Raw genomic sequence first — 72,089 nt, forward strand, 5'->3', positions numbered from 1 at the left:
CCTTAAGGCTAGAAAGTTAGTTAGTAACGGGTGTTTGGCGAATCTAGCTCATGTACGAGATATGAAAGCAGACTCCCCATTACTTGAGTCTGTACCGATTGTCAGGGAGTTTTCAGAAGTGTTTCTAGAGGATCTTCCAGGGATACCATGTAACGACCCGTTTGGTCGTTATTTCACTTTTGACCTATTTGCCCCCGTTGACCCTTCCCTGAGCCTCGTTAGTGTGATTTTGACCCACGGGGATGGGCGACACGGTTCTCGAGCTCATCGGGCAAGTATTAGCTTGATTTGAGGAAATTAGAACTTTAAAGTGAAAAAGGTTTGACCAATAGTTGACTTTTGGGTAAACGGACCTTTTTCAAAATTTTGTCAATTTCGTGAGGTCCAGAGAGTCAATTATGACTTGGTGGGATATTTGGTTCAGTTCCCAAGGCATTCGGGAGCATTTTGTACCAATTGTTAGAAACTTGATCTTGGTCGTTTGAGGGTTGACCCGGTCAAATAGACCCCCGTTCGAAATTCTGAGGCACGGTTAAGTTCGTAGCGTGTTTTTACATATGTTTGCATGTCTAGTTTGTATCCGGAAGGTTTCGAATGGATGTCGAGAATTTTGGGTAGAACTTGATGAAAACCAAAAAAATTGGTTTTCTGATGTCTCGCCTCCGCGAGGGGGTTTCCGTCTTTGCGGGTCCGCCCAAGCGGGACTTGGCTCGCAGAAGCAAAGTGGTGAGTCATTTAATGAGGTCCGCCTCAGCGGACGGTTATCCGATGAGGCGGGATCGCGTAAACGGAACAGAGTCCGTGGAAACGAGAAACGCTGAACCAGAAACATTTATCAATCCCATTTCGAACCACTTCTTCCCTATTCACAAAATTGAAACCCTAAGAGTGCTAAGGGATATTTGAGGAGCATTTGGAGTTGATTCATTTTTGAGTAAGTTTCTTTTACTTTGTTTTATGTTTATTTACCTTCTAAGCTTAAATCTACGGTGAAACTAATGGGAGTAGTTGGGGAAGATGAGTTTAAAGACCCGATCTTTGAGTTTTAAGCAATGGAAATGCTTTTATTTGATAAATCTTGCTAGTCTAAACATGGAATCTTATGAATTAGTGGATAATAAGCTTGAATCTCTATTTTGGATTAAGGAATTGATTATGGAATGTTAGGGTTTGTCCTAAATTAGGGGGTTTTATCTAATGATGATTTTGATGACTAATTGAGCCTAATTAGCAATTGCGAAGTAGTATTGAACTTCTAGAACGTTGGGTTACCATTTCCAATCTTGAAATTCTCGTTTTTCCCTTGTGGGCCCGATTTCCCCTTTTTAAAGTTTGATTTTTATTCGAACGAATTTATAGTAATATGGGTATCGTTAGTCTTCGTTTCTAACTTAGATTTTGATAATGAATAGACTTTGAATATTTGGAGGCTCTTCGGAAGGGCAAGGCTCACGTTTGACGGTTCGTTGCACTAGCTCGGCATCGAGGTAGGTTACGGCTTAACTTTCGGTTAGACTCCAATTAGTGAAGCATATGTAGGAGTTAGATATTGATGGGGAAAGCATGTTAGGCCTTCGAGTATGAAGTTGGGATGGATACTTAGGTTGGTATTGTTGCTGACTATATGTGGGCTTGTTGCCTTGTTATCGTGATTGGGCTTGTCGCGATATGTGATATGTTGGGCTTCTCACCCTATCTACTATGCTGTGTTTTGTGATGCATTCATCTCTCTCTTATTATGACACTTATCATCGGAAAAGGAAAGGATAATGATTTAGGTTGGGATTGTGATGTGTGCTTATGAAAAGACACGAATGAGATCTTGATTATGATTTACTGTCAATGAGGTTATCATGCACGACATACATTCTCATTTCATGTGATACATTGGTTTGAACTGAGTCTTGATACTAATGATGATAAGTGAGAAAGTGAAACATCCGAGGCTTCTTATTGGTGTGCTTGCTACATTCATATTTCATATGGCATATAATGTATATATTATTTGATGTTATATATGTGGTCCGAAGGGAAATTGTTTCGGAGATGGCATTACATAGATTTGGGAACAATTGTGTATTGGTAGTTGATTTATGGATGTTGTTGTGGTTGGTCACCCCCATAATTACTGTTGAATTCAACGTTCATGCATGCATTTCATCCTGCATTTCTCATGGCAATGTGATGTGGTTCTAATGGAAAGATGATGACAAAAGTTATATGGTACTAATGATTAAAGTTCTATGGTAACATTGTGTCACACCCCAACCTTGGTAAGGCGTGAATGGCACTTGGCACCCTACGGGAACTGAGCGAACCAACTGTAACTCACATTTTCTATATCTTGAAAGGCAACATAAGACCAAGGTACTATAAGCCATAGGGGCACAAGCCCAAAAGATAACATACTTATGTCTTCAAACTAATCTCGAGTGCATGTGTCGGTAAGGCTATCCTTAATAATGATACAACATAGTACAAGTCGAGTTAATTATAAGATATCTAACCGTGCATATCTTTCTACAAGCCTCTACAAGAGTACATGACATAAAGTGGTCAGAACAGGGCCCCGCCATAACCATGCAAATGCATATGCAGCCATGCTGACTCACAGGGCAACTCCGAATCAAATGGAGCGCCACGACTCTGCTTACTGAGCTGGTATCCTTACTGAAAGATCCGTCAAGCTGTATCTCATGACCCGCGGGCATGAAACGCAGCGCCCCCAGCAAAGGGACGTCAGTACGACCAATGTACTGAGTATGCAAGGCGGAAAGTGCAACAAAATAGCCATATACTAAAGATGAGAAGAATAAGAATCAACCTGGCATTTCTGAACTACCGATGGAAATCTAGCATATGTATACATACCTCTTCATCTTCTTGTAACCTTTACGAGGTCTATATACCCTACCATAGTCCTGGTTACCTTATCATCAAACGTTATCTAAACATATGTTGCGGCGTGCAACCCGATCCATATATGATACCTGTCTCTCTATACTCTCGCATGCTTAACCATATCTATGTACAGTACTGTGCCTTTATCTTACTAATCATCCTATACTAACTGCCCAACTGATCAGTGGTAACTGCCCGACCGGCTGCAGTCCAGTGGTAATAACTGCCCGTCCGATTATCGCCCGACGGTAGAGCGCAACTGCCCGACTGATCAGCGGTAACTGCCCGACTGGCCGTAGCATGTGGTAACTGCCCGACTGGCTGCAGTCCAGTGGTAAATATATACATCTGCCCAACTGGTCGTAGACCAGTGGTAATTATAATCAACATCATAACTAAGCTTTTACAAGTAATCTCTATGCACTTCTCATGGTCTTCGCTTAACCCGTAGTGTCTACATAATCATATAAGCCTTATAAGCACATCTCTGGCCATTAGTACTTCTTCCCATTGGACTAGGCTACAACCAAATACTAAGATACAACATGAACCTCTCTTCGAACATTTAATACCTCATTAGAGATCCTCTGCTAGCACTCTACTCATGTCCTATAAGGCATTCCTTAAGAACCTGTTCCTAAACTCATTGGATTATTATTATGGAACCGTCATCATGAACACGTCTCACCTTGAAGGAACAAAGTCATAAGATGAGATCAGCATGAATGAATAACATCAATAGCCATGAAACAAGCTCAAGGATATCGCAAGAACATCGGGAACTGTAAGCTTTGGTACTTTTAGAAATGAGTTTATTGAAGATGTCATATATAGGTTCACAACAAAGGAATCATGCCTTAAGAAAGAAAGGTTTAGCCTTAACATACCTGGAATCTTACTCCTTGACCTTCCCACTTATCTCCTGACTTGTAATCTACATATAAAATCGTTCATACTATTATTAGGCTCACCATCATACACTTGTCTTAAGCCTTTAATTAAAATCCCTTTAGAATCTGCCGAAATTCGGGCAGCATCTCACCTGTTCATATGCCTAACCCGAAATCTCAATTCAGCAACCAACAACAACAACAATAATACCAACATCAACAACAATATTATCAACACCAAAATATTCCATAAACATCTCACTCGATGTTTTATCCAATCTCTCGACCCATAAATTCATTATACGCTCATTTAGTAACTTTTCCTCCGTAGATAAGCTTAAATCAATACTAATAAGGAAAGATTCATACCTTTCACCCGCTAGAATTGCAATATCTTCGATTATCACCTTGAATCCAAGCCAAGTTTCGCCGCAATTCGATATTATAATCGCAGCTATGTGTTGTCCAAACTTAAATTCGGGGATTTCACTTAATTTGCGTTAAAATCTAGTGGACGGAAGTTGGGAGAGTTTTCTAGAGAATTTGGGAAATATTTGGAGTGTTCTAGGCTGAAAAAATGGGGTTTACGATCAGATTTGATCCTTAAATAGTGGGTCAAATTCGTGTCGGGTCACTGTAGCAAGTCGGTACTGTAGCAGTACTGTACCAGCACTGTAGCAGTCCGGTTACTGTAGCAGCATTTCTGCTCTGTCAGCCTAACTTGTAACGTCCATAATTTTTCACTTCGATGCCGTATCGACGAGCGGTTTGTAGTGCTGGAAACTACACATGACGAACTTTACTTTAGGCTTTTACTTTGCTTTAAAACACCTTATCTACTAAAAGATATTCTTTCTCCAAGTTGGGCCAAAATTACCCCTCATATTCTCTTCCAAGTTCCAATAAATTTAATTTCCTTAATTCACTTGTCCTTCAATCCTTCCATAGCTTACTATATGCACTTAAACCCTTATAATAATAAGTTAAACACATATAAGATCACATACCTCCTGAAAGGTAGCTCGAATCTCAACATACGAAACTACGGGGTGTCACACATTGTTCAAAGAAACATGTGAATCTGTGATCCGAGGTTGTTACACGAGCGGAAGATTGTGCATGGGTTTAATATGAAAGTCATCTCTGGATTGTGTGCGGAGTGACTGGTACATGAACTTTGCGGGTTCCCCATGGGTCATAACTATCGAGACGTAGAGGATTTCCATCGTACCATATGTGTACGGTATGAGACAGTTGGCCAGTGTATTGCATTGCATCGCACATGCACTCATATCATTGATTTTGTTTATTGCATTCATATCATTGCATGGTACATTTTTGCATTGATTTCCTGGGTGATGATTCATTTGAGTTGTTGTGTGCTTGCTAAGTGTTTACTTAAAACTTGATGGACTCGAGGATTGGAGACTTCTACCTAGTCTATGACTTGAGATTACAGAGATCTATTGTGGTTCCTAATACTATGAGTTTTGCGTAAATATGCTTAGTTATTGTACTTGACTGCTTATATGTCTACTTGTTGATTTCTTTCTTTATATATGTGAACTAATTGTTGTCGGCCTATGAAACCTACCAGTACATAGTGTTTGTACTGATACTACCTTGTTGTACTCCTTTTTAACTGCAAAGTTCGTCACAGGATCCACATCATCACCTCGTGGGTGATTCCCGAGGCTTCTTATTTAGTTTCCAGGATGAGCCATATTCCAGATCCGCGGCCCGGAAAACTCTTCTCTTATGATATCTATCTTTCTATTTCGAGGCAGTATTTCAGACACTTACGTATTTTATCATTTCAGACTTATGTAGTTTTGTTAGTGGCTCTTGTACTATGTCTTGACCAGATCTTTGTGGTGTCGTTAGTATTTATCTATGATATTGAGACTGCTTTTATTACTTAATTTCCACATGTAATAACTAAAAACGATTAAGTAAAGGGAAGGGTTTGCCCACCATGAGGGTTAGTGTGGGTACCCGATCGACCCATGAGTTGGGTCGTGACATACCACTAGACAAGGAGATTGAGTTTGGCATAGACACATTGCAAGGGACTCAGCAAATCTTGATCCCTCCTTACAGAATGACTCCAGCGGAGTTAAGTGAACTCAAGAAGCAGTTACAAGACCTTTTAGATATGGGCTTTATATGGTCAAGTGTGTCACCATGGGAAGCTCCAGCGTTGTTTGTTAAGAAGAAGGATGGATCATTGTGAATGTGTATAGACTATCTCTATCTGAATCAGGTCATTATCAAGAATAAATAGCCACTACCAAGGATAGATGACCTATTCGACCAGTTACAGGGTGATAAATATGTTTCCAAGATAGATGTAAGAGCTGGATATCATCAGCTGAAGGTCAGAGAAACAAATATTCTAAAGACAGCCTTCAAGACTCGCTATGGGCACTATAAATTTTTGGTGATGTCCTTCGGGATGACTAATGCACCGACATCTTTCATGGACTTAATGAATAGAGTATCAAGCCGTTTCTGGATACTTTTGTCATTTTCTTTATCGATGATATTTTGGTATATTCTCGTAGCCAGGTAGATGTTACGACCTGACTAGGGGGCCATGACGGGTACCCGGAGCTGACTACCGAGCGCCACTCATTATGCGAATCATCATACCCAACCTGAACATATATAATCTCCATGGAAATACATAAATATACATAAGCCCCCACAGCTGCAAAAAGGATATACAGTGATGTATCCATAAGACAACAAGTACCCACGCATCCGCATCTACGAGCCTCTACTAAAGTACTGAGACATAAGGATGGGCAAGGACCCCGTCATACCCAAAATATATACACAAAAGAATATGATCATAAGTAGCACCCCCGGAGTAGTGGAGTGCTCCTGTGAATCTGCTGATAAGCTCCTACGAGTTTGCACTGTCTCTCTGTCTACCTGTGGGCATGAACACAGCGTCCAAAAAAGAAAGGACGTCAGTACGAAAAATGTACTAAGTATGTAAGGCATGAATAATACTAGCATAATGAAGAAATAATGAAATATGAGGCGAAGATATAACCTGTACGTCAATTGCCTCTTAGGGCGAATACTATGCCTGCTTAACCTTTAAAGGAAAACACATGTTATGCATATCAAATATACCATCATCGTTAACCCGCGTCTGGGTAACTGTCGCACGCCACCCACTAGTGGTGTCATGTCGGGCCCCATAGGCACGGTGTTATCATAAGCCGCCTGCCTTAGTGGTGTCATGTCTGGCCATCTAGGCACGGTGTAATCATAAGCCGCCCGCCTTAGTGGTGTCATGTCTGGCCATCTAAGCACGGTGTAATCATAAGCCGCCCGCCTTAGCAGTGTCATGTCCGGCCATCTAGGCACGGTGTAATCTCATCATTATATACTTATCATAAAGCATGCATCAGGAGTAAATTACATACTACAACTTTATCAGAGTGACGTAAGGTTGAGAACCCCTGATTCCATTATGGAGTAGTCATGATCATCATGTCTCACCTTGAAGGAACTAGCATTATAAGGTGAGTCTAGCAACAATGAATAATATCAAGGAATCATATGAGGATCATTAGCTTCATAAGAATATCATATCATAAGCTATGGAATCTCTAGACGTAGACTCATCATCATCATTGGCATATTCACGACGCATCTTTTATCTTTATTTCATGAGAAGCTCTTAATAATTGTAGACTCATAGTTTCTGGAATATGAGAAAATCATGGAAGGTTAAAGGAAGTCATATCATAGGAATCATGCCTTAGAAGAATAAGGGACTAGCCTCACATACCTTTACATCTCTCCAACTTTATCAATTAAACGCTTTCCTCCAATGTTCACGATTCTACATTCAAGAGAATTCGTACTAAGATTAGATAATCGGAAACATACTTAAGCTTAAACTAAAGCTAACGAAAATTGGGCAGAACTTCCTTTATTTCTATAGATTCCTCCATATTATATAACAACTCCCAAATATCAATAACAACATTCATAATATCATAATCAATAACTTCAACAAGTTCAACATTATCCGATTCTCAAAATTCCCTCTCAAAGTCATTCATAACCATAGCCATAATATAACACCACATTCATCCTCATAATATGCTTCTCCAATATTCTTAATACCATTTATAACAAGATTATACTCATAACATGTCAAGAATCATGATTCATGTCAAACTACTATTCAAGAATACCACTATTCTCATTTTTGTAACCCATTTTCTACCTTCTTCCATAATCCAAGTCTTTCAACCACTCAATACTCTTAATAGCATGAAATGAACATAAAACTCACCTTTGATTTTGAAGGAATGGGTTTTGGATGGAAATACTTCACTTGGAGAAAACCCTAGCTCCACTTCCAAAGAAATTTCTAGCTTCCATCAACCCTCATTAGCATTTTTGCACTTGATTCTACTAGTTTTGGTATTTGATCTTTGATTTCCCTTGAATTTATGTTAGTGAAATGTGTGGAACCTTCTAGAGGTCTTGAAAGAAGTGGAGAAGTTGGAAAAATGAGAAATTAGAAGTGGGAACATGTATTTATACTTGGAAAATACTCAGCCCGACGGGAGTTATACGGACCCTTATACGGTCCGTACAAGTGACCGTATTTCACCATCAAGGAAATCCCATTTTCTGTAAGGTTATACGGACCATATAAAGTTATACGGACCGTATAAGTGGTTGTATAACTCCATTTTTCTAAAGTTAATCTCGTCGTTTCGTTTGATCTCCAATCCTTATGGAACCTTCTTAGCACTTGTTTAACACTTCATTAACAATCTAAGGAGCATTATAACTTTTCCTCAAGACATTATTAAACCAACATTAGCTCGGTACTTTGCAAACCCTTTTTAAAACACGACTTATACTTGACATTCTTCATCGAACTTTCTTCTCTTGCCTCGAATGTCTTTGGAATCTTAATTATAATCGTTAAGTATCCCTTCTTACTTGTAGGGACATCATACACATCTTACCCCGCGTTAGTCTATTTACCATACAACGACATGAAATTTTTCGAGGTATAACAGTAGAGAACGAAGAACATCTGAGAATAATGTTGCAAATTCTTCAGGACCGCAAGTTATATGCCAAATTTTCAAAGTACAAATTCTGGCTTGAATCAGTCACATTCTTGGGACACGTGATCTCGAGTGAGGTCATTGAAGTGGACCCGCAAAAAATTAAAGTTGTTAAGAGTTAGCTAAGGCTGACGGTCCCTACAGCGATTCGTAGTTTCTGGGCTTGGCAGGTTATTACCATCATTTTGTAGAAAGGTTCTCCTCGCTAGCTGCCCCATTGACAAAGTTTACTCAGAAAAAGATAAAGTTCCAATGGTCTGAAGCTTGTGAGAAAAGTTATCAAGAAATCAAGAATAGGTTTACTACAGTTCCAGTCATAACTTTACCTACCTTTATGGGTAGATTTGTTATCTATTGTGATGCCTCTAGAGTTGGGTTAGGGTGCATCCTCATGCAAGATGGAATGGTAATTGCATATGTTTCCATACATATAAAAATTCATGAGAAAAATCACCCTACCCACGATCTTGAGCTAGCAGTAATTATTTTGCACTGAAGATATGGCGTCACTACCTCTACAGGGTTGTCACGACCCAACCCCGTGGGCCACGACTGGCACCCTACTTGGGCACCCAAACAGACTTACATATCCAATTATCAAATCCAAACTTAACTCAAATTTCATATTAGCCATTTAAACATAACTCAAATCAAAACTTGTCTTAAGCGGTCACACGTATCAAAATATCATATCAGAACAGGAAGGAGCGGCGGAATACACATCGCCGTACAAATGCACATATACAAATATACAGGCCGTTTGGCCGTATCCAAATCTGATAGGTTGGCGGAATATACGTCGCCAATCGTATGTACAGATACAACATAAGGGCCATTTTGGCCACCATAACTGACGGACCGCACTAAGACACAAATCGTGACTAAAGCAGACACACATAGGACCCTCGACCCACATATATGACTACAGGCCTCTACAAATGCAGAACGAAAACATATGTATGACGGGACAGGGCCCCGCCGTACCCCAAAATAGTCAAATATACATATGCATATACATCACAAGGGATATGTACCGACATATGGGCTCCGGATCAAAGGAGCACTCTGTAGTAGCAGAACGTGTGGCCTACACTGGCAGATCACTGATCCCTGTACCTGCGGGCATGAAACGCAGCCCCCGAAGAAAGGGGGTCAGTACGAAAGATGTACTAAGTATGTAAAGCATAGAGTACAGAAATGTAAATCACAACTGAAAAACAAACCGGATACAAAAGGGGAATACTGACCAGTATATCAAAATCTGTACCAAAACATATATATACATAATGCAGATAAAATCATGCAAAGCTCAGGAACGTGGTCACCACTCCGACGCAGGTGCCACACACAGCATAACACCAGAAGGTTCAAATCTCCGTACATCCCCAAACACACATATCATCATAGCATATCGCCAGCCATATCACAGCATAACTCCAAACGGAACCCGGCCCTATGGCGAGGTCTCGGGAACCGTAACACAGCATACGGCCGAATTAATCATAGGGCGCACGAATCATAACCGGCCCGGGAACCGGTGAACGAAGTCATAATAAGGGCACGAGCGGAGTCGTGAGCAGACAATGCAATTTATATATCAAAATACTTTTGCAAACTTGATAAAATCATATGTTGACTCATTAGTCAAAATAGTTCGAACAATTAATCAAAGCGGGGTTCATTTCACAAAAATATTTCCAAAATGGTAATTATGGTTCAAAATATAGTTTAGGATATCGTGGCGATCCAAACATTATTTTACGATAGCCAAATTCATAAACAAAAGTCCTTTGCCGACATTATACAAAAATGAGACTAATAGAACAAACAGAAGAGTCTCGGGGTTAGCGGGCCCACCTCGGGTCAAGTCGAGGTGGCGGACATGAATCACGGACATTTGGGGTCTATGGAATCATACATGAAGGTTCCGAAGCGATTCGAATACATTTACAAAAATTTCGGGCATTAGATCACTTTTTAACACAAATGAGAGTTTTATGCTTCAATTGAATTGGATGAATAGTACCCAATTTCTAATTCGGATTTCCAAGAACAGAATTGCCCCCAGGGCTCCGATATCGACCTAGTATACCTAGGACATGCCAAAAGAAGGAATGGGGTAGCCTTACATACCTTTCGTGCGTCTTACGTTCGTCAAAACTCAAATCCCGTTTCGCTCAGAATCTGCAAATGGTCAAAGTTACCAATTAAGAATTTCGAGACTCCAAGAATTCATTTAACTATGCATTTGTCTACCGAAATTTCGGCAGCACTTCCCCTATACATATAACACCCCCGAGAATTCAACTCGGCCAAAATATTCACAACAACCCAGCAACAACACTAACAACAATAACCATAGCTACAAAACACACAATATGGCACAACTAACCTTCTTCCCGACATAATGTCACAACCTTCATTCCAACTTCATATTTTCAAATCAATATCAACATCCTCACATTCATTACTAATTAAGACTATGACAATATAATTCGATAGCATTTCATAACATTTCTACAAAATATTCATACGATATACAAAGTATACAACTTCCCACCAAAGTCATAATACATTCAAAACTTCTAACCTTTGGCATACATATTCATAACATGATTTCATCTTCCATGTTCATCAATGATCATCCTAATTTGCACCCTAACAACTTCATTTTCATAATGTCATAAGATCATACCTAAACGACATAAACTTCTACATTCCATTTCAATGCAAACTTATATCATTTCATCTTCATTTACATTGCAAGCATCACAATAACACAACTAACATGTTAAACCAAATTAATTCATTCTCATTCCAACTTCAAATACCACACGGCCAACATTCAATTTTTCCATCTTCCATCAAATTCATTCAACTTTCATTTCCAATATACATTCCATCCTACATACAACTAGAAGGCAACATACAATTCAACTCATCACACCTATACATTACTACACACACACGGCCACACATACATATGCACACCCACTTTGCAAACTTCCATATTTTCATGAATTCTACTCATTTCCATACACTACAACACAAACAAACCTTCATAACATAATAATATGGAATGAATTCTTACCTTTTCTCTTCAACTTCTTCACTTAAACAAGTTGTCATATTGAAGAAACAAGCACTCTTTCTTCCCAAACAATTGCACCATTGTTGTAGAGGAACTTCAATTTAGTAGGAAAATCACAAGAAAATAATTTTTGGAGGGAGATTTCAAAGGGCTAAAATGCCATGGTCATGGCCGAATATACTCCTCTTTTTCTCTTCTTGTCTTATTCCTTCACCTCTTATGTTTCTTGAAGCTTCAAAGGGATAAAGACCACTTATATAAATTATGGCACATGGGAAAATAATTAAAATGAGGGGTTGGGCCAAGGCCATGTTGGCCGGCCACCCTTCTCATTTTGGGCCAAAATTCTCCTTTTATTTTTTGAGCCCAATGACTTAAAATTCTCGTTTTGTAATTCCCGAAACTAATTTCCAAAATTCCAATTTTGCCCTTGGCCTTCCCCGATGTCTTCGCACCACTACTTTCATAACCAACATAGGCATATTAACTAAAATCAAAATATTTCCTTATAACATACAAGTCTTAATTATTTTCAAGATTTTTCAATTATGCGAAAACACGGGACATAACAAGGGTGTCTTGCGATATTTACACGGATCACAAGAGATTACAATATAAATTCAAACGAAAGAAGCTGAACTTGGGACAACTAAGATGGCTAGAGTTTCTTAAAGATTATGACTGCAATATCCTCTACCATCAGGGCAAAGCTAATGTGGTTACGGATACCCTGAGTAGAAGGTCTATGAGAAGTTTGGCCAGGTTATCTGTGGTTGAATATTGAATAGTGAACGAAGCCCAACAAATAGCTAGCCAAAAGGTTCGTCTTGATGAAGTGAATGATGGGAAGCTAATAGCAACTATGGTTTCCAAGTCTACTTTGGCAGAATAAGTTAAGGCCAAACAACTTGATGACGCAAGCCTGCTTAATCTAAAAGAAGGGATACTCAAAGGTAAGATCAAGAGTTTCACACTAGTTGAAAATGGTGTGATAAGACTTGATGGTCACTTATGTGTGCCTGACATAGATGGCCTTCAGGAGATAATTATGGAAGAATCTCACATATCCAGATATTCAGTACATCCAAGTTCTACTAAAATATACCATGACTTGAAAGATATTTATTGGTGAACAATATGAAATGAGATATGGAATATTATGTGTCTTGGTGTCTAAATTGTCAGCAAGTGAAAGCTGAACAACAGAAACCAGGTGGTTTAGCTCAAGTGATTGAAATACGAGAATGGAAGTGGGAGCGAATAAATATGGATGTCGTGGTTGACTTATCATCGGCCTTTAAGAAACATGACTCAATTTGGGCCATAGTAGACCGAATCACTAAGTCAGCTCACTTTTTACTAGTCAAGACAACCTGCATAGCTCCCCAGTATGCAACATTGTACATAAAGGAAATTGTTAGGTTGCATGGTTCGTCCATATCAATTATTTCTTATAGGGTGCACAGTTCATTGCCTAGTTCTGGAAGAGTTTTTAGGAAGGTTTTGGTACCAAGGTTAATCTAAGCACGACCTTTCACCCCCAAACAGATGGGCAAGCTGAGCGGACAATTCAAACCTTGGAAGATATGTTGAGAGTATGTGTTCTCAATTTCAAGAGAAGTTGGGATGACCATTTGCCATTGATAGAATTTGCTTTCAATAACAGTTGTCAGGAAAGTATACAAATGGCTCACTTTGAGGCCTTATACGCAAGACAGTGTCGTTCGCCTATAGGATGGTTTGAAATGATTGAGACAAAGATTACCGGTTCATCCATAGTACAAGATGCCTTGAATAAGGTGAAACTAATTCAGGAGCGCCTCAAAACAGCGCAGAGCCGTCAAATGTCCTACATAGATATAAGACGTCGTGATCTTGAGTTCAAAGAAAGTGAATATGTATTTTTTTTTAAAGTGTCTCCAATAAAAGGTATCATGAGGTTTGGCAGAAAAAGCAAGATTAGCCGAGGTATATAGGTCCTTATCCAATTCTAGAGAGGATCAGAATTGTGGCGTATCTATTAGCGTTACCCCCAGAGTTATCATCGGTACCCCCAGTTTTTCACGTATCTATGCTGAAATAATATTTTCCCGACCCAAGTCATGTATTCAATAGGCAAGTTATAGAGGTTGAACATACTTTGTCCTATGAGGAAGTTCATGTAGCTATACTAGACAGGCAGATTCGTAGACTTCTAACCAAAGATATCGCTTCGATTAAGGTAAGGTGGAGCAACCATTCAGCTGATGAAGCTCTATGGGAGTCCGAACAGAATATGAAAGCAAAATATCCATGTTTGTTTGAGATTTCAGGTCCCTAACTCATTTATGCTTTAAAACATATGAATGTTTAGTTATATAATATTTTGTGAGGTGAAATGACTTTTGATGAACACATTGGTGTACCGTGATGTCATATATTGTTGGGTTGAGTAGCTGGAGATACGAGGTGTTGTTTGGACATGTTGAACTTTTTTGGATAGCTTTGAAAATTTTAGGAGTTAGCCAAATTTGGTGTGTTAAGAAAAAAAGTGAATATGGCACAAGGCCTAAGGTCCTCTTTTAGATCATGTATAACTTGGATGCATTATTTGAGGACTAGTGCCCATAAGGGGGAAAGACTGTAAGGTCCCACTATTTTGGTGATAACGAATCTAATGACATAATTAAGGTGCTCGAGAAGGATAGGAACCTACACATTTAAGTGAAGTTCTTGGAATTATGCCAATAAAAAAAATATATAACTAAAAGTGTTTGAAGTAGTAATATGAAAAACAAAATAGAAAAAAATAAAGGATGAAAGTAATTGTGAGTGGTCTTATAATAAGACAAAGTTGGGCCAAGCCCATAATGTTAACATGGCTGCTGTTCTCGTTAGTAAAACTTTTTTTTTGCGCGGATTGTCCTTCATTTGAGGTGGTCTTTAATTTTTGTCTTTCAAATTGATGGTCTTTAAGTTTTGTCTTTCGCCTAATATCCCGAGGTTGTGGGTTCGAACTCCAACTCTGTAAAAAAAATAAAAATCGCAAGGCAGAATTTGCAACAAAATTCTACCTGAAGGGAAAAAGTTAAAGACCACAAATTTGAGGGCTAAAAATTAAAGACCACCCCCAGTGAAGGGTAATTTGCATTGCCCTTAGTAAAACTAGTAGCAACAATTAGTTTTAACAATACAATACAAACAATAGGTGAAAGAGGAGGGAAAAAAAAGTAGTATGCAGAAGCTCTTGTTCTCGCCATTACAGTGAATTGGTAAGTAGAAGTTTTCCTTCCTTTTAGTTTTTTTCCCTCTTCTTCCTTATTAAATTAGTGAAGTTGGCCGCGCTTCGTAGGGTGATAAACAACATTGGAAAATTTAAATTTATAAAAGATAAAATAGATTAACAACTTCATGTACATTCCTATGATAAATTTTCTATAATTTATTAAATGATAACTATGAAAATTACTATTAAATGTATAACTTAGATGAACATCATTTTTAGCACTTTTTTAAAAGAGATAAAAGAAAGAGAATATGTGTACTTGTAACAATATACACATATATCAAACTACCAAAAAACATATACATTTATCTTTTTTTTTCTTTTCTTTTCGAGCTCTTCGGGAGTTAATTCCTTCCTTTCCGTGTGATGTTGCCGCCTCCTATCAGAAACTTAGAGTCATTTTAAGAAATCAAACACAATAACAATTTAAAAGAAATTCTACCACAATGTGCGGTAAAAAAAAATTACCTCGAGAGATTCTTATCTCCATTTTGCAAATTTTCAGTGTCTCGTGATTTACCCTCCTGCTCAACGTGCAAAGATTTTCGTGCACATAAAAAGTGCATAAGTTTTGTATTTTCAAAAACAAAATCAATTAATTCGTGAAAAAGCGAACCATAGTATCAATTATAGAAGAGTCAATGATAGGACTACTAAAGATAATAGCGTTATATGACAAAAATATCAGTAACGGGAAGAAGGCAGACAAAAAAAGAAGAGAAAACTTTTTATGTAGAGATTTTGGAATGAGGAGAGGAAACGTGACTTTAGCATGCAATGAAGAAACATGCTCTATTATTTATAGTAAGCAATACAATTTGTAACTTATGAGGTAATACAATAAAATGAGTAACGTATAGTGAGTCATTGCAATATAATTAGTATTCCCTCCGGATAAAAAAAAAAGTGTCCACTTAGCCTTTTTTTTTAGGTCAAAAAAAGTGTTCACTTATTAAATCAACAAATAATTAACCTTATCTTTCCAGATTTGTCCCTATTAAGTGTTATGTGATCAAATTTCAATGCCTATTTAATTAGGGGTAGTTTAGTCAATTTACATATATTTTTCTTGGAGTGAATAATTTTGTAAGGAGTGTGCAAAAGATTATGTGGACTCTTTTTTTGATCTGGAGGGAGTATTAAGTGCATTAATTGTCACAAATATATTCAAAAGCTGGGGAGAATGGATATTATGTTTAGAGGAAGTTTTGGGGAACTTAGACTTATACTACTACTATAAAAACTCAATATTGGAATATGGGAAGACTCCATGCTGCAATGGAAAAGGTACATATGCAATTGAAACAGCGAAAAGACATTTATGCAATTTATTAATGACCCATAGTAATGTCAATTAGTCTGTCCCTAGTTGTAAGCATGCCTGTCAACCGGTTCCGTGTAACCGGTTTTAACCGGTAACCGGACCGGTTAAACCGGAACCGGAACCGGAACCGGTATAACCGGTTAACCGGTTCCGGTTAACCGGATATTAGTTAACCGGTCCGGTTCCAAATTTTTGTTAACCGGAACCGGTTAAACCGGTTTAACCGGAACCGGACCGGTTAAACCGGTTAAACCGGTTAAAAAAAAAAAAAAAAAAAGAAAAGAGCCGTTGGACTTGGGCCTCGGTAATGGACCGTTGGCAACGGTCCATTTGCAAAAATGGCCGTTGCCAAACGGTCATTTTCTTAATTTTTGGCCCCCAAATTTTTTTTTTTAACACTTTAACCCCTCCCCCACCCCTATATAAACCCTTCTTCATTTTCATTTCAATTCACTCTTCTTCATCTTTCTCTCAAATCTCAATCTCTCAATTATAGTTACTTTGCAATAATTAGCCACAAAGTCTTATTATAGTTTGAACTTTCAATTATTAATTTTGCAATTATAATATTGTTGGTGGAGTTGGTGATTTTGCAACAATCCGAAGTAGCTTTGGTGGATTTGCAATTCTAGCCGCCTTCGCTTTGTTGGAAATTATTCCGGCAATTTGGTACCTTCGTTCCAACTCTATCTTTAATTTTTGCAATTTAATTCTAGCAATTTATTTTTCGAAATTTAATTTACGCAATTTAATTCTAGCAATTTATTTTTTGAAATTTAATTTACGCAATTTAATTTGTTGTAATTTATTTTATTGTGATTTAAATTATTTCTATTTAATAATGTCAAAGAGATTAAGACGTGGTGCCGGTAGTAGTAGTCGTACTGTTAGGGGTGCGCTTAATGAGGAAACATTTGTGGAAGAAACACCTAATTTAGGTATTGATGTTGGTGGAAATAATCCACTTTTAGGTCATGAGGCAATGCAACAACATTTTACCGACACTTTTAATGAAGACTTAGATGATGATGATGATGATGAAACACAACCCCCCGAAAATCCTATAGGAGATACAGGTCCTGCACAATCACATACACAAGACAAACCGCCTAGAACTCGTAGGCCAACAGCTAAAGTTTGGAAATTTATGACTAAGGATAGGGAAAATCAATCAGTTACATGTACCCTATGTGGACAAGTATTTAGTTTTAAGCAAGGAACTGGTAAGGATGGTGGAACGGGTACACTAAATGCTCATATGAGAACCAAACATATGGATGTTTGGGGAGAGCAAACGGGTTCAAATGTGGGGGGGATTCAAATGACGATAGACCCACGAACTGGTAGAAATTTTAAGTATGACAAGAAAAAAGAACGCGTAGAAGTAGCTAAAATGGTAGCTTATGATTGTTTACCATTTTCCTTTCCCTCGGGTTTAGGGTTTGTTACTTACATTCAACGTTGTTATAACCCGTTATTTGAGGGTATTCCTAGAAGTACTTGTAGAGCCGATGTTATAGATTTGTTTAAAAAATATAGATTTTATTTGCGTCATGTATTTAATTCTTTAAATTGTAATGTTTGTCTTACCGCTGATTTGGGTCTTAGTATTAACCATTTAGATTTCTTTGCTATTACATGTCATTGGGTTGATGACAACTGGGTTATGCAAAAAAGAATTATAGCTTTTTTATACGACGAAGGAAAAGGTCGTCACGATGGAAAATTTTTAGCCGATTCAATGTCTACTATAATGAGATTTTTTAACATTTATAGAAAAACACTTTGTATTGCTTTAGATAATGCTTCTAATAATACAAAGGCAATTGGTCTTTTAAAAAGAGAAATAAACCCTCCTCTAAGAAATATTTTTCATGTAAGATGTAGTTGTCACATTTTAAATTTAATTGTTAAAGATGGTCTTATGCATTTTGATGATTCTGTTCAAAAAGTTAGAAATGCTGTTGCGTTTCTTTTTTGTAATGCTAATAGGGGAAGAATTAGAGATTTTAAGAATGCTTGTGTGGAAAATAACCTTAGACCTAGGAAAATTCAAGTAGAAATTGAGACTAGGTGGAACTACACTTACATTATGCTACAACAAGCATATGAGTATAGGATTCCCATACAACAAGTTCACAACAAATATAATATTGATAGTGAGGATTGGTTAACTTATAGGCATTGGGAAGATGTTAAAGAATGTATTGAACTCTTAGAAAATTTTTATAATGCAACTCTTGCTTTTTCTAGACAATTCTATCCCACGGTAACCGGAATTTTAGCCTACTTAGCGGAAATAGCTAGAGTTTTACAAGAGTATAAATATAAACCCGATTATCAAGTGGCTATTTTTGAAATGATAATCAAATTTAAGAAGTATTTTTTTCCCATCCCAACTTTATTTATATTGGGTTCTCTTTTAAATCCTTGTTTAAAAGTGTCTTATACTAAAAATTTGGTTAGTCAAATTTATACATTTTTAGAAATTGAAGAGGGAGTTCAACCATCTTTAGCTGAAGCCGATCTCGCTATTGATGATGAGTTTAGAAGAGTTTTTACTCATTATTCTAGTTTGGAAGAACGTGCTACACCAGTTGCTCCACGCCCTACTACTTCTCATAGTAGCAAAAAGGGCTTGTCGGGTTTAAAAGTTTTACATTCACAGCCTCTATCTTCTTCTACTGCAAACTTTGATGAATTTAACTTTTATTTGATGCAGCCAAATGTGGATATCAGCCAACTGGATGAGGTGGACGTCTTAGCATGGTGGAAGAAGTACAAGGCAAGCTATCCGATACTTTCAAGAATGGCTCGAGATATCCTTACGGTTCAAGTATCAACCGTGGCTTCGGAGAGCGCATTTAGCCAAGGAAGACAGCAAATTGGAGACCATAGACATTCATTATCCGGCTTTAGCTTGCAAGTACTAGTGTGCATTCGAGATTGGATTAGATCGGAGCGACGCAACCAAAACTCAGAAGCGGAGCAAGGCGAAGACGAAGAAATTGAAGATTTGATAGCTAGTGGACCGGACCAAATGGAAGACTTTGAAGATATTTCCATGACCGAATATGATGTGGGGGAAATTAACGAAATGGTTCAAAATTGGTGATTTTATTATTCTACTATTTTTGTATAACTCATGTATTATTTGCAAGTTAAAAAAAATACAACTTGCAAATAAATGTTATCCAAGAATGAATAAAATATATGGCTCATTGAGCTTTCTTCTATTTATTTGTGTTTATATTTTTACTTTTATTAAGTTAGGAATATACCTAAAATATACTAAGAATATACTTAAGTTATATAGTATACTTAAACATATATAAGTATATATAGTATATATAGAAAAAATAGTATATATAGTATATAAGTATATATAGAAAAAATAGTATATATAGTATATATAGTATATTCTTAGTATATTTTAAGTATATATAGAAAAAATAGTATATATAGTATATAAGTAAGTATATATAGTATATAGTATATAAGTAAGTATATATAGTATATAGTACATATATACAAGTATATATACTATATATATTAAGTTATACACATATATAAGTAAGTAAGTATACTATATATACTTACTATATATACTTACTTATATATAGTATATAGTACATATATAGTATATAAGTAAGTATATATAGTATATAAGTAAGTATATATAGTATATATAGTATATAAGTAAGTATATATAGTATATATAATAAGTAAGTATATATAGTAAGTATATATAGTATATATATTAAGTTATACACATATATAAGTATATATAGTATATAAGTATATATATTATATAAATATATATAGTATATATTGTATATATAGTAGATATGTATATAAGTATATATATTAAGTTATACACATATATAAGTATATATAGTATATAAGTATATATATTATATAAATATATATAGTATATATTGTATATATAGTAGATATGTATATATAGTATATATATTAAGTTATACCTATATATCTATTAAGCTATCCTATATATAGTATATAGTACATATATATAGTATATATATTAAGTTATACATATATTTAGTATATATATTAAGTTATACATATATATAAGTATATATAGTATATATATTAAGTTATACATATATATAAGTATATATAGTATATATATTAAGTTATACATATATATAAGTATATAGAGTATATAGTACATATATATAAGTACATATAGTATATATATATATATATATATATATTAAGTTATACATATATATAAGTATATAGTACATATATATAAGTATATGTAAGTTATACATATATATGTGTATGAAAAGCATTATTCTGTATTGCTGACTTGCTGTTAGGCTGTTAGTCAGTAAATATTTAAACTTTAATTATAAAATTGTATAACATATGTAAATATACCTACAATATACAAATAAATACTATAATATATATATATAATACAAAAAAAAAAATAAAAAAAAATTTAACGAGTCCAAACCGGACCGGTTCCGGTTTGGACCTTCAAACCGGTTAACCGGAACCGGTTAAACCGGAACCGGTTAGGCGGTTCCGGTTTTGGAACCGGAACCGGCCGGTTTCCTAACCGGTTACCGGTCCGGTTCCGGTTGGAACCGGTTGACAGGCATAGTTGTAAGCATACGTTGTTTATGTTGGAGAAGAAAGGAAAAATAATATTTTTTTTAATAAAAAATGAGAGGGAAAAGGCAAAAAAATAATCTTTCTTGCAAATACATTCCCATCAGTAGACTCTTCTTCGTATATATATAACCGTAGATTTCAATGTAAATTGATAATTGTACCAAGTTCACCCTATAGCTATACCTAAGGCATCAATGATCCTCTTCACCTTCTCATCCCAAGTAGGAATCAAGAAAGTAGCATAGTGGGACAACTGCGTGAACTTCATCTCATACCCACTCACAATCATAGCATCCTGATAGAGCAGCTTAAATTGTCTACCCAACTTATCCCGTAAGCTAGAAGATATGAACCTCTCCAAGAATATCCGCTCGAACTTTGCCCAAGTAAGTGGAGATAAGTCAATTGATTTCTCTATCTTGTAGGATCTCCACCAAAGTTTTTCCTTTCTAGAGAACTGAAAATTAGTGAACTCAACCTGATGGCTTCCAAATAAGCTTGAGGAAGACAATATATATCTTTGCAAAGCGGTCCAAGAAGTCATGTATCTCAGTCGCTGTCCCTTCACCCTTGAAAGGAGAAGGATGAAATTTCTAGAGTTTATTCATCTTATCACGCTCATCATCATTCATAGTAGCTCGAACCACTTCTGCTGTGCTAAAATAGGTTATGGAGCAATAACAAGATATGATTTCATAACAAGCTGAACTCCTGGAGTCTGAAAGATAAGTTTCATCTTATTGCACTGGAATATGCATAGCTAGAGCCTGTGTTTTGACACCGCCTTGAACCTGTGAACTAGTTAGAACCATAGGAGCTGTCCCAACAAAACTCTCGAAGAGTCTTAAAATATGGACTTTTAAGTGTCCTAAAGCATTGGAGTAGCAAATAAAACCTTAGGTATATGATCTGGTGATTGCTGCACCTCTGAAGCAATAGGTGGATCAACTAAATAACTCTAACACGACAATGAGTAGTAGCAGGTGCTCTAGGACTAGTTTGTGCTTTTATGCTAGCCCTAGTCTATGTCCCGACCCGTCCTCTAGGCATACCTCTACCTCTGGTAGAAGCCTCAACTTTGAGTGCTTGTGCTTCATACACAAACGATCGTGTCCTCAACATATAATCTATCTTCTATATATTATATTATATTATTAAAAAGAGGATAGTTTTAGGACAACAATTAGTTAATAATTAGTTACTTATTAGTTATTGTTTTGAATTTGAATTAAAAAAATTGAATTGAGAAGTTACCAGTTTAATTCAAAATAGAATTTAAAAAACAAAAACTGTCCGATCAAGTGGAAGTTCTAAAAATTTGTAATTCTACTTAGGAGAGGAAAGAATGAGGGGTGGGGGGTGGGGGGGGGGTCGCGGAATAGAAGGTGGTTCACTAATGAAATAATCCAAGAAAGAAAGACGTGGAATGTGGATAAGGATATTTTATCATTGTATTTATTTATATTTTTTGTAAAAAAAAGACAGATAAAATACAAAATAGAGGGAAAAAATGAAAAAAAGTGAAAAAATCCCTAATATGCTCACTAACTCCCCACGTCCCAAACCCCACAATCCCTAATATCCACATTAACTACCCTATTTTTCTGCACACACTAACACTAACACACAAAAATGCTTAACTTCTTCCTAATAAACTGCTTCTGTTTATTTAAATTTTTTGAGAAGAAAGAAACACACACGCAAAAAATAATGCCATGGCCACAAAAGTTGCCAATGAACAAATGAAATTCTGCGACAATTGCAGGTAACGTTCAGTTGTCCACGGCCAAAACGCAAAGAGAGCATCATTGTCAAGTGCAACATCATTTTGTCCGATCCTTGGCTTGGCTTGGCGTTTTCTATTTACAAATGAAGGAGCTTTCTTGCTTACAAAGGTCAAATCTCTCTTGGCTTCTTAGTTAATTTTCACTTGACTAAATGACAAAGCAAAAGTTCTTGCTTTTGTAGATATATAGATATAGATTTGTGCAGCAATGTTTACATATTTTAATACACTGACCATAAGATCTCATAGGAAACAACTTGCTCCATGGACTTCTCCAGGAGTCTCAAATCACTTCTAAAGTTCTAATGGCAGCCAAAATGAAGAATTTATCTGCAGGATTATAGAAATCTCGAACTCAAGCAGGTAATATTATTTTGTGTAATACTTTAATCTTTTTTATTCTTATTTTATTTTTTTGTAAACTTAATTGATTCTACAATGTAGATAAGAGAAAACACTCTTTTATGTGATTATGAGTGTAGAATTTCGTTTTGACATGACAAATACTTGATTTATTAGTTAGAATATGAATTAAAAGATAGAGTATTATAACTTTAATAGTTGTGGTGGATTGGCTTGGAGTTATAGAAGATGTAGCGCTGGAATTTAGGCTCTCTCATAAAAATAAAAACAAAAACAATATATTTGAATTTTCTGAAACATATTAATTGAAGATAAAATATCTGAACTTTAATTTGAATTTAAATTGAAAGAAAAAGATATAGTCTTAATTAATTTTTTGGAGTTTCATTACTACTTCAACGACTTAGTTTGCCAACACAACGACATGGTTATCTTAAGAGGAATAATTGGATTTCATAATTACCAAATAAAGAATAAATTTATTCATAATGCAATTCACCCACTTTAATTCAAATTGGATTTGATTTAAAAGGTTAAAACTGATTGAATTTTGATTTGAATTTAAATTGAAAGATAGAGTAGTTAAATTAAATAACTCATATAATTGAACATTAATATAATAAAAGTATTAAAAAAAAGTCAAGAGTAAGCAAATTATATACCTATGTTATATTGAAATGAGAGTAGTGGATAAGGATATTAAGCCAACTGACAAGCTAATAAAAATCATATTTAGTAATGTAATTACAAAATACATCGATAATGTAATAAAGAAAAACAAGAAAAAAGTTATCTTGATGATTATATGATTTGTTTTCTTTGATTTAATAAAGATTTTTGCTATTGAGTATATGACATTGAAAAATAAGATGATTGTTCAAATTTTATTTAAAATAATATGATCTAATATGCTCAAAGTCAGACTAATCATTTAATATGATTATTTACTCTAACACTTTCCACGCATCGCGCGGGATACTATACTAGTGTGGAGGTAATAGAAAGTAAAAAATTTAAAACTGAAAATAGTGGTATTTAGCTCAATTCAAAATAAATAAGAAGGGTAATAGAATCCTCGTGTAAAATAAGTATGTAACTGAAAATTCGAAATAAATCTGAGAGAATCTTTATGTCTTTTCCCAAATATAATCTTTATAATCTTTGAAATAACACTCTTTTTTCCCTTTGCCTTTTCTATTTTCTAAAACAGGGGATCAAAGTGGAAATAAAAAGAGCATGAGTAAAATTAAATCAGCAAGACACGGAGGCGTATGTAGCATTGTATGTAGCGGTTTAATTAAACCTCTAACTTTCGATACGGAGCATAAATTTATGTGAAAAAACTATTTAAATTGTAATAAATAATTTATATGAACTCCTAACTTTAAAAATATAATGAGTTTAATACTAAAAATTTTAAATTTGAACTCATAGAGTTCAAATTGTGAATCCGGCAAGACAAATAGGAATCGAACACGACACACCAAATGAGTAAAGAACGTTTGTTGGCAGATAAGCCAAGAAAAAGACTTCCTTTCCTTTAACCCAAAACCATTGTTTTAAAAGACAGTGCCGGGAGCTCCGGGGCTCGCCTCGGGGCAGGGCAGTGGCAAAACGCCCTTGGGCTAATGTGCGGGGCTTAGTTTCTATGAGGCTTACGCCCTAAACGCTCAACCGTACGCCCTAAACACGCCTAACGCTCAACGCCCAGGGCTCGCCTAACAATTCTTACACAAATTATATTTTAAATTCCTTAATTAAAATCATTCACCCTCATAATTGTTTAACAAAATAATGATACTTAATAGTTTTTCATCTATAGAAATAGAAGATTGGGTGTAACTCATATAGCAAGTCGTAGTATTGGATATTTACTATTTGAGAACGTCGTGAGGGTGAATATCACTTAATTTAAAAAAAAAAACACATAGCGGAATTGTACATTTTCACTTGTCATTGGTCATAAGTCCTATGTATCAGAATTATCATATAATTTTATTTTTTGTTCATGAAGAAGTTATGTTTTAATTGTAATATTGATAAATTTTATTGATTATTTGCTTATAGTGAGATAAAATGAATAGTATGATAGTAATAGTGTTTTAAGAAACTGTGTTTTTTTTCGTGTTTGAAAGTTAAAATGTTAGAATTGTTTTGCATTTCATAATAGCTTTTATTTCATTGTATTGTTTATACTTGTAAAATTATGTTATATATAATTACAAGTTATAAGCGATGTATAATGGATTGCTTTGATCATTTTTTTGTAAGGACCAAGCGCGCGTGCGCTCACATACACACACACACACACACATATATATATATATATATATATATATATATATATATTTACAGTTTTCTTTTATTTTTTTATGTAATTTTATCTATTTAAAAATATTTATTGTAATTATATTATTTTAAGAAATGCTAAAAATTAAATACCCATGAGGTTACGTCCCGTGCCTCGACGCTTACGCCTCGTCGAGGCGTATGTAAAACGCCCCGCCTTTTAAAACAGTGCCCAAAACTAAAGCCAAAGCTGTAACAAGGGGGCAAAACAAAAGGAACAAAAAAAAAAAAAAAACGAAAAAAAGGTCCAAAGCCAAAGGCAGATAAATAAAGAAAACAACTTTCAAAATTTCATTCATCACAACAAATAATCTCTCTGTTGACCATCTTTTAATCTCTTCACCGGTCAGTTCCAAAGATCTTTTTTTTTTTTGATGCATCTATAAGCTTTTTACAAGTTTTGGATTTTATTTTATTATATTATTGTAATTTTTGTATTGATCTTGATGTGGGGTTGCTTTATTTGTTGTTCTGAGATCAGCTTTATTTTTCGGGGATTTAAATGTTTTAGTTTTATCGAATTGTTGCATAGAATTATTTGATTTATGGTGTGTATGTTTGTGTTTGGTGGTTCTATTAAAGAAGGGTATCACGAAAAAGCCTTTGAAAAATCCCTTTCAAGGTCTCAAGTTCGAAACCCGCTGGGTGCAAACAATTTCTGAGGGCCATCGGACTGGGGAAACCCTGAATTACCCGTGGTGCACTTGCGGGAAACTCCCTGCCGAGGGCCTGTGCACCCCCGGGATTAGTCGGGTCTCAAAAGAGACTCGGACACCCGGCGCTAATCAAAAAAAAAAAAAAAAAGCCTTTGAAAAATATAGATTTGTTTTCGTCCTAATAATTACGTATCTTTAAGGATATTGAAGTTTTGCGATTTTTTTTTTTGGGATGCTGAAGTTTTATGAGTACCCTTTTGATTTTTTGGATTTTAGGTTGTGTTTTTGTGCTGTGGGGGTTGAAAATTGTCTGCGCTTGTGTTTCGAAAAGATTTAATGATCAAAAACACAATTGAACTATGTTTTTTCGCGAGTTTCATACCTCAACTATCAGTTGTTCCCTTTTCCTACCTGAACTATCACCATCTATAGCTGATAGTTGAGGTGTGTTTTTAATACATAATAGATGATGATAGTTCAGGTAGGAAAAGGGAGGTAGGAAAAGGGAACAACTGATAGTTGGGTTGTCAAACTCGCGAAAAAGTGATAGTTTAGATGTGTTTTTGACCATTAGCTCTTCAAACAGCCAGAATTAGGCATATTAACTCTGAAAGTAAAGCCAAGCTGTTGTTTTCTGCTTTCTACTTTATAGTTTGAAACATATTTTTTTCAAATTGAACATGTGAGATGAGTCTGACTCTTTTAAAAAGACGGTGCTCAAAGAAAGTTTGAGTATAGGTGTGATACTGTTGTTCGTTTGCATGAGCATAGTTGTGAATTTGATCCAGTTTCAAGTTTACTATCCAGAGTTTCTTTGGCTTTTGCAACATTGTTGTGCTGATGTTGTATGATTTATTAAAACTTTGGTAGTCTGTTTCTTTTGAGTTTGCAAGATTCTTCTTTTGCTGGCTGCATCCGTCGCACATGACTATGTACTCTTTACGTAGCGTTCTTATGTTATGCGAAGAAGAGCTTCTTGGTGAGGATTTGTTTGAATTAGCTTTTTTAGACATAGTGTAGTTACCGGACTTTGGTAAGATTGTAATTGTTCTTTTCTCTGGAAAGGAAGGTGCGGGAAATTTAACTTAATGTTGAAGATTGACCGTGAAGTGAGTTTAGATGGGATGGTGGTGCCTAAATGCAGGCAATTCAGATTTAGGTTTAGTCCTCTAGTGATGGTATGCAGATGTAACATATAGAATTAAAATGAAACGGCTGAAATTAAAGATTGCTCTGGGAGTGTTGTGGATAGCAAGGTGAAGTGAAAAGCAAGTCCTACAGAACAATTGTAAGATCATTATCGATATGTGTGTAAATGTTTGGTCTCCAAGGTCGAGCATGTCCACTAGATGAATGTCGTAGAGATGTGGACGTTTAGATGGATCTGCAGTCATTCCAGATTGGACAAGATTAAAAAAAATAAATAAAGATGATCACGTCCAATAGAGTATGCAAATAATACGCGTAGAGGATAATGTGCGATAAGGTCATTCGAGATGGTTTTTCCATGTCATATGTAGACCTTAATATGCACCACTGAGTAAGTGTGATAATATGACGATTGAAGTTGATAAACAGAGTCGTGGTATACCTAAAATCACTTGGGAGAAGTTACCTAAAAAGATGTACATTTTTCATAATCGATACGAGTTAGCTAAGAAGAGTGCTCGATGGAAGCAAAGGATCTATATGAGCAATACAAGCCAATTGGATTAAAGACTTATGGTTGTTATACTTAAGTTAGACTGTTTGTTATTAGGTTTTTTTTTTTTTTTTTTAAAGTTTGAAACTCGTATATGTTAGTGTACGTGCGAGATAAAGAAACTTTAGTTTTAGAAACTCTCGAATTTAAGACAAATTATTTAGTGTTGTAATGAAATCCATCTAAATAGAGCAAATAGACATAGGGGATCCATATAGACAACTTCAAAGGATCCATATAGACAACTTCAACTAATCGAGATTAAGGTGTAGTTGCTTGTTAATGTTTTTCTCTAAATCAATCTTTTGCAGAAAAGTTGACGATATGGAGCACAATGAGACAGGATGCCAACCCCATCCAGAAGGCCCTATTTTGTGCATTAACAACTGCGGTTTCTTTGGAAGTGCTGCAAGCATGAATATGTGCTCCAAGTGTTACAAGGACATGATTCTGAAACAGGAACAATCAAAGCTTGCAGCGTCGTCAATTGAAAACCTTGTAAATGGGTCAACAAGTGAGAAGGGGCCAGTTGTTGTTGGCTCTGTGGATGTGCAACCTGCTTTGCTGCAAACAAAATCTGTTGCTTTTTCATCACCTCCATCTTCAAGTTCTGGTGAGGCTGCTGAATCGAAGGTTAAGGAGGGTCCTAGCCGGTGCAGCGCTTGCAAGAGAAAGGTTGGTTTGACTGGATTCAAATGCCGCTGTGGTAACCTTTATTGTGGATCACACCGCTACTCAGACAAACATGACTGCCAGTTTGACTACCGCTCAGCTGCACGCGATGCTATAGCAAAGGCCAATCCTGTTGTTAACGCAGAAAAACTTGACAAAATCTAAAAGGGGTTATTGTTCTCATATTTGATGTGTACTTTTAGTCTAAAGAGGACTTCCTCTGATTGGCTACCTATCATGTGATATCTTGTTAAATGGGAGTCAAGTCTATTTAAGAAACATCTACAGGCTGAAGAACTCCTGTTTATTGTCATAGGTAGAATTTGTTTGTTCACTCCAGTTTCAAGTCTTTGTATGTGCTGGTTTGGTGAATATTTAATTAGGTTTGTTATGTGTCATTCTGTGGTTCACATGGCTAACGTCCATGCAATTGTAATCTGGCATTGTAAATTATTCGCATGAATCTCTTATATGGCTTCACTTGCTCTAATGCATAATGTATTATCATTAACTTGATGCTTTATAGGTGTTTCGCATCTGTTCCCATTGGTAAGTTTTCTTCTTTTTGAAAGACCTGCTTCTGCAACTAGATTTACCGTATAATGGTGTTGAAGTATGCTAGTGTTTAAGTGGCGGCATGTGTTTTGGACTAATCATGTTTTGTGAGTTCACATGAGTTTGACTGGGGTTGTTTTCCGGTAGGACTTAGTTAGAGAACCATGAATAGTGTAACTCGCAGTTGTTGCTGTATGTTCTGTTTCTTTCTTGGATTTTGGTGAATCACATTCAGTGGACTGATAATTCTGGAGAAAGATGAGAAACACTAGAGACCAGGAGCTTTCTTCGTGGTACTTCACCACTCCATCGCTCTGGCTTTTCGCTTTTAAAATTAAGGAAGTCTGGGTTAGTAATCATTAGTTTCCTTGTCCGATTTCTTGAAATTTTGCGTATGGATCAACTGTATGTGCTGATAATTCGATGCCAAAGGCTAACTGACGTGTTAATATTTTGCTGAGTGCGTTTGAGGTTTTTGTGCAATTTTCTGCCTTGAAAAGGGTTATCGATGGAGTAATCTAACAGTCTTGTTGCTACTGAACCAAGGAGGCTCTCTTTGGGAGAGAACTTTGTCCATATAACAGCAAATTGGTGATATTGTTTTTTGTTTTAAACTGGTAACATCAAATTGTTGATATTGTTATGGCTAGCGTATGACTTGTAATTCCCATTATTTGTTTTGGAAGTTCCTTGTCGAGTGTGAAATCTTGAGCAGCATTGCAAAATATCGACTTTGAACCTGTTGGCACTTCCTTTTGTTATAATTAAGTCTCTTAGATTTGAAAAAAAAAAAAAAAGAGGTAGCTTAGATGTTTTGTAATTTTCCCAGATCATATGGTTGATTGAACCAGCACTAATGCATTGACTCCCATCAGAACTTTGATTATTGCTGGTTCAATCAACTATATCATCTGGGAAAATTACAAAACATCTGAGGGGATTGAGGCATAGTTGTGGGTCAAGTGCGATTGAAAATTCGGGTCTTAAATTGCTTACGAACTTCAAACATGACATTCATGTTTGAAGTTGGGCTTGCCAAACCTGACATATTGCTTGTGCAGTTCAAGCTTCACATATTTAGGTCTAATGTTAGGTTTGATAGTTCCCAACTTCAGACGGAAGTTTGAACTACCAAGCCCGGTGTTAACCCATAGTTGAAGTTGACATAAGTCCAACCCCGTAGAGGAACCAAATATCGAGTAATAAAGACACGAAACTGCTTGGTGGTTGATGAGCTTTAATCACGGCATACAAAGTGTATTCGACATTGTCTTATGTGGAATATACACAATGTTAGTTCAGTCCAAATTGATTATTCTCTCGAATTGTTTTGTTCCAAAATCATGCTTCCAAAACCTCCATGAGTGAAGCCTAATTTTTGTTGAACCAGAAATAATTGGTCTTGCCACAAAATAGAAAACAGAACAACATGTAGGAGGAAAAGCACAAACAGCGGCTACAGGTAAACTAGATAAAACTTAAATAGCACATGTAAAATCGGCTAGCGGATACAACTCCTACTGTTGTTGTGTATATAGTTGATTGAACTTGAACGACCTCTGTGATTCATTTGGCACAATTGCATTCTAGACATGCTGCTACAATTGATAAAGGGTGTCTACACAACGCTATGATCTCCTCCAGTTCATAGGCCAAAAAACATAAGAATTTATTATTGGCAAAGCTTAAGGCCATGCAGGATCGGTCACTTGATAATTTTTTTAATCACATCACAGTTGTGTTTGCCTGAAACTCTTCAATAACCGGGAAAAAGAAAGACTAGTTTAGTTTTAATGTTGCAGTATACCATGTTATTATAACATCTTAATCACATTCTCAGAACAGGGATTACAATGTTATTATAACATCTAATGCAGTTTACAAAAAGGGTAAGAGGATTTATCCTCAACCTCCTGTGTTTCCCACAAGAACTTGCACACTCATCAACCAACAAATGTTTCACCAAAAACTCGCTCTCATTTTAAAGGGGGGTCGCAAAACAGAAATGCTACTCAGTGAAGAAGCCTAACATAAAGCCACCGGATTCAGTGTCAGAACTTGGTCATGACACTGAAATGCCACTGGATTCAGCTTCAAGGTACTTGCACATCCGCTCCATAACCTCTCTACCCTTTGCGCTGTTTGCCTGGAACTTCTCCACGCATCTCTGCTCTATTTTCTCTGCCATAGAAGCCAGTGCTGACAAGGGCTTAATCTTAATACTAGTTTCCTGCTTGCAGACTGTCCATGAATTTGGATTATCAGGATGCGGATCATATCTAATTTTCTCCTTTTCTCCTCCACCTCAATAAAATTCTGGAGACAGATGTTACGAGTAGAGAGTTGCATTGACCAACATTGTGCATCGACAACAGTTGATTCAACACAGTGGCAGATATTTTGACCAATTTGCGAACAAACCACGGCCCAGGTGCATGTATAGTGACAGCACGAGTTGTGTAAAGCTTCCCTGAGCTGGGGTCAAGCCTGTGATTCAACGTATCAACCTCAAGGATGTGGGATAGGGCACGTTTATTCGCAGGATCAGCAAACTTGCGCCAGGATGCAGAAGTAACTCGTTCCCATGGGTGCCTGTAAGTATGCTCTTGTGAATATGCTCTGACCATCTTGTTTCTCTTGGTCTTTGGCACCTGAACAAGCGAGCAGTAGAAGTCACGTAAATTCAAAATCTAGTTGCGGGATGGAGGTGGCTGCAAACTTATCAATATACTTTGCTTTAAAAAGAGTTTCACCCTAAAGCATTTACATTTAGAAGCATATATGCGTCTAGCATTTTCATCTGACTTCCTTTGCATGAGCAATGATAAGTACAGAAGTATAGTTCTATGAAAATATATCATGAACTCCCACTTAAATGTTGAAGATCAGAATCTCCTGCCTATTAATTTCTAAGAGCACAAAAAATAGAACCTAGCGGGAAAAGCATTTGTGCTGCAGCTGAAAACAAGGTACGCACCACCGTTCTTCTTGGAGTACCACTTAACTTCCTTTTTCAAAACTTCTACCAACTTTTTGTTCATTTTCTAAATAACCCATAAACACAAAGAAACTACAATGACCAGTATTAAGTTGCAAATGGAAATGCATTAACCTTCGTGCAAGTCTTTGGCTAAGAGAGTAAGTTCCCTAAAGGACCCGGCCATCCATTATCACTCGTACAACATAGAAGATAAATTTATCTTTCTAGCTAGACTATTAGAGAAGTACTCAGAAAGACCCAACTTGCCTTCTCACTTGGCTAAAAGAGGTACTATGATTTAAGCATAAATGTATCATTCACTCAAATATGTTCTCTTTTTCAGGTGATCTTTCAAACTCACAGATCATATAAATCAGACCATAAAAAATTGCTTAATAAATGATCAAATACTATAAGCTCTGATATTTAGCCACACATCATAGACCTATACTCATGCTTGCACAAAACTAGCTTGTGACTTCACCTTAGAGCTCCAAATTAGACACATCAAAAACAAGTTAGACCCATCTATTAAGTTTGATAAACAGAGCCTAATAAGATGTTTGAACATTTAAATGCTAAATTAGATGGGTAAAAAGATGGAGAATGTAGAAATGTTAAAAAACAACAACAACAACAACAACATACCCAGTGTAATCCCACAAGTGGGGTTTGGGGATGGTAAGATGTACGCAGACCTCACCTCTACCTTTATGGGATAGAGAGGCTGTTTCCGATAGACACTCAGCTCAAAAGAAATGTAACCGATGCAAAAACATAGGAAAGAAAAAGGGACAACAAAATAGCAAATGTACAAAACAAATGTAGTAACATATATCAATACACATTAGCGAAAAAGAAACTACGCGACTACCCTAAATCATACGACTAAAAGTACGATAACACTCTATTACCTACTAACCATCTATCCTAATCCTCGACCTCCACACCCTCCTATCCAAGGTCATGTCCTCAGTCAACTGGAGCTATGCCATATCCTGTCTAATCACCTCCCCCCAATTTTTCTTCGGCCTACCTCTACCTCTCCTAACTCCTGCTATAGCCAACCTCTCACACCTCCCACTGGCGCATCCCCGTACCTCCTCTTCACATGTCCGAACCATCTCAACCTTGTTTCCAGTATCTTGTCCGTCACAGAGGCCACCCCCACCTTACTCCGTATAACTTCATTCTTAATCATATCCCTCCTAGTATGCCCACACATCCATCTAAGCATCCTCATCTCCACCACATTCATCTTCTGAACGTGGGCATTCTTGACTTGCCAACCCTCTGCCCCATACAAAAGTCCTGGTCTAACCACCACTTTGTAGAACTTACCTTTAAGCCTTGGCGACACTTTCTTATCGCACAGTACCCAGAGGCGAGCCTCCAAATGCCTAAAAGCTACATATAGAAGCATCAAGTTGCAAACGCCAATTTCAAAAGCTTCATCACACACATCGCTAACACAGAAAACCAAACTCAGGACCAATCTCGATGATAAATATTTAATGGTACCTCCTAGTCATTCTTAGCATAATTAAAACCCATCAAAATCATTTCAGACTGAGAAAGCGTCATCAGAAGGTTTTTGGAGCTACCCTATTGACCAATCAAATTGCAAATTACATATTCAAAACACAAAACCAAATTCAGAAAGAACTTTGAGAAACTTTATAACAACAGCTGAATAATAGAACACATGGAGAGAGGTTTGAATAATTTACTAGGGTAACATCTCTGTCCAGATTCACACCTCAAAATTAAAGCATGCAAGTGATTGGAAAATCAACAATGCTCGAAAGACTTGAATTACCAAGAAAGGTTCTCGAGCTACCTTAGACTCAAAATCACAAGAGCGCAAATCAATGATCAAATTCAAACAGAAATTGAGAAAACTTATTCAAGAGCTTCATACCTATCACTAATGAACCTGCAGAAACATGAATTCAAGCTAACTTTTCCAATAATTTCAACACGATAGCTGAAGCCAATACAAGTTACAATAGTAAATGAAACTTCAAACAACAGTTTTGGAGCAACTTATAAAGCCATTGAATTTCAAGAAAAAAATATCAAACATCAAATTTCAACAGAACCCCAGAAAGGGGTTCTTCAAGATTCATTGCAGCGATCAGTAATCCTCGCATAGAAACAGAAGATCCAATTTTTCCAAGAGGCTCACTATAACTGAACCATCCACATTTTAATAACATAATTAATACATTTAGGGGTTATGGAGCTACCTATAACCCATCAAGATGCAAGAACCCACTCATACATGAAATTCAAACAGAGACCTCGTAAGAGGGGTCTTCGAAATTCTTACACCAACAATAATCCATTAAGCGATACACTAAGTGCCTGTTTCACTTTTACCCGGAATTTTATTCCGGAGAACCATTTGGACATAGGATTGTTACAATTTTCTGAATTTGAAAAGCTCCAGAAAGCTGTTTTCACAATTTTCACTCCAACTCGCTCACAAAAATTCAGAAACAACTCCAATTTCCAGATACCATTTTCAACTTGAAAACAAATACTACTTTTGTTCCAAATTTCACAATTTTTATGTCCAAACACCCACTAATTTAGGCAAAGAAAAAAAAAGAAAATCAAAAATTTCATTACTGAATATTTGAACATTATAGCTGAATATTTGGACATTATCCATCTGCATTTAGATTAACACCTCAAATATAGATTATCCACAAATATGCAAAAATGACTTGGAAATCATGTTGGAGCTTGCCTAAAACAATATCACAACAGCACAAAAGGGTCTTTAAGAAAGACAACTTTGTACCAATTCTTTCAAAAACTCCAATGCAGACAATTGATACAAACGCAAATTGACAGTTCAAAAAAATTAATAAATTAAATGAAAGGGCTAACCAATTATATGAATATGAGAGAATAGCAGATCAACTTTCTTGTTGCACAAGTTGGAAAGCCGCCTTGATCTGTCTCTGACTATGAAAAAAGAAAAAAGAATGCAAATGCCGGTACCCCTTTAAACGTATAATAACTGTACTGTATGCTTTCCACGACCACATTTGCCTTTTTCTTTTCGAAAAAAGAAAACAAGGATGTTGGTTTGTAGCTCAGGTGTATGTACACCCTAGAGGTCTTTCCATTCACAACTTAGACATGTGTGATAGTTAAAATATCCTACTCCTAATCCTCCCCATTTTATTGGAAAATTTCGCGATAATTATGAATCAAGTTTTCTCCTAAATTTTTAAATTTATTGTTATTACATTTGGAATTGGTGAAAATCATTTGCTCCCTTAAACTTTGCTTTAAAAGTGAGGAAAGCGTTACACAATGGGCCGTGCGGGTGATCTTAATCAGATGACCCCATTTTTTATTAATTACAATCAATAACCGTAAAGATTGTTTTGATTACTTTTGATTACTTAAAAGTCCCACAAAAACCCCTTAACCTACACCATCGTTACCAACTATCACGCGTTACAATTGGAGTCGGTGCAACTCGATCAGAATTTGACTTTGAGGAGGAGCCATTGACTATTTTAGACAGACAAGTCCAAAAACTAAGATAAAAAGAAATAGCTTCGGTGAACGTGCATTGGAAGAATCGTTCGATTGAGAAGGCTACTTGGTAGACTAAGTCACACATGCAGAGCAGATATCCACATTTGTTTGATAGCTCTGGTACGATTCTAAACTCGTTCGAGAATGAACGTTTGTTTAAGTGGGAGAAGATGTAACAATCTGACCTTTGATTTTGAGATTTAGCGCTTAATTTTGTGTTGGAAACTTTGAATAAGTCAACATCCATTTGGAATTTGTTTGAGGGTTCATGTGAGTTTTTGGTGCTAAAACCCCCTAGTTGTTGTACCACATTTTTTTTTCTAGGCCTTCGCGATTGTGGGGCCTAGGTCGCGTTTGGATGAAGAGGTTGGACATTTTGCTGTCGTGTGTGGCTGATCGCGGTCGCGTAGAAGGCTTCGTTGGATTACACTTTGCAGTCGCGAGCTTCTCTCCCGCGTTCACGTATGATGACCACTAGCAGTATAAATTTAGATAGATGGAGATTTTCATTCTATTTCTTCAGCATGGCCAATTGAGACTCGGTTTTGGGGCGATTTAGAGGTGGAAAATCATCACAAATTATTGGGTAAGTATTTCAAACTGGGATTTAAGTGATTATATCGATTTCCGTTGATTTTAATGCCTAGATTCTATGATTTCAATTGAAAATTTGAGGAATTTTAACCTATGTTTAAGAGTGTAAATTGCTAAATTAGAGGTCGAATTGATATCGGATTTTGAAATTGAATATAGATTTGAACTCTTGGGAGTATAAGTAACGTGGGGATCTAGTAAAGTTATGATTTTGACTCTTGAGGCTCCGGTTTGACTTTGACTTAGTCTTTGTTTGATATGGCAATATGGATATCCGTTTAATCCCATATAATACTATTTTGAATAAGTTGGGAGTATTCAGAGGCTCTAAGGCATGTCTATTTGTGGAGGCTAGTAGCGCTTCAAACCGAGGTAAGTAAAGACTTTGACTTTGATGAGGGAATTTTACCGACTAAGTGTTATTTGTGATATACTATGTGTATGGAGGGTATAGGCAAGGTGAAAAAGCTTACGCAGGTAGGGGGGGTGATATGTTGGGTTATTTGTCGATTATGCCTTTTTTACCTGTTTCATACGCTGCATGAATACTTAAGCAAACTCTATGCTAGTTACTGAGGATTAGACATTGTTTAATGTTTAAATTGTCTGTTATAAGCTATGTGCATGTAAAATTACATGCTTAGCGCTTTTGTTTGTATGTTTTATAATTGCATACATAATGCTGTAACGTGATTTGTACATGACACATGAGTTGTCCATGTGAAATGTTATTAGCATATGAGTTCCTCGGGCAGTGTGTGAAAATAGATCAAATCCCTATGAGTCACTGCTGTCACGACTCAATTGGAGGGCCATGACGGGCACCGGAGCTAACCTGCCAAGTAACTCTTAACATACTTGTCACGACCCAGCTAGGGGCCACGACGGATACCCGAGGCTGATCACCGAGCACCCCTTATTTCCTCACTGGTCATAGTCATTTACGCTTCTTTATCATTCATAATTGTATGAAAATCATTTTCCGGTGGAAAACACAATCAGTCTATATATATATAAATGCCTCATTAGGCCATCAAAACAATATATAATATATACATGCATGCTGTAATAAACTTGTGAGACCATATAACCCACACTACGCATCTACGAGCCTCTACTGACATACTATACATGTAGACGGAACAAGACTCCGCCATGCCCAAAATATACATGTGTACCAAAAGGATAATCATAAGCACCTCCGGACAATGGAGTGCTTTTAATCAGCTGACATCTCCTAAGAATCCGGATCGAGCTCGCCTCCCTGTCTACCTGTGGGCATGAACACAGTATCCAAAGAAAACGGACGTCAGTACAAATGTTGTACTGAGTATGAGAGGCATGAACAAAAACAACACATCAAGAAAGTAAAGGAGGCATCAAGTATGGAGCAACTGTACCTGACTGGGAATCATATGAAAAGTAATGCATGCTGACTTACTTTTATGCTTATCATCATCTCATGTATGCATATCATATGTATATATATCTAAACTACCCGACCATATAGGTGCGGTGTGATAATCAATAACATTAGCCCACATCCAGGCCACCCGCGTCCGGGGTACCATCTCATGCCGCCCATGCCAACTGGCCATGGTGTATCGTATAGCTGCCCGCTTTCGCGGTGACTGCCCGACCAACTAGGCCCGGTGTGATGCAATCATGACATGCTCATCATAAAATACTTATAATAATTATGATTATCAAAATATACTTGTCATCGTACATGCATAAAGACTCTAGAACAACTGCACTCTATCGAGGTGACGTAAGGTCGTGAACCCTCGATTGCATTATAAACATATATGAACATTCTGCCTCACGTTGAAGGGATTAGTATATAAGGTGAGCGTATACAAGGAACAACATCATTTACTGTTAAACCTCGGAAAATTTCCCGTTGGTACGCAAGTAAATGAACTAATGATGTGTGCGAGGAGTGCGAGTGTATAATGTTTCATGGGAAATGTATGTAAAGGGATGTGGATGATTAGAATGAAAAGTCGAGAAATGAGAAAAATTGAAAGTTGGCAAAACTGCCCAGGGGTCGTATAGTGCAAAATACGGACCGTAAAGTGCAATACGGTCCGTAAACTTGACGTCGTAAACTGGCATGTCCAACTTCAACTTTCTGCCAGCTGAGGAAATGGCTAAAATACGACCTGGTGGACGGACCGTAAAGTGATTTACGGCCCGTAAACCATGGTCGTAAATCACCATGCATGCAGGCCAAAGTTACTGGTTCTGCTTAAGCTTAAAAACGACCACGAGGGACGGTCCGTAAACTGAAATACGGACCGTAAACCTCCATGGACGACCACTTTTCACCCAGCACAGATTTTTCAATTCATTAAATATGAGGATCAAGACTTGTCTTATTTCATTTTCAACATTACACCACTTCTCTCTAGAACTTCTCTCTACATTTATTTTATGAGTTTTCAAGGATTATAAGTCATCCATAACATTAAGACAAGTAAATCAAGGATAAGGGAATCATCAAGGATCATCCAAGTCAAGAAATCCAAATCGAGAAAAACTAGGGTTTTGCTCAAAGAAGAGTATTATCAACCAAAGCTTGTTCCTACAACTTCTAAGGTAAGATTTATGATTTTTACAAGATGTTTGAGGTATTGGAGAATTAAAATACATGGATTGTAGAAAATGTGGTCAACTAGGTCATGAATGATGAATAGTAACATTTTGAGAAATAGTTTGAATTGAGTTATGAATGTTGTTGTGTTATGATATGAATGTGTTATAAATGGTATTAAGATCATGAACTAAATACTTTAGACGAATGGACGAAGATGGGTGTTATAATCATGAATGTGGGAGAATTAGAGGCAAATTGAGGAATTCTAGATAATGTGGATAATGTGAATGACTAATGGCCATTGTTATGATATTAATGAAGGTATAAACGCTAGCATTGGAAGGGAACGTGCAAGCATAGAATAGTTCGACGGAAAGGTATGTAAGGCTAACCCTTCTTTCATAAGGCATGGTTCTTGGCCAAATCCCTAAATTCCTCTATATGAGTATGTTGTCTCCACATGGTTGGCATTCCGAGCTCATAAGCTCACGACCCTTGATATGTACTATGATGATACTATGTTCCTCGCTTGACGAGTAAGTCCATAATGTAGATGTAACGATAGTGATGAGGATAGAAATGATGATGAGAGTAAAATGAGATTAAAGATGCTTACGAGCTATGATACATGTATATGTTCCTATGAAGGGCTATAATGATACCCCGAGCTTATAACGTCGGGTAGGATATATATATGTATATGATTATGTATAAAGTATGTATACGATTACGTAACGCGCGCACACCTCTGCAGAGGGTACGGATAACCCTGATGCCTTGGTAGGGCCAGGTATGTATGACCTTGAGCCTTGGTTGGCCAAGTATGTATAAGGCACCGATCCCATGAGGTCGGGTATGCTATGTAAATGCTATGTATATGAAATGACTATGTATATAATATGAATATGAATGTGAAAAGACTATGTATAGGAATACGAATAAGGACATGTATACGAATATGAGCACAAGTATGGTATGAGTATTATTATGGGATACGAACGACGGTGTATGCAAGTAAGCGACATGATGATGATATTACTGTCTCCCCTCCTATGCTATCTTCATATGATATCTATTATGCTTCTATATTGATGTTGATCGTGATTTACATACTCAGTACATTCTTCGTACTGACGTCCTTTTGTTTGTGGACGCTGCGTCATGCCCGCAGGTGCGCAGGGAGACAGATTTGATCCTTAGCTGTTTATTCGGAGATTTCATAGAGAGCTCCATTTCCTTCGGAGCCATATCTTTTGGGTACTCAATCTTTTGTGTATATAATTATGGGCATAGCGGGGTCCTGTCCCGCTAATGTGATATGTTATACTCTTAGAGGCTCGTAGACATGTGTGTGTGTGGGTAGATGTGTTTGGCCTTGTCGGCCTATGTTTTGTATATCATTTTGTCGGCCACGTTGGCCCATGTATATTGATGTGGCATGAATGCCTATGATGATATAAATGTGCGGTTGTCCATATGGGACTAGTTGACGAATGAATGGAAATGCATGTATGATTATGTGGATCACCTAGATGTAAGTATAAGAGTAAGCTAAGAGGGTGCTCGGGTGGGGTAGCACCGGGTGCTCGTCGCGGCCCCGAGTCGGGTCGTGACAAAAGTGGTATCAGAGCAGTTCAGTCCTAGGATGTGTCTACGAGCCGTGTCTAGTAGAGTCTTGGTTATGGGTGTGTTGCGCGCCACACTTATAAACGAGAAGTTGCGGACATCTTAGGAATATATGACCTTCTTTCTTCATAAGAATCGTGCGATAGAGCTTTGATGTAAGAAATTCTTGTTTCTAAATCGTGTGTTGTGTATTTCAGAGATGCCTAAAAAGAAAAAGGCTACAGCAGCCCAAAAGGGCAAGACGGTGGCAGAAAAGCGGGCTGAAAGAGCACCGCCACCAGTAGTAGAGGAAGATGAGTCCCAGAGTGCGGCTCAATCTCAGTCCTCCCAGACAGTGCCTATTACTGAGGAGCACGTGGGAGCCTCAGCCCCAGCTCCTCCACCGAATGCTTTGGGCCAAGACGTAAGAGAGGCCATTAATTTGTTGACTCAGTTGGTTGCGGCCCAGACTCAGAGGCCAAGCGCAGGGCAAGGTGACAGGACTGTTAGTGCAAGGGCCCGTGACTTCATTGCTTTGAAACCCCCGGAATTCTTTGGGTCGAAACTGGAGGAGGATCCCCAGGACTTTATTGATGGTATGCTAAGGACGCTCCGGTTGATACATGCTTCAGACACCGAATCGGTGGAGCTAGCGTCATACAGATTGAGGGATGTCTCAATCCAGTGGTATACGGTTTGGATGGCTTCGCGGGGAGTCAATGCACCTCCGCCGGTATAGCAAGAGTTTGTCGATGCTTTTCTCCGTCACTACATGCCTCCAGAAGTTCGGCGGGCTAGGGCCGATAAATTCTTGAATCTGAGGCAAGGTAGCATGAGTGCTACGGAGTATAGTCTCCGCTTCAATTCCTTGGCTAGGTATGCTTCGGCCATGGTAGCGGATATGGGCGATCGGGTGCACCGGTTTGTGAAAGGCCTAGGGCCACACTTGATGGATAAATGTTTGTCTGCGTCCCTTCAGGATGGCATGGATATTGCACGCATTCAGGCACATGCTCAGGAATTAGAGGAACACCTACAGCAGCGGAGAAATGAACGTGAGTAGGATAGAGGCCATAACAAGAGGGCCAGACCTTCGGGTTTGAGGAGCGAGTCCAGGGGCGGACACAGACAGCAGTTTCCCAGCCATTCAGGCTATTCTATGACCAGTACACCTCCACAGTTCACGGGGCAGAGATTTGACAGATCTACTCGTTCCGAGCCGAGTCAGGGTTATTCGGGGTCTCAGTTTAGAGGTGATTCAGGCCAGCCAAGGCCACCCATACCACGATGTTCTCAGTGTGGAAAGTTGCATTGGGGTCAGTGCCGATCAGGTTCAGACGCTTGGTATTCATGTGGTCGGCCAAGCCATATTATGCGTGATTGCCCCTCAGTACATGGTAGAGGTAGGACCCAGCCATCAAGGTCGGCAGCCGGATCTTCGGCATCTGTACGCCCTACGGGGCCAGGTTCACATGCGCCAGTCGGCCATGGTAGAGGTAGGGGCAGAGCTCCCAGTACTAGCGGTCCTTAGCACCGTATTTATGCTTTGGCTGGACGCCAAGATCTTGAGTCTTCTCCTGATGTGGTCACAGGTATATTATCGGTATTTTCTCATGATGTATATGCTTTGATTGATCCGGGCTCCACATTATCATATGTTACTCCATATATTGCGGGTCGATTTATAATTGAGCCGGAGTCTATCAAACCTTTTGAGGTGTCTACACCCGTGGGTGAATCAGTAATAGCTAGCCGAGTATATAGGAATTGTGTGATTATGATTTGTGATCGTCGTACCATGATTGATTTTCATGAGCTAGAAATGGTAGATTTTGACGTTATTATGGGCATGGATTGGTTGGCTTCTTGTTACGCCAATGTTGATTGCCGAATGAAGATAGTTCGTTTCCAGTTTCCGGGAGAACCAGTCTTAGAATGGAAAGCGAATGCGGCATCACCGAAAGGTAGGTTTATTTCCTATCTAAAGGCAAGGAAGATGATCACGAAAGGGTGTATTTATCACCTAGTGCGAGTTCAAGATGTAGAAGCTGAGTCGCCGACTCTTCAGTCAGTTCCGGTAGTGAACGAATTTCCGGATGTGTTCCCGAAAGAGCTTCCAGGCCTTCCTCCTGAGCGAGAGATAGATTTTGCAATTGATGTGTTGCCAGACACTAAACCTATATCTATTCCTCCCTATAGGATGGCACTCGCAGAGTTGAAAGAGCAATTAAAAGACCTGCTTGAAAAAGGCTTCATTAGGCCTAGTTCATCCCCGTGGGGAGCACCCGTATTGTTCGTCCGGAAGAAGGATGGATCTTTGTGAATGTACATTGATTATCGGCAATTGAATAAAGTGACAATTAAGAACAAGTATCCCCTCCCGAAGATTGATGATTTATTTGATCAATTGCAAGGTGCCAAATGGTTTTCAAAGATTGATTTGAGGTCCGGGTATCACCAAGTAAGAGTTAGGGAGAAGGATATCCCTAAGACAGCTTTCAGAACAAGATATGGCCATTTCGAGTTCCGAGTAATGTCGTTTGGGCTAACTAATGCACCGGCAGTGTTTATGGACTTAATGAACAATGTATTCAGGCCTTTTCTGGATTTATTTGTGATTGTATTCATCGATGATATCCTAGTGTATTCTAGATCCGAGGCAGAACATGCGGATCACTTGCGTGTTGTCCTTGGAGTTCTTCGAACTCGAGAGTTATTCGCGAAGTTTTCCAAATGCGAGTTTTGGTTGAACTCAGTGGCATTTCTGGGCCACATTGTTGCAGCTGACGGTATTCGAGTGGATAGCCAAAAGATTGAGGCCGTGAAGACCTGGCCAAGGCCCACGACCCCTACGGAGGTTCGTAGCTTTTTGGGCTTAGCCGGTTATTACAGAAGATTTGTTGAGGGTTTCTCTTCTATTTCTACACCGCTCACCAAGTTGACTCAGAAGTCAGCTAAGTTTCAATGGACAGATGCTTGCGAGCGTAGTTTCCAAGAGTTGAAAGACCGACTGACTTCAGCCCCAGTCTTGACACTTCCAGAGGGATTGGAAGGATATGTTATTTATTGTGATGCTTCAGGCGTCGGGCTAGGCTGTGTATTGATGCAAAGTGGTAAGGTGATTGCGTATGCTTCTAGACAATTACGAAAACATGAGCAGAATTATCCTACCCATGACTTAGAATTGGCCGCGGTGGTCCATGCTTTAAAGATATGGAGACATTACTTATATGGTGTCCACGTGGATATTTATACAGATCATAAGAGTCTCCAGTACATCTTCAAGCAGAAAGAGTTGAATTTGCGGCAACGACGATGGCTAGAGTTGCTAAAAGACTATGATGTTGAAATCCTATACCACCCCGGAAAGGCAAATGTTGTGGCTGATGCTCTTAGCCGTAGGTCGACGGGAAGTCTAAGTGAGGTACGACCAGAAAAGAAAGAGATGGCCCGTGATCTTCAGCAGTTAGCTAGCCTAGGAGTCCGAGTGGTGGACTCAGGTAGCAGCGGAGCTACTATTCAGAATTCAGCAGTTTCATCGTTAGTAGCGGAAGTAAAAGAGCGAAAATATGAGGATCCCATGCTAATGCAGTACAGAGATACACTCCCTCAGAAGGAGGGGTCATCATTTGACATTTCGGAAGACGGAGTTCTCCGATGTCGAGGCAGGTTATGTGTTCCCGATGTGGCAGGTCTACGCCATCAGATTTTGAGAGAATCTCATTGTTCCCGTTACTCTGTTCACCCCGAAGCGACGAAAATGTATCCTGATCTTAAGACTATATACTGGTGGAATGGGATGAAGAAAGACGTAGCAGAATTCGTAGCTCAGTGTCCTAATTGCCAACAAGTGAAGATAGAACACCAAAAGCCGGGTGGCTTATTGCAAGCTATAGAAATCCCAACTTGGAAGTGGGAAGTGATTAATATGGATTTCATTACAGGGTTACCCCGTTCTCGATGTAAATATGATTCTATATGGGTGATCGTGGATAGGCTCACAAAGTCAGCGCATTTCTTACCGGTCAGAACGACCTATATGGCAGAAGATTATGCCAAGCTTTATCTTAAAGAGATAGTGAGACTCCATGGCGTTCTGGTATCTATTATCTACGATAGAGGAACTCAGTTTACAACCATGTTTTGGGGGTCTTTCCAAGAAGGTTTAGGGACCCAAGTGCGCCTAAGCACGGCATTTCACCCACAGACCGATGGGCAAGCTAAACGTACTATTCAGACTCTTGAAGATATGTTACGGGCATGTATGATAGATTTTGGAGGAATTTGGGATGACCATTTGCCACTCATTGAGTTTGCTTACAATAACATTTACCATTCTAGCATTCAAATGGCACCGTATGAAGCTCTATATGGGCGAAAGTGTAGATCCCCAATTGGGTGGTTTGAAATCGGAGAAGCCAAGTTGATAGGGCCAGATTTGGTCCAGCAAGCAATAGAGAAAGTCAAGCTTATACAAGATCGATTGTTAGCGGCTCAAAGTCGCCAGAGTCCTATGCAGATAATCATCGAAGGGACTTAGAGTTCCAAGTTAAGGATTGGGTATTCTTGAAAGAGTCGCCAATGAAAGGCGTTATGAGATTTGGCAAAAAGGGGAAGCTCAGTCCCCGATATATCGGACCCTATGAGATTATACGCAAAATAGGCAAAGTGGCCTATGAGCTAGATATACCTCCAGATTTGGAGTCAGTCCATCCAGTATTTCATGTCTCGATGCTTTGGAAGTGTGTTGGAGATCCTACGAGGATCGTCCCAGTGAATGATATTCAAGTGACAGAAAAGTTAACTTATGATGAAATGCCCATTGCCATATTAGATAGACAAGTACGGAGGCTTAGAAACAAAGAAGTGGCCTCAATTAAAGTGCTGTGGAGAAATAACAATCGAGAGGAAATGACATGGGAAGCGGAAGAGAATATGCGATCCAAATACCCATATTTATTTCGGCCCTTGGAAGAGGTCCAAGATGAGACGTCAAAATCATAAGGTATGCATGTTTTCCCTTTTATACATTCAGGTCGTGTGTGGCCAAATTTCTAGTGCTGTTGTATTATTGCGCTGTGAGGCATTGTTATTGTGGGTTGTTGTGACAGGGTGGTAGTGCCACATTACAGAGGAAACTCTGGCGAAATTTTTATAGAATTCCCCAAGCCTTTAACATTCGAGGACGAATGTTCCTAAGGGGGGTAGAATGTTACACCTCGGAAAATTTCCCGTTGGTACGCAAGTAAATGAACTAATGATGTGTGCGAGGAGTGCGAGTGTATAATGTTTCATGGGAAATGTATGTAAAGGGATGTGGATGTTTAGAATGAAAAGTCGAGAAATGAGAAAAATTGAAAGTTGGCAAAACTGCCCAGTGGTCGTATAGTGCAAAATACGAACCGTAAAGTGAAATACGGTCCGTAAACTTGACGTCGTAAACTGGCATGTCCAACTTCAACTTTCTGCCAGCTGAGGAAATGGCTAAAATATGACCTGGTGGACGGACCGTAAAGTGATTTACGACCCGTAAACCATGGTCGTAAATCACCATGCATGCAGGCCAAAGTTACTGGTTCTGCTTAAGCTTAAAAACGACCACGAGGGACGGTCCGTAAACTGAAATACGGACCGTAAACCTCCATGGACGACCACTTTTCACCCAGCACAGATTTTTCAATTCATTAAATATGAGGATCAAGACTTGTCTTATTTCATTTTCAACATTACACCACTTCTCTCTAGAACTTCTCTCTACATTTATTTTATGAGTTTTCAAGGATTATAAGTCATCCATAACATTAAGATAAGTAAATCAAGGATAAGTGAATCATCAAGGATCATCCAAGTCAAGAAATCCAAATCGAGAAAAACTAGGGTTTTGCTCAAAGAAGAGTATTATCAACCAAAGCTTGTTCCTACAACTTCTAAGGTAAGATTTATGATTTTTACAAGATGTTTGAGGTATTGGAGAATTAAAATACATGGATTGTAGAAAATGTGGTCAACTAGGTCATGAATGATGAATAGTGACATTTTGAGAAATAGTTTGAATTGAGTTATGAATGTTGTTGTGTTATGATATGAATGTGTTATAAATGGTATTAAGATCATGAACTAAACACTTTAGACGAATGGACGAAGATGGGTGTTATAATCATGAATGTGGGAGAATTAGAGGCAAATTGAGGAATTCTAGATAATGTGGATAATGTGAATGACTAATGGCCATTGTTATGATATTAATGAAGGTATAAACGCTAGCATTGGAAGGGAACGTGCAAGCATAGAATAGTTCGACGGAAAGGTATGTAAGGCTAACCCTTCTTTCATAAGGCATGGTTCTTGGCCAAATCCCTAAATTCCTCTATATGAGTATGTTGTCTCCACATGGTTGGCATTCCGAGCTCATAAGCTCACGACCCTTGATATGTACTATGATTATACTATGTTCCTCGCTTGACGAGTAAGTCCATAATGTAGATGTAACGATAGTGATGAGGATAGAAATGATGATGAGAGTAAAATGAGATTAAAGATGCTTACGAGCTATGATACATGTATATGTTCCTATGAAGGGCTATAATGATACCCCGAGCTTATAACGTCGGGTAGGATATATATATGTATATGATTATGTATAAAGTATGTATACGATTACGTAACGCGCGCACACCTCTGCAGAGGGTACGGATAACCCTGATGCCTTGGTAGGGCCAGGTATGTATGACCTTGAGCCTTGGTTGGCCAAGTATGTATAAGGCACCGATCCCATGAGGTCGGGTATGCTATGTATATGAAATGACTATGTATATAATATGAATATGAATGTGAAAAGACTATGTATAGGAATACGAATAAGGACATGTATACGAATATGAGCACAAGTATGGTACGAGTATTATTATGGGATACGAACGACGGTGTATGCAAGTAAGCGACATGATGATGATATTACTGTCTCCCCTCCTATGCTATCTTCATATGATATCTATTATGCTTCTATATTGATGTTGATCATGATTTACATACTCAGTACATTCTTCGTACTGACGTCCTTTTGTTTGTGGACGCTGCGTCATGCCCGCAGGTGCGCAGGGAGACAGATTTGATCCTTAGCTGTTTATTCGGAGATTTCATAGAGAGCTACATTTCCTTCGGAGCCATATCTTTTGGGTACTCAATCTTTTGTGTATATAATTATGGGCATAGCGGGGTCCTGTCCCGCTAATCTGATATGTTATACTCTTAGAGGCTCGTAGACATGTGTGTGTGGGGGTAGATGTGTTTGGCCTTGTCGGCCTATGTTTTGTATATCATTTTGTCGGCCACGTTGGCCCATGTATATTGATGTGGCATGAATGCCTATGATGATATAAATGTGCGGTTGTCCATATGGGACTAGTTGACGAATGAATGGAAATGCATGTATGATTATGTGGATCACCTAGATGTAAGTATAAGAGTAAGCTAAGAGGGTGCTCGGGTGGGGTAGCACGTGGTGCTCGTCGCGGCCCCGAGTCGGGTCGTGACATTTACTTTATAAGAACTTCATATCATATCTCTTGACTCATATAGCTATTCATGATCTTAGGCCCTTGGCTTTCCGGGGTATAGGAGAATCATGGAAAGGGAAAGGAATCATATCATGGGATTCATGCCATAGAAAGAAAAGGGCTAGCCTCACATACCTTTGTCGCTTAGTTAAGCTATCGGTCACTTGTTCTCCTTCAATATCACGTTGTTACCTTCACGAGAGGATACACATTACAGTTAGTCAATCGATCATAAGAACGCATCGTTATTTCTAGAGAAAATTGGGCAGCGTTTCCTTTGTTTCTACTACTTTTCTCATGTTCTATTTCAACTCCCAACATTTACAACAACAATCACAATATCGTATCAACATTCATCACTTATCTATATTTTGCAAAATCCACCATTTTCTCCACATTTAATGGTTTTAGCTCATCACCATAATTTTGCTTACTTCACACCTATTCCATGGTCTATACGCCATTTATAACGTATTCATCATCACAACATATCAACGTTCATGATTCCATTCAACTATCATTCAATTGTGAAACTATTCACTCAGTAATGGCCCATTTTCTATGTTCTTCTACATTTCAAGCATCTTAGCTTTCCAATACCTTAAATAACATGATAAAGTCATGAAACATACCTTAGATGATGGTGGAACAAGCTTAGAGTGGAATCACTTCTTTAGCACCAAAACCCTTCTTCACCTCTTTTGGAATTTCTTGAAGGAGATGACTTCCAATTAGGTTTCATACACTTTGTTTCATAGATTTGGTGTTGATGATCATTGATTTCCTTGGTATTCTTGTGGTTGAAGTGTTTGGAGTGTTCTAGAGATTCCTAGGGAGGAATTTCGTGAAGATGAAATGAGAAAATGAACTTGGGTCCCTCCTTTTTAATAGCTAAAATCTGATTTTTATGAACAGTGGTCGAAATGCACAGTGGTCGTAAACCCCACTTTACGGGCCGTATACTGGTTTACGGTCCGTCCTTCGCGACCGTATTTAAGCATATCAGAAACAGAAAGGTTGGTTGAAGATCATGGCAGTTTACGACTCAGTTTACGGGCCATATTTCAATTTACGGTCCGTATTCCAAGTCATTTTTAACCATTTGAAGCATTTGACAGAAAGTTGAAGTTTTTGAAATGTTGAAGGACGATGGCACTTTACGGTCCGTAAATCACTTTACGGGCCGTATTCCATTTTACGACCACTGGCTGAAATGAAATTCTACAACTTTCTTAATTCCAAAGTTCATAAATAGTCATTCCCTACTTAATAAAACATCGCACACTCATGCCCTTCGTTGGTCTATTCATTGTTGGCTCACGAAAAATTTCCGAGGTGTAACACTCTTCCCCCCTTTTTGGAACATTCGTCCTCGAATGTTAAACACTCGGAATTTTACGAAAATTTTGCCAGAGTATCCCCTGTAATTTGACACTACCAGCCTGTCACAACAACCCATAATATCATCGCCTCACAGGGCTACATCATAATATCAACATATCCATGGCCACACACGACCAAAAGCATAAAAATGAAGCGTACATACCTCATATCGTCGGCGTTTCGTCTTAGATCTCTCCCGGGGGTTGTAATAAGTGTGGGTACTTGGACTTCATGCTCTCTTCTGCATCCCAAGTCATTTCTTCCCGATTGCTACTCCGCCATAAGACTTTAACCGAAGCTACCTTTTTATTTCGAAGTCTCCGCACCTGTCTACCCAGGATGGCAATAGGTACTTCTTCATAGGTTAGCTTTTCCGTTATTTGCACATCGGCTACTGGGACAATCTTGGTGGGGTCTCCAACACACTTGCAGAGCATCGAAACGTGGAAGGACTGGGTGAACTGCTTCAATCTCCGAAGGCAAATCCAATTCATAGGCTACCTGACCCACCTTGCGGATGATTTTGTGGGGTCCAATGTATTGGGGACTCAATTTCCCTTTCTTACTGTCACGACCCAACCCCGTGGCCGCGACTGGTACCCTAACTGGGTACCCGTACATACCTAGCTGACAGAACTTCGTACCATACAAATTGTTTTTCTTTCAAACAGATGTTTACAAAATCAGGCCGATACAGATACTGCACGCGCGCGAACATATACATACCTGAACATACAGAAATTTACAGATAAGCCGATGAGGCTAACATACAGACGGAGTCACAAAATCGTTCGTACCTACCAAACAGATGAAACCCGTAACCCACACATCTATCTACATGCCTCTACAGACATACAGAATCAGATGACGGGACAGGGCCCCGCCGTACCCCGAAATACCATATATACACAGTCTACAGATAACAGAAGATATATACCAAAAGTATTTGCTCCGGATCGAAGGAACTCTTCAGAATAGCAGAATCCGAGCCCTAGACTGGCGGCGTATCACCAAGTGCGCCTGTACCTGCTGGCATGTAACGCAGCCCCCGAAGAACCGGGGGTCAGTACGAAAGATGTACCGAGTATGTAAAGCAGAAATATATCAAACATAATCATGATCTAGACCGGAAGCACAGAAATATAATAGACAGGCTCATAAGCCGGACGGACAGAGTCATAGTCCCGACAAACGGACAGAATCATAGTCCAACAGACAGAATCAGAATTCATACGGACGTACAGAATCGGAACCCATCGGTCAGATAATCCAGACGGACAGACGGAATCGTAACCGGTTGGACAGATAATCCGGACGGACATACAGAAGCATAACCAGTCGGACAGATAATCCGGACGGACATACAGAATCATAACCAGTCGGACAGATAATCCAGACGGACATACAGAATCATAACCAGTAGGACAGATAATCCAGACGGACATACAGTAGCATAACCCGTCGGTCAGATAATCCAGACGGACATACAGAAGCATAAGTCATACAGACAGAAAGAATCACACATAGGGTGCAGGAACGTGGTCTCCACTCCTGCCATTGGCACCACAACACGTCAGATATCAGAAATTCTTCTCCGATCTCCGTCACACATCATAACATAACCACGGTACCCGGGGGCGGACAGATAACACAGCACCCCGAGCCCGGACTCATCATACTTCGTAATATATCCTCGGTAACCGGGGACGGACATGTAACACAGTACCCCGGAACCGGACACATCATACTTCAGAATTCACATATGGGGCTCGGCGGCCCACCGCACGATATACGTACCGGCCCGGGATCCGGGGAAAGGAATCATAGCATGTGCACGAACTGATTAATGAGGAACCACACACATACAGATCGTCATACAGACTCAACAGAACAGAAGTAAGCCAACTGGCCGATCGAACCACGTATTCAGATAGTTTTCAAGGTACGTGCCTACACGTCACTTGGGGAGGCACGACAGATTATAACCAGAACCAGATTTCCAAATGTCAAAAAATATTTTGTAAGATTTGTATAAAAACAGTCATATCGTGATCAGAATAGTAGTCCAGGTGTTTTCTGAGAAAATCGGGCAAAACTAAAGTAATTAAGATCATACAGAAGGTATCGAGCCTCGTGGGCCGGCCGCGGATAAACTCGAGGCGACATAGGTAAATTACCGATAGTAGACCTTATAAGGTCATCCATAATCATCTGGAAGTGTTCCGACTCCGTTTAGGGAAGTTTTGTACAAAAATTCACTTTAAAGGCAATTTGTAAGAAAATAGCTTCAATTGGATTGAAGGAATTGGAGCGGTTTTCCGTCTCGAATTCCGGGGGACGGAGTCGTACTTAAGGCTCGCGGCCGAGCCTATCATATCCGGAGCATGCCTAGGAAATGGTCAAGTTTACCATTTGTTAGTTTCAAACTTTCAATATTCCAACTTAACACATGCTTGCCTACCGAAATTTCGGCAGCATTTCCTCTGTATACACGACATCCCCGAGACTTTGCTCGGCTCAATTCATCAACACAACAACCCAGAAATGACATTAAAACAACAATAAACATTAAGACATACACTATGGCATCACTAGCCATCTTTCGACACAACGAAACATCTTTCGTTTCAAACTTACATTTCCAAACCAAACTTATTATTTTCATATTCATTATCCATCAAAATCATTACGACATACATCGGAGGCATCCATACTATTTTCACACGATATACATAAGATATGCAAACATTCAAACTTTCCATTAAGCTACTACTTATCCAATCTTCCCAACCTTCAACATACAAGTTCATAAACACATTTCCATATTCCAAGTTCATTATCCTTAATCATAATTTCAAGAAACCATGCTAAAACAACATACTTTCCGACAACAACTTTACCAACAAATACTTCGTGTTAGCTTAACCATTATCCTCCCATCTACTTCACAAATCCATAACAACACAATTAACATGCTAACAAGATTTGGTTCTCCTTCCAACATCACATAACCACACGGCCACCTACAATATTTTCCAATTTTCACTAATTCATTCCACTTTCATTTCTAATACAATTTCCATCATACTACAACTAAATTACAACATGAATTCAAATCATCCAAATCATGCAATATACATATATATATTCGGCCAACACACACTTAGTTCCAACACACAAAATTTCCATGTTTTTCATTCATTCACACATACTACATCATACATATACCATTTATAACATAACAAGAGTATGAAATCCTCACCTTTCTTCAAGTTCTTCACTTGGAGGATAAAATTGTTTTCTTGACACAATACTTATATCAACTTGTAGAGGGCTTTGCACTTGGTAATAATTTCACAAGAGATGAACTTTTAAACCAAAGAATTGGCTCCAAATTTTTTTTCTTTCTTTTTCTCCCTTCCACCCGAATTCTCTTCTTTCTTTTCCTTTCAATTCTTTTTCTTGAAGCTTCTTTGGATAATGATGCATTTTCATATATAATAAAATCCATGTGATAATTATCACATGGTAATTTAATAAATCCCATGGGCCAAGGCCTTACATGGCCGGTTGGGCTCCCACTTGGGCCTTAGTTTTCTTATTATTATTATTTTTTTTTTGAGCCCACTTGGCTAATTTTGTGATTTATGGAACAAGTTTTCAAAATTCCAATTTTGCCCTTGGCCTCCTTTCGTAATTCCATACCATTGAATTCACAACCTACACATTCATACCAAGTAATGTCCAATTGTGGCCTCATTCATTACAAGTCAATTTATCTTGAAGTTTTCGAATAAGCGAAAATGTCGGATGTAACACTTACCAAATCTCATCACCCCTTTCATGGGTGACACTTTTAAAAATACCCAATCATCAACCTGAAATTCCAAGTTTCGTCGGCGATTGTCCGCATAAGACTTTTGGCGACTTTGGGCTGTCAACAACCGATCTTGGATCACCTTGACTTTTTCAACTGCTTGTTGGATCAAGTCGGGGCCTATCAATTGTGCTTCTCCGGTTTCAAACCATCCAATTGGGGATCTACATTTCCTTCCGTACAAAGCTTCATATGGAGCCATTTGGATACCAGAATGATAGCTGTTGTTATATGCAAATTCAATTAGCGGCAAATGATTGTCCCAACTGCCACCAAAATCCAACACACATGCTCGTAACATATCCTCCAAGGTCTGAATAGTACGCTCGGCCTGTCCGTCAGTCTGTGGATGAAATGCCGTGCTGAGCTTAACTTGAGTACCCAAACCTTCTTGGAAGGACTTTCAAAACTTGGCTGTAAACTGTGCCCCTATGTTTGTAGTAATGGCCAAAGGAATTCCATGAAGTCGCACAATTTCTTTTAGATACAACCTGGCATAGTATTCTGCCAAATACGTGGTCTTGACTGGAAGAAAATGGGCTGCTTTCGTCAGCCTATCCACGATCACCCATATAGAGTCATACCTGCCACGGGAATGGGGTACTCCCACGATGAAATCCATGTTTATCACTTCTCATTTCCAAGTAGGGATTTCTATTGCCTGTAACAAGCCCCCTGGCTTCTGATGTTCAGCTTTTACCTGTTGGCAATTCAGACATTGTGCTACAAAATCTGCTATGTCCCTCTTCATGCCATCCCACCAGTATATCAATTTGAGGTATACATTTTAGTTGCACCGGGATGAATAGAATACCGAGAATAGTGTGCTTCCTCTAAAATCCGTTGGCGCAATTCCGCCACATCCGGTACACATAGCCTGCCTCGATATCTAAGGATCCCATCTATGGAAACTTCAAATGGAGACTTTTCCTTTTCATGAGATAGGTCTCGGTATCGACTTAATTGAGGATCTTCATATTGCCGTTCCTTCACTTCTATATTCACGGATGAAACTGTGGGATCATTAATGCTAGTGCCTGTACTACCCGAATCAATTGCACGTATTCCAAGACTTGTTAATCGATGGAGCTCCCGAACCATCTCCTTCGTTTCTGAAGGAACTTCACATAAGCTACCCATTGATCGACGGCTAAGCGCATCGGCTACTACGTTAGCTTTTCCGGGGTGGTACAAAATGTCCACATCATAGTCTTTTAACAATTCTAACCACCGCCTCTGCCGCAGGTTGAACTCCTTCTGTTTGAAGATATGCTGGAGACTCTTGTGATCTGTATAGATATCATAGTGCACACCATACAAATAATGCCTCCATATCTTTAAGGCATGAATAACCGCGACCAATTCAAGATCATGAGTTGGATAATTCTTCTCATGTTTCCGTAACTGTCTCGAAGCGTATGCAATCACCTTCCCATGCTGCATCAATACACATCCTAGTCCCATACCAGAAGCATCACAATACACAACATAGTCATCTGGCCCTTCTGGAAGTGTTAGTACTGGAGCTGAGGTCAACCTGTCTTTCAACTCTTGGAAACTACGCTCGCATGCATCGTTCCACTGAAATTTCGCCGACTTCTGGGTTAGCTTCGTCAACGGAGCTGAAATAGATGAAAAGCCCTCTACAAACCTTCTATAATAACCTGCCAAACCTAGAAAACTACGAACTTCCGTAGGCGTTGTAGGCCTTGGCCAAGTCTTCACAACTTCTATTTTCTGAGTGTCAACTCGGATGCCATCATCTGAAATAACATGACCTAGGAATGCCACAGAATTTAGCCAAAACTCGCACTTTGAGAATGTTGCATATAATTCCCGAGTTCGAAGAATGCCAAGAACAATTCTTAGATGATCTGCATGTTCTGTTTCTATGCGAGAATACACTAGAATATCATCAATAAATACTATCACGAAGAGATCCAAAAATGGCCTGAACACATTATTCATTAGATTCATGAACACTGCCGGGGCATTTGTCAACCCAAACGACATCACTCGGAACTCATAGTGGCCATACCTCGTTCTGAAGGCTGTTTTGGGAATATCTTCTTCTCTAATTCTCACTTGATGATAACCAGATCTCAGATCTATCTTGGAGAACCACTTAGCACCCTGTAATTGGTCAAACAAATTGTCAATTCTGGGGAGGGGATACTTGTTCTTTATTGTTACCTTGTTCAGCTGTCTATAATCGATGCACATCCGTAGAGATCCGTCCTTTTTTCTCACGAACAAGACTGGTACTCCCCACGGCGATGAACTGGGCCTTATAAACCCCTTTTTGAGCAAGTCCTTCAACTGTGCCTTCAGCTCTTTCAATTCTGCCGGAGCCATTCAATAAGGAGGAATAGAAATGGGCTCAGTGTCCGGCAATACATCAATAGTGAAGTCAATTTCCCTCTCAGGAGGAAGACCTGGTAGTTTGTCTGGAAATACATCTGGGAATTCATTCTCTACCGGAACAGATTGGAAAGCTGGCGACTTTGCCTCGGTCTCATGAACCCGAACTAGATGGTAAATATAGCCTTTAGCTATCATCTTTCTTGCCTTAAGGTAGGAAATAAACCTACCCTTTGGGGATGCCGTATTACCCTCCATTCAAGTACGGGCTCTCCCAGAAATTGAAATCGAACCATTTTCGTTCGGCAATCGACATTAACATAACATGAGGCCAACCAATCCATACCCATAATTACATCGAAATCTATCATTTCAAGCTCAATCAAATCGGCTTTAGTCTGGCGATCACATATCACACTGACACAATTTTTGTATACTTTCCTCGCTATTACCGGATCACCAATCGGAGTGAATACCTCAAAAGGTTTAATGGGATCGGATTTCATCCCAATACAATCCGCGACATACGGAGTAACATAAGATAAAGTAGAACCCGAATCGATCAAAGCGTATACATCACGGGAAAATATAGTCAATGTACCTGTGACAACATCTGGGGAAGACTCAAGATCCTGTCGCCCAGCTAAAGCATATACGCGGGGCTGAACGTGTTATATCCTGTATTTTTCACATTCGGATATTTCAAGGTAGTCGTAGTAAGTTAAGGGTAAGACTATTTTCCAAAATTATTTCAATGTGTGAGTTGTTTATTAGTATGGAAATATTGAGAAAGGCTAAGGGTAAAAAGGGAAATTCACAAGATGGTTCATGGTAATATTGAGGAAGGCTAGGGGCATAAAGGGAATTTCACAAAAAAAAATTCTTGAAGGTTCATGAAAGGGCCCTTGGCCGTGTGGAGTGTGGTGTATGGGTCCCACCCATGGCCATGTGTCCATATTTTTACTTGAAGGGCCTAAGTATATATATGGAAAGTGATTACCAAAATAAGGGCAATTCATCATTTTAACTCTAGAACCTTAGAGAAAAAAAGAAGAAGAAGAAGAAAGAAAGAGAGAGGCATTCGGCCATGGCTCCCAAAATTGAGCCATGGAAAATTGATCAAGAAAAATTATTTTCTTCTAGTATTCCAACTAATTTGAAGGCCCTAATTAACATGGAGTGGTTGTTGGAGCAATAAAACCATTCATTCTTACAAGGCACAACTCTAGCCAAGTTGAAGAGCTAAGTGGAAAAGGTAAGGTTTGATCCTCTTTTATATGTTGTGGATGGTTTGTATATGTTGTAGAGTGAAGAAATGAATGAAATTCATGAAAGTAGGTGTGTGTAATTTGTGGCCGAACATAGAGAGTATGTTGATAAGATGTGATGAAGTGATTTTATTTAGTATTTTGATTGTTGTGGTTGTGAATTCCATGATGAAAATGAAGGTTGGATGAATTGAAATGAAGTTGTAATCGTTGAGAAATTATTGGAGGAATTAATGTGATTCTAGTATGGTTTCTTGTAATTATAAGAACAATGTTGTTAGTGTGTGAATTATTGGTATAATTTATGAATTGAAGGAAGGAAATGTGTTGTCATTGTTCTTGTTGAATTTGGAAGGTTTCGGGTGAAGTAATATGTTGATTGGGTTGTTTGGAATATTATGTGAATTGTTTAAAGTATTCTTGAACCATGTTAGAATGATTTCGGATTAATACTTGAATGTGGGATCATTGGTGTTAACTTGACTATATTTGATTGAATTGGATATAAATGAAAGGTCGTTGAATTATGTGACAAGGGTTGTTAATGTTAGAATATATTTTGGATTGATTGTTGAAGTTGTTAGTATGATTGTTGGTATTGTTGTTGATAATTTGGCCGAGTTGAATTCTCGGATTGTTGTGGATAAATTAGCCGAGTTAGATCCTCGGGGATGGTGTATTTACAGGGGAAATGCTGCCGAACTTTCGGCAGATTATAAATGAATTCATTTGAAGGGCTAAGACAAGTATACGATGATGAATCTAATGATTATGTGAATCTTCTTGAATGTAGACTAGCAATCTTGGACGAATAAGCGTAGCTAATAGGACGTGGAGCAGGTACGTAAGGCTTACCCTTTCTTTCTTTTGGCATGATCCTTATGAACAAACATACGACGTATATGTATGATTTAAAAGGAGCTCCTATTCTTAGAGCCACTAGGATGGCTAATATTCTTGACTTCCATAAGCTATTTCATATGGTTTTGATGCGTATCTATGATATCCGAAGATCTATTTGATACGTTTCCGAATGGCATTCGAGAGGTAATTGATATGACTAATGTCTTGATTTTCAAATGATAGCACGTTTGATTATTCCATTGAATCTTTGATGTATTTTGATACGCACATATGGTTTCAAAAGCTCTATTTGATTTGATCCATAACGATATTTCGAAAGGTACCTAACATGATTGTTGCTTTGATTTTCCAAAAATGGCTTCTGAAACGTTCGTAGAAGGTTCTGTACTAAAACATCCATAACTTTTTCATACTAACTCGGATTGGCTCGAAACGTGTTTATGATCCTCAAGTGTCGATTTGAGTTCCTACCTATCGAGTCTTGATTTATGTGCATATAGTTTCTCACTACTCTGCTCGTGGATGCCTCAATATGTCCTTCACTGAGCCCGGGCCAGGATACGTTCTCGTGCGTACTCCACTGCATTGTTCACCGAGTCCCTCTCACTTGCGGGCCGGGACACGTTATATGTATATGAATATGATGATATGATGATACGGGGATGGCGGGCAGGATTGCATATGATGACTTCATTCACCGAGACCCGCAATAGAGGGCCGGGACACGTTATGTATATATGGTGCATGATGTTAACATGCATGATTCTATCCACCGAGTCCCTCAATAGAGGGTCGGGACACGTTATATGTACACATGATATATGATGTTGACATGCATGACCTTATCCACTGAGTCCCTCACTTGAGGGTCGGGACACGTTACGCATATATGATATATGATGTGGACATGTATGATTTATCCACCGAGTCCCTCACTGGAGGGTCGGGGCACGTTTTATGTATACATGGTATATAATGTGGATATGCATGATTTTCATTTAAAAAGGCAAGTGCTTTGATGTTTTAAAAAAAAAGTCATACTTGATTCTGGTAAATCTCTGTTTCAGATATGATCCTCTTTTCTATATTCCATGCCTTACATGCTCAGTACATATTCCGTACTGACCCCCTTTCTTCGGGGGCTGCGTTTCATGCCACGCAGGTACACCCAAATGAATAGAAGACTTGCTAGAAGGTGTTCTAGCGGAAATCGCAAGCTCCATCTGCTCCTGGAGTGTTGCCGAGTCAGAGTATATGTGCTATGATTTCTGATTGATGTTAGAGACTTTGCAGATAGAGTCGTGGGTATAGAATGTCGGTATTGTAAGCGGCTCCATCAGCCGATGTGTCATTCTGTGTTATGTGATAAGTTCCATATGATTACAGATTTGGCTTGAATCGAGAACACGAAAAAGAATATTTCTGAAGGCTCTCATTATGTATCTCATTTTATTTGATTTAAGAGTTCAAAGAGACTATGTGTGTAATAAGAGTCAGCGGGTTCGCTCGGCTTCGAATATGGGGTCGGGTGCCCATCACACCCTGGTAAGATTAGGGTGTGACAGAACGGCACCTGAGGTAGATGCTCCCCCTCTGCCTCTACCTGCTGTAGTCTGAGGAGTCTGTGCTGTCGGGCGGACTGAAGAAGACCCAGCTGCTGATCCTGTAGGATGAGTCCCAAATCTACCCCTTGCTGAAGGGAAATCTCTCATCATATGACCAACCTGCCCGCAGGCGTAGCAAGAATCTGAACCCTGACGGCACTGTCCGGAATGCAGTCTACCGCACTGGCAGCACCGCCGTACTGAGGGTCTCCTCTGACTAGAATCTCCCCTAAACTGATAATCTGAGGCCCTCGAACTCTGGCCCTGTCCTGTCTGAAAAGAACGATCAAACCTCCTATCTGAGAATCTGGGAGGCGCACTAGTCGTTGACTGACCTGAGTGCCTAGAATGCATCTGTCTCGGTCCCCCTCTATATTCACTGCTCGCTCCCATAGATCTAGCTCTCTTACCTTACCTTCTGTCATTATCACGATCGCTTCTCTGCAGCTGTTGTCGTTCTTCAAGATTCTGAGCATGTGCCTGTATTCGGGAAATATCCATCCCATCTTGCAAAGAGGCCGTCAGACAATCTCTAAACAAATGTGGCCCCAAACCACTCACAAATCTGTGTACACGATCGCCCATATCGGCCGCCATTGTCGGGGCATACCTGGCCAGAGAATTAAACTGCATGCTATACTCCCGAGCACTCATGCTTCCCTGCTTCAAATTCAAGAACATGTCCGCTCTAGCTCGGTGGACCTCGGGCGACAAATAATGGCGAATGAAAGCATCAACAAACTCTTGCCAAATGGGGGGAGGCGCATTTTCTGTCCTCGATGCTATCCAGTTGTTATACCACAATACCGCCACATCGCGGAGTCTATAAGAAGCCAACTCTACCAATTTGGTCTCAGAAGCATGCATAAGTTTCAACGTCCTCAGCATCTCTTCAATGAAGCCTTGTGGGTCCTCATCTGGCTTCGACCTGAAAAATTCCGGAGGATTTAAGGTCAGGAAATCACAGGCTCTCATACTGGAGGAACGATCACTCAGGCCCACACTCTGCCGCTATGCTTGGGCGGCAACCAATTGCGTCAATAGATGAATAGCTTCGGTCACTTGTTGACCCGAAGCAACTGGTGGAGGAACTGGGACTGAGGCTCCTCCTTGCTCTTATACATTGGGCGAGGCCTCATTTTGTGATTCACCTAGCTCTATATTCGTCAGAGGTTCTCTTTATGCCCGTCTTTTCGACGTAGTTTTGCCCTTCTGGGCGGCTGTGGCCTTTTCCTTTGGTGGCATTCTGAAATCATAACACACCTTTAGGAGGGATATAATCTTAAGCATGGCTCTATCGCACGATCTCATAAGAAGAAAGACGGTCGTTTTCCTAAATGCCCTTTAGCCTCTTGTTTATTAGCGTGGCGCGCAACACACCATAAACAAGACTCTACTAGACACGACTCGTAGACACTTCTTAGGACTGAACCGCTCTGATACCACTTCTGTCACGACCCAACTAGGGGCCGCGACGGGTACCCGAGGCTGACCACCGAGCACCCCTTATTTCCTCACTGGTCGTTGTCATTTACGCTTCTTTATTATTCATAATTGTATGAAAATCATTTTGCGGTGGAAAACACAATCAGTCTATATATATATACAAATGCCTCATTAGGCCATCAAAACAATATATAATATATACATGCATGCTGTAATAAACTTGTGAGACCATCTAACCCACACTACGCATCTACGAGCCTCTACTGACATACTATACATGTAGACAAAACAAGACTCCTTCATGCCCAAAATATACATGTGTACCAAAAGGATAATCATAAGCATCTCCGGACAATGGAGTGCTTTCAATCAGCTGACATCTCCTAAGAATCCGAATCGAGCTCGCCTCCCTGTCTACCTGTGGGCATGGACACAACGTTCAACGAAAACGGACGTCAGTACGAATGTTGTACTGAGTATGAGAGGCATGAACAAAAACAACACTTCAAGAAAGTAAAGGAGGCATCAAGTATGAAGCAACTGTGCCTGACTGGGAATCATGTGAAAAGTAATGCATGCTGACTTACTTTTATTCTTATCATCATCTCATGTATGCATATCATACGTATATATATCTAAACTGCCTGATTATATAGGTGCGGTGTGATAATCAGTAACATTAGCCCGCGTCCAGGCCTCCCGCGTCCGGGGTACCATCTCATGCCGCCCACTAGTGGTGTCTGCCCATGCCAACTAGCCATGGTGTATCGTATAGCTGCCCGCTTTCGCGGTGACTGCCCGGCCAACTAGGCCCGGTGTGATGCAATCATGACATGCTCATCATAAAATACTTATAATAATTATTCTTATCAAAATATACTTGTCATCGTACATGCATAAAGACTCTAGAACAACTGCACTCTATCGAGGTGACGTAAGGTCGTGAACCCTCGATTGCATTATGAACATTCTGCCTCACGTTGAAGGGATTAGTATATAAGGTGAGCGTATACAAGGAACAACATCATTTACTTTATAAGAACGTCATATCATATCTCTTGACTCATATAGCTATTCATGATCTTAGGCCCTTGGCTTTCCGGGGTATAGGAGAATCATGGAAAGGGAAAAGAATCATATCATGGGATTCATGCCATAGAAAGAAAAGGGATAGCCTCACATACCTTTGTCGCTTAGTTAAGCTATCGGTCACTTGTTCTCCTTCAATATCACGTTGTTACCTTCACGAGAGGATACGCATTACAGTTAGTCAATCGACCATAAGAACGCATCGTTATTTCTAGAGAAAATTGGGCAGCGTTTCCTTTGTTTCTACTACTTTTATCATGTTCTATTTCAACTCCCAACATTTACAACAACACTCACAATATCGTATCAACATTCATCACTTATCTATATTTTGCAAAATCCACCATTTTTCTCCACATTTAATGGTTTTAGCTCATCACCATAATTTTGCTTACTTCACACCTATTTCATGGTCTATACGCCATTTATAACGTATTCATCATCACAACATATCAACGTTCATGATTCCATTCAACTATCATTCAATTGTGAAACTATTCACTCAGTAATGGCCCATTTTCTATGTTCTTCTACATTTCAAGCATCTTAGCTTTCCAATACCTTAAATAACATGATAAAGTCATGAAACATACCTTAGATGATGGTGGAACAAGCTTAGAGTGGAATCACTTCTTTAGCACCAAAACCCTTCTTCACCTCTTTTGGAATTTCTTGAAGGAGATGACTTCCAATTAGGTTTCATACACTTTGTTTCATAGATTTGGTGTTGATGATCATTTATTTCCTTGGTATTCTTGTGGTTGAAGTGTTTGGAGTGTTCTAGAGATTCCTAGGGAGGAATTTCGTGAAGATGAAATGAGAAAATGAACTTGGGTCCCTCCTTTTTAATAGCTAAAATCTGATTTTTATGAACAGTGGTCGAAATGCACAGTGGTCGTAAACCCCACTTTACGGGCCGTATACTGGTTTACGGTCCGTCCTTCGCGACCGTATTTAAGCATATCAGAAACAGAAAGGTTGGTTGAAGATCATGGCAGTTTACGACTCAGTTTACGGGCCATATTTCAATTTACGGTCCGTATTCCAAGTCATTTTGAACCATTTGAAGCATTTGATAGAAATTTGAAGTTTTTGAAATGTTGAAGGACGATGGCACTTTACGGTCCGTAAATCACTTTACGGGCGGTATTCCATTTTACGACCCGTATTCCATTTTACGACCACTGGCTGAAATGAAATTCTACAACTTTCTTAATTCCAAAGTTCATAAATAGTCATTCCATACTTAATAAAACATCGCACACTCATGCCCTTCGTTGGTCTATTCATTGTTGGCTCACGAAAAATTTCCGAGGTGTAACAATACTTCTCATTATCATATCTAGGTGAGCCACATGTGTTACACCTCAGAAATTACGGATTTGTTGCTTTGTGAGTAGACTAATGTGAGCTTAAGATGAACATGAAATCCTTACGAGATTAAGGAGAGTATTAGATGGCTTAAAGTGCGTACTATAAGATTTTGAAGGTATATGAATAGGTGAAATTTTGTTTGTTGAAGGAAGTGAAATGTAAGTCGTGTTCGGAAAGGTTTTTGCTATAGTTGAGCTAATATGTAATTAGAAATATCTGGAGTGACTGCTATAGGGCCTATTGTATGGTTAATGAAGTGTTATATAAGTGCCAAGAAGGTTCCACGAGGATTGGAAGTCAAACGAGTCGACGAGAATGAAATTCGGGAATTTCCAGTTGTACGGCCATTTTTACAGACTGTATAAATTATACGGCCCGTATAATGGTCCGTTGATTACTTCCAGAGAAGGGTTATCCCTGGTGAGATTATACGGTCTAATTATACGGACCGTATAAATTATACGACCCATATAATTGGCCGTATATCCGTGGACGTGTTGTTGTTGATGTTATTCTGGTTGTTGTTATAGTTGTCTTGAATGTGAGGGAAGTGAACAATATAGGGGAAATGCCGCCCAATTTTCTAGAAATAAGCTACTAACTTTGAAATACGTTTTGAGCTTTTCCGTAGCTTAACCATAGTTCTTAACGTCTTAATATAGGTTGAGGTGCTTCGGGCAGCGTAGACATATCGAGTCACGGATTAAGTGTCAAAGGTATGTAAAGCTATCCCTTCTTTCTTTTTGGCATGAATTACATAAAGCGAGCGAACGATGAACATACATGACTCCAATGAATTCTAGTTCTCAGTGGTACTTGACATGATAGTTGTCCTTCATTCTCAAGTGTTGGTTCATTCTAATTATTCTGTTGAGTCTCAGATGATGATTTAATTTGTATATGGTTGCTCCTGATATTCTATTTGTGCATAATGTTATTACATCATTTCACCGAGTCTCGGGCCGGGTATGTAGTCGTGCACAGTTTCATTGCATTGTTCACCGAGTCCCTCACTAGAGGGCCGGGTACGGTATAGATATGATTATTTCACCGAGACCTTCACTAGAGGGCCGGGTACGGTATATATGTATATGACTTTATTCACCGAGTCCCATAATGGGCCGGGTATGGTATATGATATAGATATGCATGATTCTTATCTCGTAAGGCACAGGTGCATTGGTATCTTGATTATCATATTTGCCTTCTGTTATCTTTTATTCAGTCTTGATCTTCTTTATGGTATTTCATGCTTTATATACTCAGTACATTTCTCGTACTGACCCCCTTTCTTCGGGGGCTGCGTTTCATGCCTGCAGGTACAGACACTCAGTTTGGTGATCCTCCGACCTAGGACTTCTGCTCAGCTATTTGGAGAGCTCCATTGTTCCGGAGCCTAAGTTATTTTGGTACAAATCCTTTGATGTAGACTTATGCATATCCAGGGGTACGGCGGGCCCTGTACCGTCATATTTCACTTTGATACTCTTAGAGGTCTGTAGACATGTGTGGGTTGTATATAGGTTTTGGTCAGCTATATCGATATGGTTTGTTTTGAGTATTTCCGCATATAGTGGCAGCTTTGTCGGCTTGCATAATATGTTATGTTTTGGTTAGCTGTGACTCCTCAGGAGGCAGGTTCATTATGATATATGGTGTTATGAGTCTTTAGCTTGCTTTTACAAGTTTCCATACTGTCCTTAGTTTCAGTCTGACTATATCTAACAGGTTCGTATATGAGTGTCCAGCTCGGGCACTAGTCATGGCTCATCGGGTTGGGTCTTGACAAAAGTGGTATCAGAGCAGTTCATCCTCGGAGTGTCTACAGACCGTGTCTATTTGAGTCTTATTTATCGGTGTGTTGTGCACCACATCTATAAATAGGAATCTACAGGACATTTAGGATGTCCCTTTTCCTTCTTACTCTAGATCGTGCGATAGAGCCATATTATCAGGATAATCCCCCTCTAACAAATTATTGTGTTTACAGCTATGCCTTCAAAGAAAGTGATAGCTGCCTAGAAGGGCAAATCGGCAGTAGGAATACTAGTCAGACCCGAAGAGTTACTAGGGCCCGTGCCCAGTCTATGCCTGAGATTGTACTCCAGTCAGTGAGCTCTGCTACACCGCCACCTCCAGAGGAACTTAGAGCAGCAGCAGCAGCTCCAGTTCAGGGGGCAGCCCTACTGCCAGCTCCCGAGGCCCCAGCACCTGAGCCTCCAACTCCTCAGCCAGGGGCACAGGATAGGGCCATGAGAGATGCAGTTCAGCTGTTGACCAGATTAGTGGTAGGGCAGGCTCGCAGGCATGGACTAGGAGTTGACCATGCGGATAGATCCGATAGTTTGAGGGTTCGTGACTTCTTAAGATGTAATCCTCCAGATTTTTCCGGGTCAAAGCCCGAAGATGATCCGCAGGAGTTTATTCGGCAGATGCAGCGTACATTGAGAATAATCAAGGCTTCTGAGACTGAGTCTGTTGAGTTGGCTTCGTATCGGTTGCGGGATGTAGCTGTTAATTGGTATGAGTCTTGGGAGTTATCTAGGGGCGAGGGTGCTCGTCCTGCTGTATGGGATGAGTTTGTGGAGGACTTCCTTGGTCACTTCCTGCCTCTAGAGATGCGGCGAGCTAGAGTTGATAGATTATTACATTTGAGGCAGAGTGGCAGGAGCGTTCGAGAGTATAGTCTTGAGTTTGATTCGTTGGCTAGGTATGCGCCTACTATTGTAGCTGATATGGTAGATAGAGTGTATCGTTATGTGATGGGACTGGATCGTTATTTGATTGATGGCTGTATAGTAGTGGCTCTTCAGCCAGGTATGGATATTGCTCGGGTACAGGCATATGCACAGGGGGTAGAGGATCGACACAGAGGACGTCAGCCAGATATAGATCACGACAGATGCCAGCATAGGAGGGCTAGATCGGCTGGCTATCCTGGTGAGTTTCGAGGCAGGCAGCATATTAGATATTCTTCCCAGCCAGCACATAGTGCACCCCAACAATTCACAGGTAGTAGATTTGACAGCACGGGGTATTCAGGAGTCAATCAGAGCTCCAAGGCTTCGGGTTCACAGATGAACAGGGGTTCGAGTCAGTCGAGGCCACCTTTTCCTCAGTGTTCTCGGTGTCGTAGGCCCCATTTTGGGGAATGCCGTCTTACTATAGGTGCTTGTTTTTCTTGCGGCCGTCAAGGCCATATGAAGAGAGAGAGTCTTTATGGAGGTGGTACTGGTGGTGTGGCTCAGCCTACTGGATTGGTTGCTGGTTCATCTTCTTCTGTAGCTATGCGCCCTATGGGGCAGGGTATTCAGACATCAGCAGGCCGTGGTAGAGGTCGTGGCGGAGCTTCTAGTTCTAGCGGTCCTTCGAACCACATATATGCTTTGGCTAGTAGGCAGGATCAGGAGGCATCACCGAATGTGGTTACAGGTATATTATCGATTTTCTCCCGGGACGTATATGCATTGATAGATCCAGGTTCCACCTTATCATATATATCTCCCTTTGTTGCTAATAGAATCGGAATAGAACTTGAATTCATAGAACAATTTGAGGTAGCTACACCGGTAGGAGATTCTCTCATAGCAAAGCAAGTATTTAGGAATTTTTCGGTGGTTATATATAGTCGTCATACCATAGCAGATTTGATTGAGTTAGACATGACTGAATTTGATGTTATCATGGGTATGGATTGGTTGGCTTCTTGTTATGCTAACGTTGATTGTAGAGAAAAGATAGTTCGATTTCAGTTCCCAGGAGAGTCGATTATAGAGTGGAGAAGGAATACAGCATCACCGAGGGGTAAGTTTATTTCATACCTCAAGGCAAGGAAGATGGTTAGAAAAGGTTATATTTATTATCTGGTTCGTGTGCATGATATGAAAGCAGAGGTACCGACTCTTCAGTCAGTCCCGATAGTTAATGAATTTCCAGATGTATTCCCAGATGAACTTCCAGGTCTTCCTCCTGAACGGGAGATAAAGTTTACTATAGATGTATTGCCAGATACACAGCCCATATCTATTCCTCCTTATAGAATGACACCTGCAGAGCTGAAGGAGTTAAAGGAGCAATTGAGAGACTTGTTATAAAAAGGCTTCATCAGGCCTAGCACATCACCTTGGGGAGCACCGGTACTATTTGTGAGGAAGAAAGATGGGTCGCTGCGGATGTGCATTGATTATAGGCAGCTGAATAAAGTAACAATAAAGAATAGGTATCCCCTCCCCAGGATTGACGATCTATTTGACCAGTTGTAGGGTGCTAAGTGTTTTTCGAAGATAGACTTACGGTCAGGCTATCATCAGGTGTGGGTAAAGGAGACAGATATTCTGAAGACAGCATTCAGGACCCGATACGAGCATTATAAGTTTAGAGTGTTGTCTTTTGGGCTAACCAATGCTCCAGCTGTATTTATGGATTTGATGAATCGAGTATTCAAACCATTCCTAGATATGTTCGTTATTGTATTTATTGATGATATTCTAGTCTATTCACGTTCAGAAGAGGAGCATGCAGACCATTTGAGAACGGTACTTAGGGCGCTCCAGCACCAGAAGTTGTATGCCAATTTTTCTAAATGCGAATTCTGGTTGACTTCAGTAGCATTCTTGGGGCATATTATTGGAGCTGACGATATTCGGGTAGATACGCAGAAGATTGAGGCTGTAAAGACTTGGCCTAGACCTACGACACCTACTGAGGTACGTAGTTTTCTGGGGCTAGCAGGATATTACAGGAGATTCGTAGAAAAGTTTGCCTCGATTTCAGCGCCTTTAACAAGGCTAACTCAGAAGGCAGCTAAGTTCCAGTGGACTGATGCTTGTGAGCAAAGTTTCCAGTTGCTGAAAGACAAGTTGACTACGGCTCCAGTTCTAACTCTTCCTGAAGGACCAGATGGCTATGTTATTTATTGTGATGCTTCAGGTGTTGGACTAGGTTGTGTGTTGATGCAGCATGGCAGGGTTATAGCCTATGCCTCCCGACAACTCAGAAAGTACGAAAAGAATTATCCTACTCATGATCTGGAGTTAGCAGCTGTAATTCATGCCTTGAAGATATGGAGGCATTATTTATATTGTGTTCATGTTGATATTTATACGGATCATAAGAGTCTCCAATATATCTTCAGACAGAAGGAGTTGAATTTACGGCAGAGACGATAATTAGAGTTACTAAAGGATTATGATGTTGATATTCTATACCATCCAGGGAAAGCAAATATTGTAGCAGATGCTCTTAGCCGTAAATCTATGGGTAGCTTGACAGACGTGCAACCAGAAAGGAAGGAGATAGTTCGTGAGATTTACCGGCTAGCTAACCTTGGAGTCCGTTTGGCTGATTCTGGAGATGATAGAGTTTATGTTCAAGACGTTGCTGAGTCCTCTATCATAGAAGAGGTAAAGAGACGCCAGTACGAGGACCCTGTTCTAGCATAGTATAGAGATAGAACTCTTCAAAAGGAGAAGACCCCATTCGAGGTTGCACCTGACGGAGTGCTATGGTATGGGGGCAGACTGTGTGTGCCTGAGGTTGCAGGGCTACGACAACAGGTTATGGAAGAGGCACATTATGCCCGTTATTCTGTTCATCCAGGGTCAACGAAGATGTATCCTAACCTCAGATGTTTATATTAGTGGGATGGTATGAAAAGGGACATAGCAGAGTTTGTTGCTCAGTGCCAGAATTGTCAACAGGTTAAGGTCGAGCATCAGAAGCCTGGTGGGTTATTACAGGAGATAGAGATCCCAACTTGGAAATGGGAAGTAATTAATATGGATTTTATTACAGGTTTAACTCGTACTCAACAGAAGTATGACTCTATATGGGTTATTGTGGATAGGCTGACAAAATCAGCCCATTTTCTTCCAGTCAGGACTACTTATTAAGCTGAGGACTATGCGAGGTTGTACATCAAGGAGATAGTGAGACTCCATGGGGTTCCCATATCTATTATATCGGACAGAGGAGCTCAATTTACAGCTAACTTCTGGAGATCATTTTAGAAGGGATTGGGGACACAGGTGAATCTTAGCACAACATTTCACCCTCAGACTGACGGACAGGCTGAGTGTATTATTCAGACGCTTGAAGATATGTTGCGAGCCTGTATTATTGACTTCAGAGGTAGCTGTGACGATCATTTGCCACTTATTGAGTTTGCTTATAATAATAGCTACCATTCTAGTATCCAGATGGCACCGTACGAGGCCTTATATGGGAGGAAGTGCAGGTTACCTATCGGTTGGTTCGATGTTGGCGAGACTGAGTTAATCGGCCCGGACATGATCCAGCAAGCTGTTGATAAGGTGAAGCTCATTCAGGAGAGATTATTGGCAGCCCAGAGTCGACAAAAGTCATATGCAGATAATTGACGTCGACACTTAGAGTTTCAGATTGGTGATTGGGTATTCCTGAAGGTGTCACCCATGAAGGGTGTGATGAGATTCGGCAAGAAGGGAAAGCTTAGCCCGAGATAAATTGGGCCTTATCAAATTATTCGTAGGGTAGGCAAGGTTGCCTATGAGTTTGACCTACCCTCTGATTTGGAAGCAGTACATCCAGTCTTTCATGTATCAATGCTTCGTAAATGTATTGGTGACCCTTCTAAAGTTTTCCCTGTGGACGATGTCCAGGTAACAGAGGAGTTGTCTTATGAGGAGAGCCCTATAGCTATACTTGATCGCCAAGTTAGAAGGCTACGTACTAAGGATGTGGCTTCCGTCAAAGTATTGTGGCGAAATAATAATAGGGAAGAGGTGACCTGGGAAGCCGAAGACGAGATGAAGAATAAGTATCCTTACTTGTTCCCTATGCCTGCAGGTAATTTAATTCCTTATTTGACTATGTTGATTAGTAGATGAGACTATATGTTATGGTGGCCCTGTGAGGCATCTGTGGGTTGCTGAATGCAGGTTGGTAGGTATAGCGATAAAGGAGACTTTGCCGAAATTTTTATAAGATCCTGTAGAACTAGTTTAACATTCGAGGACGAATGTTCCAAAGGGGGGAAGGATGTTATATCCCGTATTTTTGTACATTGGATTATTCGTAAGTTAATCGACATAAGTTCAAGGACAAGATTATTTTTGAGATATGAGACAAGGACTTTTTTTTATCGCAATTTTAATATTGCACGGGTTGCTCATTAACTACTATTAGTGTGGAGATATTAGTGAAGATTAGGGATTAATTAAACTAATTAGATCACTAAGTGGGCCCCACTAAAACATGGCTGATTAGGATTAGTGCATGCTAAAGTGGGGCACGTGTCTAATGGGCTGGCTGCATATATATTTTAGGTGATGACTAATTAATTACACACCTTCATCTTCACAAAACTTCATGAGAGAGAGAGAGAGTTACAAACAGCCATGGCTGCCACCTTGAGCTCTCGACCAATTCAAGTGTTGGGAGGAGAATTTGTAATTTTTTTTAGTGTTCTAAACGTCCAAAAGAAGCAGCAACGTTAGAATTTGAATTGAGGAAGAAGAAGTGGTGCAATTGGTGCAGGTGGTTATAGGATCTGTTCTAGCTAAGTTAAAGGTAAGGTTTCCTCTTCTTATAGTGTAATTGGAAGTAAGAAAATGCATGATTGCATTGGTGTTGTAATTGGGCTGAATTGAAGTTGTTCAATTAAATTGGGTTTGATTGTTGTTGTTGTTATTGTTGTATCGTATTTAGGGGCTGTTCTTGTTGAGTTGAAGGATTAAAAGTGTAGTTATGATTAAGTATTTGTGTTGTTGTAGTTGATGGGCTGTTTGGGGCATGTTATTGTTAGGTCGCTGATGGAATTTACTTGTATATGGATAATAGTTATTGTTATTGTTGTTGGTCGATTCGAAAGAAAAGATAAGTCTAAAACGTACCTTTAGTAATCTGAAAGATTAATTTTGGGTGGTTGTAATTGTTGGACTATTATAAGGTCATTTTTTATGATGTGTTGTTACTATAAATCATTAGGAATAACTTGAATATGTCGTGGTTGTTATGTTGATTGTTGTTGAACGTTGCAACGTGTGGACTGATTTGGAGCATTGTGCGTGCGGTGCGGGCTGTTTCGAGGTGTTCTTGGACCTTATTTTGGCTAGTTCTTGATGTGGTAACTTGGACGTGTTGTTGTTGATGTTATTCTGGTTGTTGTTATAGTTGTCTTGAATGTGAGGTAAGTGAACAATATAGGGGAAATGCCGCCCAATTTTCTAGAAATAAGCTACTAGCTTTGAAATACGTTTTAAGCTTTTCCGTAGCTTAACCATAGTTCTTAACGTCTTAATATAGGTTGAGGTGCTTCGGGCAGTGTATTCATGTCGAGTCACGGATTAAGTGTCAAAGGTATGTAAAGCTATCCCTTCTTTCTTTTTGGCATGAATTACCTAAAACAAGCGAACGATGAACATACATGACTCCAATGAATTCTAGTTCTCACTGGTACTTGACATGATAGTTGTCCTTCATTCTCAAGTGTTGGTTCATTCTAATTATTCTTTTGAGTCTCAGATGATGATTTAATTTGTATATGGTTGCTCCTGATATTCTATTCGTGCATAACGTTGTTACATCATTTCACCGAGTCCCGGGCCGGGCACGGTATATATATGATTATTTCAC

General features: G+C 39.1%; 1 protein-coding gene and 1 pseudogene across 1 annotated transcript; one reads left to right on the top strand and one right to left on the bottom strand.

Moving 5' to 3' along the window:
- The first annotated feature begins 25,914 nt into the window (after positions 1–25,914).
- Positions 25,915–29,283, top strand: LOC132644024 (zinc finger A20 and AN1 domain-containing stress-associated protein 8-like). Its single transcript, XM_060360564.1, has 2 exons — positions 25,915–26,075; positions 28,400–29,283. The coding sequence occupies exon 2, from the start codon at positions 28,413–28,415 to the stop codon at positions 28,923–28,925; it is 513 nt and encodes a 170-aa protein (XP_060216547.1). The 5' UTR covers positions 25,915–26,075; positions 28,400–28,412; the 3' UTR covers positions 28,926–29,283.
- Positions 29,284–31,126: 1,843 nt separating this feature from the next.
- On the bottom strand, positions 31,127–35,487 carry LOC132644025 (uncharacterized; annotated as a pseudogene).
- Positions 35,488–72,089: the final 36,602 nt, after the last annotated feature.

Source organism: Lycium barbarum, chromosome 6 (genome assembly GCF_019175385.1).
Source record: "Lycium barbarum isolate Lr01 chromosome 6, ASM1917538v2, whole genome shotgun sequence".
NCBI classification, from domain to species: domain Eukaryota; kingdom Viridiplantae; phylum Streptophyta; class Magnoliopsida; order Solanales; family Solanaceae; genus Lycium; species Lycium barbarum.

What these genes read in the sequence shown, in the direction of transcription:
- LOC132644024 (XM_060360564.1), top strand. Translation starts at nt 28,413, where the DNA reads ATGGAGCACAATGAGACAGGATGCCAACCCCATCCAGAAGGCCCTATT.